The 70,004-nt window shown below is 41.7% G+C and overlaps 2 protein-coding genes and 1 long non-coding RNA gene across 3 annotated transcripts; 2 read left to right on the top strand and 1 right to left on the bottom strand.

Annotated features, from left to right (window-relative positions):
• The first annotated feature begins 19,230 nt into the window (after window positions 1-19,230).
• Window positions 19,231-40,907, top strand: LOC120045060 (phosphatidylinositol 3-kinase regulatory subunit alpha-like). The gene is made up of 16 exons (XM_038989903.1): window positions 19,231-19,368; window positions 19,939-20,537; window positions 21,168-21,260; window positions 21,375-21,449; window positions 22,207-22,323; window positions 22,560-22,761; window positions 23,820-23,902; window positions 33,568-33,673; window positions 33,822-33,920; window positions 35,095-35,275; window positions 35,471-35,596; window positions 35,679-35,821; window positions 38,599-38,775; window positions 38,875-38,949; window positions 39,098-39,268; window positions 39,921-40,907. The coding sequence occupies exons 2-16, from the start codon at window positions 20,210-20,212 to the stop codon at window positions 40,108-40,110; spliced, it is 2,166 nt and encodes a 721-aa protein (XP_038845831.1). The 5' UTR covers window positions 19,231-19,368; window positions 19,939-20,209; the 3' UTR covers window positions 40,111-40,907.
• An 8,369-nt stretch (window positions 40,908-49,276) lies between these two features.
• Window positions 49,277-50,127, top strand: LOC120055667. Its single transcript, XR_005477712.1, has 3 exons — window positions 49,277-49,446; window positions 49,592-49,874; window positions 50,065-50,127. It is a non-coding gene; the product is annotated as an uncharacterized LOC120055667 (long non-coding RNA).
• Window positions 50,128-55,787: 5,660 nt separating this feature from the next.
• On the bottom strand, window positions 55,788-56,918 carry LOC120057174 (protein FAM240B). Its single transcript, XM_039005654.1, has 2 exons — window positions 56,797-56,918; window positions 55,788-55,913 (listed from the first exon to the last, which is right to left on the bottom strand). Exons 1-2 carry the CDS (start codon window positions 56,916-56,918, stop codon window positions 55,802-55,804), a joined length of 234 nt encoding a protein of 77 aa, XP_038861582.1. The 3' UTR covers window positions 55,788-55,801.
• Between the last annotated feature and the right edge of the window lie 13,086 nt (window positions 56,919-70,004).

Here is a 70,004-nt window from a genome sequence, read left to right as displayed (position 1 = left end):
AGTATTACAATATGGCAAAAATTTGTTAGTTACTGCATTCTATCCATGCTGGCTTTCGCGGGCTACCTAAGACTTAAAACAGATAGGTGGGAGGGCATACAGTCTGTCAAATCAAATTTATTTATATAGCCCTTCTTACATCAGCTGATATCTCAAAGTGCTGTACAGAAACCCAGCCTAAAACCCCAAACAGCAAGCAATGCAGGTGTTGAAGCACGGTGGCTAGGAAAAACTCCCTAGGAAGAAACCTAGAGAGGATCCAGGCTATGAGGGGTGGCCAGTCCTCTTCTGGCTGTGCCGGGTGGAGATTATAACAGACCATGGCCAAGATGTTCATAAATGACCAGCATGGTCAAATAATAATAATCACAGTAGTTGTCGAGGGTCCAGCAAGTCAGGAGTAAATGTCAGTTGGCTTTTCATAGCCGATCATTAAGAGTATCTCTACTGCTCCTGCGGTCTCTAGAGAGTTGAAAACAGCAGGTCTGGGACCGGTGACGTGCTACAATTTGTTAATGTGTAATTTGCCTAAATGGGCAATGGAAACACTTCAACTACATTTCCATCCAACCATTTAATGCTGATGAATTACCTGACACATGAAAAAAGACTAGGGTGATGGAAATATGTTTTTTTATTTTTTTTATGCCAATATATTGTTCAACGTGGTGGGATCTTTTTGTGTCGGTCAAATGTATTATGCAAGAAATGGTGGTGGAAACACCTCAATGTGCAAATATTCATATAATAACCATCATATTGACGTAAACTTGGAGTCATGCAATATGTTGTGTGGTCCTCCCACGAAGACTCAGGAAAGCATGCAGTTTATTAGGCTACAGATGAAATAAGTTATGATAACCTTCACAGGGGGGTAAAAGTACAAGGTGATGAGCTTGATGCTCCTTTCCAATAAATATCGAGGGTCTTACTCTGATGACAAGATGATCGATGCTTGGCTGCCGTTTTGACAAATGCAAATAATATAACTCTTATCCATAATAATCTCAATGTAGGTAGCCTAGCCGCACTGTATCTGCGAGCTGTTGGCTAGATCGCATGTGCCAAGACCAGAGTGGGCACATTTGCTATATAACCAAAAGTTTTTGCGACAAAACCATCAGTAGAGTTGAAAATTTGATGGAAACCCATTTAACTTGTATTTTTCATTCTGTACATGAGAATTTAACGGAAATAGTTTATTTTATGTGCAGTATCATCACCCCACAGCCTTTTATCCTCAAAGTCAATCAGATGGAAACATCTGGTAGGAATATGCTCATATTGTATTATGCAGATTTTAGAAATATATGCATCCAAATCTGCTGCAAATTGGATGGGAACCTAGCCACTGTAGGTTTTTGCGAAAAAGTGTTACTTCATCAACACGATACTTTTGTGTGTATGTACAGTTGAAGTCGGAAGTTTACATACACTTAGGTTGGAGTCAATAAAACTTGTTTTTCAACCTCTCCACAAATTTTTTGTTAACAAACTATAGTTTGGGCAAGTCGGTTAGGACATCTACTTTGTGCATGACACAAGTAATTTTTCCAACAATTCTTTACAGACAGATTATTTCACTTATAATTCACTGTATCATAATTCCAGTGGGTCAGAAGTTTACATACAATACACTAAGTTGACTTTTAAACAGCTTAGTAAATTCAAGAAAATGGATGTCATGGCTTTAGAAGCTTCTGATAGGCTAATTGACATAATTTGAGTCAGGTGTACCTGTGGATGTATTTCAAGGCCTACTTTCAAACTCGGTGCCTCTTTGCTTGACATCATGGGAAAATCAAAATAAATCAGCCAAGACCTCAGAAAAAAATTGTAGACCAACACAAGTCTGGTTCATCCTTGGGAGCAATTTCCAAATGCCTGAAGGTACCACGTTAATCTGTACAAGCAATAGTACGCAAGTATAAACACCATGGGACCACGCAGCCGTTATACCGCTCAGGAAGGAGACGCATTCTGTCTCCTAGAGATGGACGCACTTTGGTGCGAAAAGTGCAAATCAATCCCAGAACAACAGCAAAGGACCTTGTGAAGATGCTGGAGGAAACAGGTACAAAGTATCTATATACACAGTAAAACGAGTCCTATATCGACATAACCTGAAAGGCCGCTCAGCAAGGAAGAAGTCACTGCTCCAAAACCGCCATTTAAAAAAACAGACTACGGTTTGCAACTGCACATGGGGACAAACATCCTACTTTTTGGAGAAATGTCCTCTGGTCTGATAAAAAATCCTAACTGACCTAAGACAGAGAATTTTTACTAGGATTAAATGTCAGGAATTGTGAAAAACTGAGTTTAAATGTATTTGGCTAAGGTGTATGTTAACCTCTGACTTCAACTGTATATTATGTAATATGCACTACCGTTCAAAAGTTTGGGGTCACTTAGAATTTACTGTTTTTGAAAGAAAAACTTTTTTTTTGTCCATTTGAAATAACATCAAATTGATCGTAAATACAATGAAGACATTGTTAATGTTGTAATGACTATTGTAGCTGGAAACGACAGATAAAAAAAGAAAGAAAATCTACATAGGCGTACAGAAGCCCTCTATCAGCAACCGTCACTCCTTTGTTCCAATGGCACGTTGTATTAGCTAGTCCAAGTCTATAATTTTAAAAGGCTAATTGATCAATAGAAACCCTTTTGCACTTATGTTAGCACAGCAGAAAAGTGTTGTTCTGATTAAGGAAGCAATAAAACTGGCCTTTAGACTACTTGAGTATCTGGAGCATCAGCATTTGTGGTTTCGATTACAGGCTCAAAATGGCCAGAATCAAAGAACTTTCTTCTGAAACTCGTCAGTCTATTCTTGTTCTGAGAAATGAAGGCTATTCAATGCTAGAAATTGCCAATAAACTGAAGATCTCGTACAACACTGTACTACTCCCTTCATAGAACAGCGCAAACTGTCTAACCAGAATAGAAAGATGAGTGGGAGGCCCCGGTGCACAACTTAGCAAGGGGACAAGTACATTAGTGTGTCTAGTTTGAGAAACGGACAACTTACAAGTCCTCAACTGGCAGCTTTATTAAATAGTACCCGCAAAACACCAGTCTCAACGTCAACAGTGAATAGGCGACTCCGGGATGCTGGCCTTCTATGCAGAGTTTCTCTGTTCTTTGACCCACCTTAATCTTTTCTTTTTATTCTCCTGTCTGAGATATGTATTTTTCCTTGAGTCTCTGCCTAGAAGGCCAGCATCCCGGAGTCGCCTTTTCACTGTTGACGTTGAGACTGGTGTTTTGCGGGTACTATTTAATGAAGCTGCCAGTTGAGGACTTGTAAGTTGTCTGACAGCTTGTAGAAGAGTAAGGAGGTAGGCAATACATAGGCCATAGAGTCAAAATAATTACAATTTAGCATTAATACTGGAGTGATAGATGTGCAGATGATGATGTGCAAGTAGAGATACTGGGGTGCAAAAGAGCAGGAGTGTACGTAATAATATGGGGATGAGGTAGTTGGGTGTGCTATTTACAGATTGGCTGTGTATAGGTACAGTGATCGGTAAGCTGCTCTGTCAGCTTATTCTTAAATGCATCTACAGTGCCTTCCAAAAGTATTCACCCGCCTTGGCATTTTTCCTATTTTGTTGCCTTACAACCTGGAATTAAAATCGTTTTTTGGGGGCTTGTATCTATTGATTTACACAACATGTCTACCACTTTGAAGATGCAAAATAGTTTTTCTTGTGAAACAAACATGTAATAAGACAAAAAAACACAGAACTTAAGCATGCATAACTATTCCCCCCCCCACCCACCCAAAGTCAATACTTTGTAGAGCCACCTTTTGCAGTAATTACAGCTGCAAGTCTCTTGGGGTATGTCTCTATAAGCTTGGCACATCTAGCCACTGGGATTTTTGCCCATTCTTCAAAGCAAAACTGCTCCAGCTCCTTTAAGTAGGATGGGTTCTGCTGGTGTACAGCAATCTTCAAGTCATAACTAAGATTCTCAATTGGATTGAGATCTGGGCTTTGACTAGGCCATTCCAAGACATTTAAATGTTTCCCCTTAACTTATTTGGGACTGGGGGGCAGTATTGAGTAGCTTGGATAATAAGGTGCCCAGAGTAAACTGCCTGCTACTCAGGCCCAAAAGCTAGAATATGCATATTATTAGTAGATTTGGATAGAAAACACTGAAGTTTCTAAAACTGTTTGAATGATGTCTGTGAGTATAACAGAACTCATATGGCAGGCAAAAACCTGAGAAAAAACCAGGAAGTGGGAAATATGAGGTTTGTAGTTTTTCAAGTCATTGCCTATCGAATATACAGTGTGTATGGGGTCATATTGCACTTCCTAAGGCTTCCACTAGATGTCAACAGTCTTTAGAACCTTGTTTGAGGCTTCTACTGTGAAGGGGGAGAGAATGAGAGCTGTTTCAACCAGATGTCTGGCAGAGTGCCATGAGCTCAGTCTCGCACGTGCCCATGAGAGTTAGCTGCTTTCCATTGCATTTCTAAAGACAAAGGAATTCTCCGGTTTAAACATTATTGAAGATTTATGATAAAAACATCCTAAAGATTGATTCTATACATCGTTTGACATGTTTCTACGAACTGTAATATGACTTTTCGTCTGACCTTTCGCCTGGACTTGCCCGCGCCTCCTGAGTTTGGATTTGTGAACTAAATACGCAAACAAAAAGGAGGTATTTGGACATAAATGATGGACTTTATTATTATTATTTTTTATTTTTTTTGCATTTTCCAATTAACAACGTTCAAGACAAAAGTGAAAAGATATTAGACAACAATAGGACAAAGTGACAGTAACAGACGAGCGTAACAAAGAAAGAAAAAATAAAACAAATTATAATTATATATACAAACATACAATAAAAAAAATAATAATGAGACATTGGATCATATGGTCACCTGCCGTAGGCTACATATTATACATTACGTGTGAAACATTATATAAGGATAATATAGAGATTCATTCAATGTGATGTGGGGGGAGATTCTCCATATAGTCAATAAAAGGTTGCCAAATTCTGTAAAATGTCTTTAACTTATTCCTCAAGCAGTAAGTCATTTTCTCCAGTGGGATACAACTATTAACTTCTGATAGCCACATTGCAACTGGCAGGGAGGAATCCAATTTCCATTTCAAGGCAATACATTTCTTGGCAATCGCTAGCAATATTTCTGTTAGCTTTATAGTATGGCTTTGCCTAAGATTGGTGTTAGTAAAGTTGCCCAGTAGACAGACCTCTGGGTCTAAAGGGAATGCAACCCCGTGAATTGAGGATATGGTATCGCATACCCCCTGCCAGAAACCGTGTAGTTTTGAACACTGCCAAGTGGAATGGAGGAATGTTCCTTCATCTAAGCCACATCTAAAACATAGGGAGGAGATATCAGGGTTGAACTTGTGCAGTCTAGATGGGGTGATATAGAGCTGATGGAGGAAATTAAACTGGATCAGTCTGTATCTAGAGTTCAATGTGGATGTAACACCATCCCTGCACAGGTCACTCCATAGACCCTCATCAAGATCAATACCCAGATCTTTTTCCCATCTAAGTCGGGGTTTATCTAGCCCAGGCAGTGTTAGTCCTGACATAAGAGCATCGTAAACATTGGAAATGGTCTTGAACAGTGGTTGGTCTGCGTGGCAGAGTTGTTCAATAGGTGACATCTTAGGTAGGTTCCATTGTCCCTTGAGAGACACCCTAATAAAGTTTCGTAGTTGTAGGTAGCTAAAGAAGTCCCTGTTAGGCAAGTGGTATTTCTGTTTCAGCTGATCAAAAGACATAAGAACTCCCTCCTCGTAACAATGTTCCAGAAGAGTGATCCCCTTATCAGACCATGGTCTAAAGTTACTATTCTGGAAAAACATAGGAATCAATCTATTGTTCCATAAAGGGGTTTTAGGGGAAAGGAATCCCCCTCGTCCGAACAGCTCATGCAGTTTGCACCATGCCAGGACAGAATGTATGATTAAAGGGTTGTCTGTGATGGTTTTTATAGATTTTCTGTCCCGTTTGTAAAACAATTCTGCCCCAGTGTCATCATTTACCTCAAGCTTTTCAATGTTCAACCATGAGGGAGAGGGACCCTTGTCAAACCTCTGAGCCAGAAACCTAGACTGTGCTGCCCAGTAGTACATTCTAAAATTGGGGAGGTTTAAGCCCCCTTGACTGTAATCAAGGGTCAGTTTATCCAGGCCAACCCTAGGGGTTTTACCGTGCCAGATAAACCGTCTGGTCAGCTTGTCGAGAGAGGAAAAGAATGCTGCTGGAACAGGGATAGGGAGAGATTGAAACAGATATAGAAATCTGGGCAGGACATTCATTTTAATTACATTGATTCTACCCAGTAGAGTGAGAGGTAAGTCCATCCATTTACAAAGGTCACCCTCCACCTTTTGCAACAAACTGGCCAGATTGAGTTTATAGAGGTTGTTCAGATTACCATTCACCATTATGCCCAAAAATGTGAAGCCCATAGTCGACCATCTAAAAGGAAACTTGTGCTTGATGGTATGATGGTCAAAGACAGACAACGGTAAGATTTCGCTTTTATCAAAATTGACCTTATATCCAGAGAAAGAACTATAACACTGTAGTAGGATCTGCAAGTGAGAGAGGGAGTGGGCAACCTTGTCTGTTCCCCCTATAGAGAGGGAAAGAGGAGGAAGTAATCCCATTGGTAGCAATCCTAGCTTTAGGAGATTTGTAGAGTGATTTTATCAAATTTACAAACACGGTACCTAAACCAAACTTTTCCAAGACGCGAAAGAGGTATGGCCATTCAACCCTATCAAAGGCCTTTTCAGCGTCGAGGGAGACTGCGACACTAGGTATTTTGTTTTTGTTAGCAAGGTGAATTATATCAAAGAACCTTCTGAGATTATTGGAGGACAATCTATTAATTATGAAGCCAGTCTGATCTGGGTTGACCAACAGGGGAAGACATGACTCCAGTCTCTTAGATAGCATCTTGGTGACCAGTTTACAATCTGTGTTAAGGAGAGAGATTGGTCTATAGGAGGTGCACTTTAGTGGGTTTTTTCCTTTCTTGTGGAATACAGTAATCACTGCTTGAGAGAAAGACTCTGGAAAGCAGTTGTCTTCCCTGGCTTTTTAAAGTACCTCCATAAGGTAGGGGACCAACAGCTCCCTAAATTCTTTATAGAACTCTGGAGGGAAGCCATCCTCCCCAGGAGATTTATTAGAAGGTAAGGACTTAATGGCCTCCAACAATTCAGGAACTGAGAAGTGTTCACTCAGGCGCTCGCTGTCTTCCCCTGACAGGCATGGGAGGTTGAGAGAGGAGAGAAAGGAGTCGATCTCTGATAGATCATCGCTTGATTGGGAAGTGTAGAGGTCTTCATAGTATTTCTTAAAAGTATTATTAATTTCAGTAGGGTCGAAAGATATCTCATTAGTAAGAGTTTCTATAGCATTAATTGTCCTCTTACTTTCCTCTGTTTTCAGTTGCCATGCCAATACTTTGTAGGCTTTCTCTCCAAGCTCGTAATAACGCTGTTTTGATTTAGTGATGGCCCTCTCAGCTTGATATGTGTTCAAAATATTATATTTCAGTTTTTTATTTACCAAAAGCCTGTATAGATCTTTAGTCGGGCCTCTTTGCTAGGTTTTCTCTAGCTCGGAGATTTCAGATTCAAGGGCACTCAGTTCCGCACCGTGTTTTCTCTTCAGCCCTTTAGTATAGGAAATGATCTGTCCCCTCAGATAGGCCTTCAATGTGTCCCAAAGAATGAAACTGTCAGGAGCGGAGGGTTTGTTTGTCAAAGTAAAAATATTGATCTGCTCTTTGATGAATGCACAAAATTCAGGTTGCTTTAGGAGTGTAGAATTTAGTCTCCATCTATATGCTCCATTTACCTTGGTAGGAATGGAGATTGATAATACCAGAGGAGAATGGTCACTAAGCAATCTGGGGAGATACTCGACATCTAACACTCTATGAAACAGTTGTGTCGATAGTAAAAAGTTATCTATGCGTGTGTGTGTCTTGTGTGGGTGTGAATAAAAAGAGTAGTCCCTATCCTGTGGGTGCAACGGTCTCCAGATGTCGAGTAAATTGAGATCTTTCATGAATGACATGGTGAGCTTGCTGGCTTTGGTAAGAAGTGAGGGTTTATCAGAGGACCTATCAAGAACTGTATCTAAACAAAAATTAAAATATCCTCCAACCAGTAGCCATCCTGGTGGTGCTTGAGCAACCTGAAGGAAGACATTCTGAATAAACATATGGTCATCGAAGTTAGGAGCATAAATATTCAGTAGGGTCCAAGACTCTGAAAACATATGCCCCTGCACCAAAACAAACCTGCCAGAGGGATCAGAGATGGTGTTGTTGACGCAGAAGGGGATGTGTCTACTTATCAAAATTGCAGTTCCTCTTGCTTTGGAGTTAAAAGAGGATGCAAAAACTTGTCCTACCCATTCCCTCTTCAATTTCTTGTGTTCACTGGCTGTAAGATGTGTTTCTTGTAAAAACACAATGTCAGCCTTTAATTTCTTAAGGTATGTATAGACTCTTTTCCTTTTAATCAGGCTGTTAAGACCTTTTACGTTGAATGTGACATATTTTAGTGGATTAAGCATAGATTGGGTTTCAAATATGTAACTGAATGGAAATCTATCATATGTAGATAGTTAGGAAATGTTTCAACTTTGGTTTGAACACAGAAGTGACCTATGTGTCTCTTTAGGAAGGAAACAATAAACATAGAAAAAAGGGGGGAAAATAAAGAATCCCACCCACCCCGATTGTTAGACTAAAACCACAATCACAACAATCAAACATGAATACACTTGTAGAGATACGTTGCTGCTCGCTTTCCATCTTGCTCTTACTAGCTAAACCTTGGCGTAAACTAAAACCTGCGAGCTCTCAAAATTGAAAACAAACGTTGTGAATAGACATTTATGGCTGAATATATACTGCCCACGGTAAGGGCTGCTTGAGTCTCTTTTCGAAAGATTAACATAAATGAGGGGGAAAGCAGTGGGCCTAAACCCACTTATTTGCTTCGCCCAGTGGATATGGACTAAACCAAAATATACTCTCCTGTAAATGTAATAGAACTCACCCCGGAAAGATACGGTTAGTTGAAAATGTACAAATCAATTATAGCGACCGGAGGATATCAGCGGTTCAGTCCGGATAAGAGAAAACAAACAAACTGCATCTTATCCCCCAGAGAGACCGTCCTGGCTCAGACGTTGTTCAGTTCTTTGAGAAAAGTGTACACTTCTCCCGGTGTGTTGAAGAGATGGCTTCGGCCTTTGTACTGAACTTTCATCCGCGCAGGGTGGATGAGGTAGCCGGTGATGTTCTTCTCCTTCAGTGCTTTGGCGGCAGGTCTGAACTGCTTGCGACGTCTGGCGAGATCCACGCTCATATCCGGGAAAAGGCTGACCCTCTGCCATCGATGGTGATGTCCCCTTTGGCTCTTGCGAGTTGCAGTATCTTCTCTCTGTCTTGGAAACGGAGGAACCTGATCAGGACGGCCCGTGGGGGCTCATCTGGCCGGGGTTTCGGCGCTGATCTGTGGGCGCGTTCGATTTCTAGTGGCTTGGTGAAGTTGATTATGCCTAGGACATCCGGGATCCATTGAGTGAAGAAACGGACCGGGTCACGGCCCTCGCTGTCCTCTTTCAATCCCACCTCACGGATATTACTACGTCTGCTCTGGTTCTCCATCTGAACCAGTGTTTTGCCTTCCACCCAATACAATGGATCTGATCCCAGCCGGTGACCCTATGCGACGCCGTAAAAGGGGCAAACGTAGCGGTCTCCTGGTCAGGCTTCAGAGACGGGCACATCGCGCTCCACTCCCTAGCATACTACTCGCCAATGTCCAGTCTCTTGACAATAAGGTTGATGAAATCCGAGCACGGTTAACATTCCAGAGGGACATCAGAGATTGTAACGTTCTCTGCTTCACGGAAACATGGCTAACTCAAGAGACGCTAACGGAGTCGGTGCAGCCAGCTGGTTTCTTCACGCATCGCGCCGACAGAAACATACATCTTTCTGGTAAGAAGAGGGGCGGGGGGGTATGCCTTATGATTAACGAGACGTGGTGTGATCATAACAACATACAGGAACTCAAGTCATTCTGTTCACCTGATCTAGAACTCCTCACAATCAAATGTCGACCGCATTATCTACCAAGGGAATTCTCTTCGATTATAATCACAGCCGTATATATTCCCCCCCAAGCAGACACAACGATGGCCCTGAACGAACTTTATCTGACTCTTTGTAAACTGGAAACCACACACCCTGAGGCTGCATTCATCGTAGCTGGGGATTTTAACAAGGCCAATCTGAAAACAAAACTCCCTAAATTCTATCAGCATATCGATTGTGCTACCAGGGCTGGTAAAACCTTGGATCATTGTTATACTAACTTCCGCGACGCATATAAGGCCCTCCCCCGCCCTCCTTTCGGAAAAGCTGACCACGACTCCATTTTGTTGCTTCCAGCCTACAAACAGAAACTAAAACAACAAGCTCCCTCGCTCAGGTCTGTTCAACGCTGGTCCGACCAATCTGATTCCACGCTTCAAGACTGCTTCGATCACGCGGATTGGAATATGTTCCGCATTGCGTCCAACAACAACATTGACGAATATGCTGATTCGGTGAGCGAGTTCATTAGAAAGTGCATTGACGATGTCGTACCCACAGCAACGATTAAAACATTCCCAAACCAGAAACCGTGGATTGACGGCAGCATTCGCGTGAAACTGAAAGCGCGAACCACTGCTTTTAACCAGAGCAAGGTGACCGGAAACATGACCGAATACAAACAGTGTAGCTATTCTCTCCGCAAGGCAATCAAACTAGCTAAGTCCCAGTACAGAGACAAAATAGAGTCGCAATTCAACAGCTCAGACACAAGAGGTTTGTGGCAGGGTCTACAGTCAATCACGGATTACAAAAAGAAAACCAGCCCCGTCGCGGACCAGGATGTCTTGCTCCCAGACAGGCTTAATAACTTTTTTGCTCGCTTTGAGGACAATACAGTGCCACTGACACGGTCCGCTACCAAAACCTGCGGGCTCTCCTTCACTGCAGCCGAGGTGAGTAAAACATTTAAACGTGTTAACCCTCGCAAGGCTGCAGGCCCAGACGGCATTCCCAGCCGCGTCCTCAGAGCATGCGCAGACCAGCTGGCTGGTGTGTTTACGGACATATTCAATCAATCCTTATCCCAGTCTGCTGTTCCCACATGCTTCAAGAGGGCAACCATTGTTCCTGTTCCCAAGAAAGCTAAGGTAACTGAGCTAAACGAATACCGCCCCGTAGCACTCACTTCCGTCATCATGAAGTGCTTTGAGAGACTAGTCAAGGACCATATCACCTCCACCCTACCGGACACCCTAGACCCACTCCAATTTGCTTACCGACCCAATAGGTCCACAGACGACGCAATCGCAACCACACTGCACACTGCCCTAACCCATCTGGACAAGAGGAATACCTATGTGAGAATGCTGTTCATCGACTACAGCTCAGCATTTAACACCATAGTACCCTCCAAACTCGTCATCAAGCTCGAGACCCTGGGTCTCGACCCCGCCCTGTGCAACTGGGTCCTGGACTTCCTGACGGGCCGCCCCCAGGTGGTGAGGGTAGGTAACAACATCTCCACCCCGCTGATCCTCAACACTGGGGCCCCACAAGGGTGCGTTCTGAGCCCTCTCCTGTACTCCCTGTTCACCCACGACTGCGTGGCCATGCATGCCTCCAACTCAATCATCAAGTTTGGAGATGATTGTGGACTTCAGGAAACAGCAGAGGGAGCACCCCCCTATCCACATCGATGGGTCAGTAGTGGAGAAGGTGGAAAGTTTTAAGTTCCTCGGTGTACACATCACGGACAAACTGAATTGGTCCACCCACACAGACAGCGTTGTGAAGAAGGCGCAGCTGCGCCTCTTCAACCTCAGGAGGCTGAAGAAATTCGGCTTGTCACCAAAAGCACTCACAAACTTCTACAGATGCACAATCGAGAGCATCCTGTCGGGCTGTATCACCGCCTGGTACGGCAACTGCTCCGCCCACAACCGTAAGGCTCTCCAGAGGGTAGTGAGGTCTGCACAACGCATCACCGGGGGCAAACTACCTGCCCTCCAGGACACCTACACCACCCGATGTCACAGGAAGGCCATAAAGATCATCAAGGACAACAACCACCCAAGCCACTGCCTGTTCACCCCGCTATCATCCAGAAGGCGAGGTCAGTACAGGTGCATCAAAGCAGGGACCGAGAGACTGAAAAACAGCTTCTATCTCAAGGCCATCAGACTGTTAAACAGCCACCACTAACATTTAGCGGCCGCTGCCAACATACTGACTCAAGTCCAGCCACTTTAATAATGGGAATTGATGGAAATTATGTAAAAATTTACCACTAGCCACTTTAAACAATGCCACTTAATATAATGTTTACATACCCTACATTACTCATCTCATATGTATATGTATATACTGTACTCTATATCATCTACTGCATCTTGCCATCTCTATGTAATACATGTATCACTAGCCATTTTAAACTATGCCACTTTATGTTTACATACCCTACATTACTCATCTCATATGTATATACTGTACTCTATACCATCTACTGCATCTTGCCTATGCCGTTCTGTACCATCACTCATTCATATATCTTTATGTACATATTCTTTATCCCTTTACACTTGTGTGTATAAGGTAGTAGTTGTGGAATTGTTAGGTTAGATTACTTGTTGGTTATTACTGCATTGTCGGAACTAGAAGCACAAGCATTTCGCTACACTCGCATTAACATCTGCTAACCATGTGTATGTGACAAATAAAATTTGATTTGATTTGATTTGATCTACCTTGTTTTTGAGGTAGGCATTGTCCTTTTGCAGTTGTATCAAGACCTGGTCATGTCGAGCGATGCTATCTTCAACTGTGCTAATGCGCAACTCTGCCTCAGTCGTTCTCAAAAGGAAATCATTCATGGAGGATTTCAGGTCGTCAATGGAAGAATGGAGTTCAGCCGTTTTCTTATCAATTTTCATAGAAAGACCTTTGTTACCATCCTGAATTTCCCGGAGGAGAGTAGCCAGCATGTCGGCAGGCTCGCAAGAGGCTGCCAAGAGCAACAGTCTGGAACTGTCGTCTGAGTTATGAGGGCTAATGCTAATCTTGCTAGCTGTAGCGTTATCGTTATCTTGGGAATCAACAACGTTTTGGTCGTCCTTCTTGGGTAATTAGGTAATAATAGAATAACTTTGAAGAGCTCGGTTTGTTTTGTCAACGTCTGCTCAGCTCCGCAGCATCACGTGCTCCACAAAACAAACATTTATTGTGGAACTGGGATTCCGGAGAGTGCATTCTGATGAAGATCATCAAAGGTAAGTGAATATTTATAATGCTATTTCTGACTTTTGTGACACCTCTCCTTCTTTGGAAAATGGCTGTATGTTTTTCTGTGACTTGGCGTCTTCCAAACATAATCGCAAGTTTATCTATATTTCCATGAATAACACATGTATCTTTTATCAATGTTTATTATGAGTATTTCTGTAATTTGATGTGGCTCTCTGCACTTTCACCAGAAGTTTGTTGAGACAATGCATTTCTGACCATAACACACCAATTTCAAATTAGGTTTTTGGACATAAAGATTAACCTTATCGAACAAAACACACATTTATTGTGTAACATGAAGTCCTGTGAGTGCCATCTGATGAAGATCAAAGGTTAGGGATTAATTTAATCGCTATTTCTGACCTAACATAATTGTTTGGTGTGCTTTTGCTGTAAAGCCTATTTGAAATCGGACACTGTGGCTGGATTTACAAGACGTTTATTTTTTAAATGGTGTAAAATACTTGTATGTTTGAGGAATTTTAATTATGGGATTTCTGTTGTTTTGAATTTGGCGCCCTGCAATTTCACTGGCTGTTGTCGAGGTGGGACGCTACCGTCCCACATATCCCAGAGAGGTTAAACCACTCGAGTGTTGCTTTAGCAATATGCTTAGGGTCATTGTCCTGCTAGAAGGTGAACCTCTGTCCCAGTCTCAAATCTATGGAAGACTGAAACAGGTTTCCCTCAAGAATTTCCCAGTATTTAGCGCCATCATTCCTTCAATTCTGACCAGTTTCCCAGTCCCTGCCAATGGAAAACATCCCCACAGCGTGATGATGCCACCACCATGCTTCACTGTGGGGATGATGTTCTCGGGGTGATGAGAGGTGTAGGGTTTGCGCCAGACATAGCGTTTTCCTTGTTGGCCAAAAAGCTACATTTTAGTCTCATCTGACCAGAGTACCTCCCACACGCCTTTTGGCGAATGCCAAATGTGTTAACTTATTTTTTTTCTTTAAGCAATGGCTTTTTTTCTGGCCACTCTTCCGTAAAGCCCAGCTCTGTGTAGTGTACGGCTTAAAGTGGTCCTATGAACAGATACTCCAATCTCTGCTGTGGAGCTTTGCAGCTCCTTCAGGGTTATCTTTGGTCTCTTTGTTGCGTCTCTGATTAATGCCCTCCTTGCCTGGTCTGTGAGTTTTGGTGGGCGGCCCTCTCTTGGCAGTTTTGTTGTGGTGCCATTTTCTTTCCATTTTTTAATAATGGATTTAATGGTGCGCCGTGGAATGTTCAAAGTTTCTGATATTTTTTTAGAACCCAACCCTGATCTGTACTTCTCCACAACTTTGTCCCTGACCTGTTTGGAGAGCTCCTTTGTGTTCATGGTGCCACTTGCTTGGTGGTGCCGCTTGCTTGGTGGTGTTGCAGAGTCTGGGGCCTTTCAGAACAGGTGTGTGTGTGTATGTATATATGTATATATACTGAAATCATGTGACAGATCATGTGACACTTAGATTGCACACAGGTGGACTTAATTTAACTAATTGTGTGACTTCTGAAGGTAATTGGTTGCACCAGACCTTATTTAGGGGCTACATAGCAAAGGGGTGAATACATATGCACGCACCACTTTTCCATTTAATTTTGTAGAATTTCTTTAAACAAGTTATTTTTTTCATTTCACTTCACCAACTTGGAATATTAAAATGTATGTCCATGACATGAAATCCAAATAAAAATCCATTTAAATTACAGGTTGTAATGCAACAAAATAGGAAAACCGTGAAGGGGGATGAATACTTTTGCAAGGCACTGTATATGTTTTGATTAGGTTTGTATCACAACTAAAGTGGCCAAATAACTTCTTACAAATAAGCACATTAATCTACTTTATAACTGGTGTAGAGCCTTACTGGCATACAGTTTCAAGTTTGGGGAAGAACATGTTCACCATAAAAATGCTCAATGATAATAAAGCATTACATGCATAATGGCATTTGCGGTCATTTTTGAGAACAGTGTTTTCCTGCTAATTGATTGCATTTTTCACACATTCTTGCTTATAATGTGAAGAAATAGCCTAATAGTTTAACCTTTTAAGCTAAATGTTCTGATCTGTTGCATCAGCCTCATTGCTTTAAAAAAAAAAAATTATGGGAGTGGTTGTATTAATTTGGGATCTATCGCATCCCACAACTGTCCCAGAGTATGTTTGGAATATTTTTTTTTGCACAGAAGGACAAGTTGACCAATAGAATAGGTCAACTTTCGTACTATGGGGGATAGTAGCTTGACATGGCTAGTGCTTTTGCTGTTCATTAGGCCTACTCATCTTGTTGGCTGACAAAGTAAATGTGGAAGTCTTCAATATGCACCTCAGAATTCGATACAAGGGACGCGCACAGTTGCGTCCCTGATGTGTCTTTCTTCACGTGTAGCCTACTTAGCTGAGATACCTTTGAAAAGGACCCCATCACATGATGGGCGTTAGCTAATAAGAATTGAGATATCTGAGAGAGCAAGAGGTGCTTCGGAGCACGGTAGTTGGGAGAAGGGAATTCTAATTATTAAATTCAGCCCAAGGGCACAACGGCCAAAGGTTAGTTCCACTAGTAGCCTATCGACTTACTTGTTGGCAAGTGTCTTCTACATTTTCAACCTCCCTGTCTGAGTCTGTAATACTGTCATGTTTCAAGCAGACCACCATAGTCCCTGTGCCCAGGAACACTAAGGTAACCTGCCTAAATGACTACCGACCCGTAGCACTCACGTCTGTAGCCATGAAGTGCTTTGAAAGGCTAGTCATGGCTCACATCAACACCATTATCCCAGAAACCCTAGACCCACTCGAATTTGCATACCGCCCTAACAGATCCACAGATGATGCAATCTCTATTGCACTCCACACTGCCCTTTCCCACCTGGACAAAAGGAACACCTATGTGAGAATGCTATTCATTGACTACAGCTTAGAGTTCAACACCATAGTGCCCTCAAAGCTCATCAATAAGCTAAGGACCGTGGGACTAAATGCCTCCCTCTGCATTTGGATCCTGGACTTCCTGACGGGCCGCCCCCAGGTGGTAAGGGTATTTAACAACACATCCACCAAGCTGATCCTCAACACAGGGGCCCTTCAGGGGTGCGTGCTCAGTCCCCTCCTGTACTCCCTGTTCACTCATGACTGCCTGGCCAGGCACGACTCCAACACCATCACTTTTGCTGATGACACAACAGCGACACCGACAACGATGAGACAGCCTATAGGGATGCAAGGAGGTGTGGTATAAGGACAACAACCTCTCCCTCATTGTGATCAAGACAAAGAAGATGATTGTGGACTACAGGAAAAGGAGGACCGAGCACGCCCCCATTCTCATCGACGGGCCTGTAGTGGAGCAGGTTGAGAGCTTCAAGTTCCTTGGTGTCCACATCACCAACAAACTAACATGGTCCAAGCACACCAAGACCGTGGTGAAGAGGGCACGACAAAACCTATTCCCCCTCAGGAGACTGAAAAGATTTGGCATGGGTCCTCAGATCCTCAAAAGGTTTTGCAGCTTACATCACTGCCTGGTATGACAACTGCTTGGCCTCCGACCGCAAGGCACTACAGACGGTAGTGCGTACGGCCCAGTACATCACTGGGGCCAAGCTTCCTGCCATCCAGGACCTCTATACCAGGCAGTGTCAGAGGAAGGCCCTAAAAATTGTCAAAGATTGCAGCCACCCTAGTCATAGACTGTTCTCACTGCTACCGCACGGCAAGCGATACCGGAGCGCCAAGTCTAGGTCCAAGAGGCTCCCAAATAGCTTCTACCCCCCAAGCCATACGACTCCTGAACAGCTAATCAAATGCTTACCTAGACTATTTGCATTGCTCCCCCATGTACCTACATGTACATATTACCTCGACACCGGTGCCCCTGCACATTGACTCTGTACCGGTACTTCCTTGTATATAGCCCCGCTATTGTTATTGAATGCTGCTCTTTAATTATTTGTTATTCTTATCTCTTACTTTTTTTGGTGGTATTATCTTAAAACTGAATTGTTGGTTAAGGGCTTGTAAGTAAGCGTTTCACTGTAAGGTCTACAAAAATGTATTTGAGTTTACCATGGAGACAAGATAATCAAACTGACTTTATATTGCATTCAAAGACTTCCGTAACTGGCTTTATCGCTGGATGAGATAACCCTGTTGCCATGCTCGCCAGAGTGGTAGAATGCAATGGCAATGGGCTACGTTAGTGTACCTGGATAAATTGTGGTATATGTCAGCTAGTGTGCTTCCTGGGTTAATCAGAGTTGCCCTCTGTACCAAGCAGGTGTAACGGATGTGAAATGGCTAGCTAGTTAGCGGGTACGCGCTACTAGCGTTTCAATCAGTTACGTCACTTGCTCTGAAACCTATTAGTAGTGTTGCCCCTTGCTCTGCAAGGGCCGCGGCTTTTGTGGAGCGATGGGTAACGACGCTTCGTGGGTGTCAGTTGTTGATGTGTGCAGAGGGTCCCTGGTTCGCGCCCGGGTCGGGGCGAGGGGACGGTTTAAAGTTATACTGTTACATTGATGCTGTTGACCCGGATCACTGGTTGCTGCGGAAAAGGAGGAGGTTGAAAGGGGGGTGAGTGTAACGGATGTGAAATGGCTAGCTAGTTAGCGGGTACGCGCTACTAGCGTTTCAATCAGTTACGTCACTTGCTCTGAAACCTATTAGTAGTGTTGCCCCTTGCTCTGCAAGGGCCGCGGCTTTTGTGGAGCGATGGGTAACGACGCTTCGTGGGTGTCAGTTGTTGATGTGTGCAGAGGGTCCCTGGTTCGCGCCCGTGTCGGGGCGAGGGGACGGTTTAAAGTTATACTGTTACACAGGGGAGAACTCAGTACATTCGCAGATTATCTACTGTATTCCAATATTATACTCATTATCCTTAACTACAGTATCTCTCTATAAGATTCATTAATTATATTTGTTGCTTTCCTAACTGTATGTAATGACATCAATATAATATATACACTTGTGTAGCCGCTTACCCAATCAAATATATTTTTGCCCTCCAGGTTCTCCATCCCACAGTGGAAGCAGAACGAGTGAAGCGGTTCTGTTAACAAAATCACACAATTGCTGAATGGTTCCTTAATAGCCCCCCTTTATCTTAATTTGATTTATGTTTCATAGTGTAATTCATTATCAGGGACTGCCAGTCCTTGCATCTAGAGCTCTGTTTAAGAGTTTGGTTACATTTCCCCATCATTCAACTTCAGACCTTTGTCTCATGAAGGTTGTGAGACCGACACGTTTGTATACTGTAGCAAGTTACGCACCTCTTCTCTTTGTTGTTTGACCACAAAACCCCTCCCACATCACCAGAAATAATTAGTGGCCACCTATTCAATAGTGGCTCGTGACTATTCTTTTTACTGTCTTTTCACAAATGTAATTTTCATGATCAATTTACAATCTCAAACATATTATAGAAATATACTTGTCTGCAATTATTTTTTTTTTTATTGGCATTACAATTGGTAAAAAAATATAGGGGGAAAGCTGTGGATTTTTGTCCATCCTTCCCCGTTTCAGCATATATAATTTTCATAGTCATGCCATGCTTTGTGTAAGAGCTATGGAAGATTGAAAGCAACAACAAAAAGTACAATGAAATGTCTCTAAAAAAAAGTTGTGGATTTTTGTCCATCCTCCCTTTATTCAGAATATCTTTATTGTCATGGCATGCTTGGTTCAATAGCTATTGTTGAGAGAACCGAATATCCACTACTTTTAACTTTGACTTTGTGGCTGTGTTAACTAGTGACGACCGGCTAACTAGCTGCACTGCGGTGTGCTACTAGCTGTTACTGCACCCGGATGCATTTTCGATATCATAGCTAGCTATGTCGCATAGTTTGGAGACCGCGTCTATCCTGCACTTCTCAATGAAATCTGATCTTTGTTTTTTCTGAAGATTTTTTCAGAGGAAAATAACAATAAGGTAGCTATTCAACTAACGTTAGCTAGCTAAAGTAGCCATCTGCCAAATCTGATCAGGCAGTGGAATTTCCAAATTTTCACGGGCCTGTGTGCATGCTAGCTAACGTTAGCTAATGATGTTACATACTAACTAGCTACACAACGCATGGCTTCTTTAATCTAAATGTTTTTATCATTTGTATTTTTAAATTACTTTTGCGTTTGTCCTTTGGATGGTGTGTGTACCCGGTTTGTGGATGTGTCTTAATAGACGTAGCTACCCGGCTAGCTAATAACGTTAGCTACTTCCCTTCTCCCCAATCCCCAGCTAGACTATTGGTGTATAGCTAGTACAGTATGTCCAAGCTAACTAGCTATGTCACGAACAAAGACACACAGCTTTATCCAATGTGGAACTTATATAGCTTCAAGTAGCTAGATATGAACGCTTCTTATTCATAGACAATCACCGTTTTGTTGGTGATTGAAATCATTGAAAACGTTAGCTTGTGAACCAACAAATGATTTCAACAATCTAGCTACCACAGTTCTTTAATTTTGATTTCTGAATATAAATTTTGTCTCCATCCAGGACAGATGCTTTCATGGGACTACAGATGCCGATGCCTTTGATGGGATTGTATTGCATGAAGCATAATGAGGGTGTATTGAAAAACAGGACAGAACCTTAATGTTAACATTTGGAGGTGCTGAATCTGCATACTTTTGGGGGGAAGAAGATCTGCATAAAATGAAGATGGAGGAAACATGCGTTGTTAGAAAGAATATAGTCCATTTTTAACCTCAGGCCAAATCTTATTGGTCTTAAATTGTGTATTGGGAAACAGATATCATATATCAAGATGACTTCAGAAGGATACCAGTACAGAGCACTGTATGACTATAAAAAGGAGAGGGAGGAGGACATTGATTTGCATGTAGGTGATATACTTGTGGTGAGCAAGGGTGCTCTGCTGGCCCTAGGCTGCCCTAATTGGGCTGAAGAAAAACCAGATGAGATTGGGTGGCTGCCAGGATTCAATGAGACAACTCATGAAAAAGGTGACTTCCCCGGGACTTACGTTGAGTTTGTGGGAAGAAAAACAATTTCACCACCAACACCAAAACCAAGGCCACCTAGGCCTCTTCCTTCCACATCAGATCTAGCCAGGACAGATTCAGAATCAGAGGGTGAGTAGTTGTACATCAGGTTACATTGCTGATGTTTTTATCTTGTCGATTTTAAAGTACTGTACTACCAATTTTGATTTTAAATTACTATGACCAATCTTTTTGCACTGTTTATTATGAATGTTATTGTGCATAGACATGAATTTCAGGCTGTAGTTTGTGTTTCAGCTCTTCCTTGGCTTACTGTTTCATCAGTTTGAGTTGGTTCCAACTAGTATTAAGCACTGAGCTGCAGATGTGCAGCAAGCCAAGGAAGAGCAGCTGTGCTGAATACGGATCTATGAAAACGCTGATGTGGAGGATTAGTGTATCATAAGCTTTTGCAAAGGAAGCTTAAGAGGCAAAACAGGAAATGCTTGTGTGTAACTGTGATCTGATACTAATAATTTAGGCAGGCCTATACCTACAATAGTGCCGTGACTCCGCAAGGAGAAATTAATATCTGTGCAGGCTTGTTAGTAGATGCGACACAACCATTGCTGTGTGTAAAAAATAAAAATAAAATATCTTCATTTTAATTGAATGCCTATAAAGGAAAGGTGAGCAAGATGGGTGTTTGTTATCAGGTAACAATCAACTGTCCGGTAGCAGTTTAGAAAGTTTCAGGTACGTCATCTTTCTGTTGTGCAGGCTTCATGTTGCCAGATCTGCCAGAACAGTTTGCTCCTCCAGAGACTGCATCACCCATCCTGGTCAAGCTTCTGGAGGCAATAGAAGGCAAAGGTAAGAAGAGACCGTGGCCTGGTGCATGGGAGTAGTTAACGATGGTGAATGTTTTGCTATTACATTGAAATGGTTAATCAAATCCACCTCCTGATCCTGTTTTCTGTCCTGCAGGTTTGGAATGTCCAACCCTTTATAGAACTTTCACAGCAGCTTGTGGGCTGGATATGAGACAGTTCACTGACTGTGGTGAGTGAGTGGCAGATTGTGCCTAATGTGGTTAATTTCTTTACTATCAAATGAGGAGAGACAAACTTATCACACAAGTCAGAGTTATACTTAAACAAAATCTTTAATCACTTATTAATAAGGGAGCAGGTCAATACAACGCACACATATAAAGTGAATTGATTGAGTGCTCTACGATAATGATGGCTGGTCATGGCTGGTTGACAATTTACGCTCAGATGATTCGTTGAGAGCCCCGAGACAAAAGTACAAAGGTATTTTATAGCCAAGATACACCCCTTCCAACCTACATGACGAACAACAGATGTATAGAATGGGTCACAAGGTCAAGATTTGTATAAAAGATACCTATAATACATAGCAGACAGTATCTGCTGTGTCAACAGTTTTCATTGTATAGAGACCAGTGTCTGGCCCCGTATAGAACAGAAGCATTAACTCATGCTCTGGAATGCTCTTTAGGTTTTATCACCCAAAAGACATTGTAAATCTCCTGTCAGTGTTATCTCCCAGAGGCCCATCCTCAGTAGAACACACACACAATAGTTAACAGAATACTCTATTCTGTTGCATAAAACAGCCATTTGATGCAATAAAAGTATTATAACATAATCTTGCAATTTTTCCACCATACTACTTCTCACATTTTTAATAGTTCTTGAGAAATATGATTTTTTCTTAACCAAGTGATTGTTGTAACTGTCATATTTGTTGCGTTCATCTCTACCATCTACTAAGTTTATTGATGCATTTACAGATTTGGAGCCTTTGGACCTACAGTCGCTATGTGATGGCCTTTGGAGATACCTGCAGGATTTGCCTAATCCAGTTGTTCCCACCTCTCTCCAAAGTGAGATGATTCATGCAGCAAAGGGTAAGACCTGCTGGCTATAAAATTAATAGAATCCCTCAAACCAAACGTATACTCAAGAAGCGGCCCACGGACCAAATCCGGCCCGTAGGCCGGTTTTATGTGGCTCACCATACAAATAAAGTTATAGTATTTTGTGGCAAGTTTTCCAGGGCAATGTTGTGCAGTACATTTTAATAGTGGTTGTCATTGATTTAATCTTTACCTTGTGTGACTGTTTCCTCTTTTCATGCTCACAGAGGTAAAGGATCCAAAGGACTGTGCCCAGTTGTTGCGCAGAATAGCCAGCTCACCTACCCATCCGCCCCAATACTGCCTCACGTTCTACTGCCTCATCAAACATTTCTGCCGAATTTCTCAGAACACCAGCAAAAACCAACTCTGTGTCAGAGACTTGGCGGAAATCTTTAGCCCTGTGCTTTTCAGGCTTCAACCAGCAAGGTCAGTATACAATTACAATTTAAATACTTTATTTATCCCACAAGGGGCAATTATGTTGACAGGAATGCTTTTATGTATGAGGGCAGCATAAGGACAACATGTCATAGAGACAATAACACTCACAGTAACTGTAGAATGTGAACAGATAATGTTTTGTGTGTTTAAATACACATACCAAATTGATTTAACCTTTATCTGATCAAGGACTCATACTGATTCCAAGGTCTCTTTTACAGATGAGCCCTGAATTACATAAATTACATAAAATACACATCAAAATGCAAGCAGAAAGAAAAAACACGGTCATAAACAACAAACATATTCATCCGTAATAAGATCCTCAATCATCTTTCTGAATTGCCCTAGAGGCACGAGAACATCATATTTAAGAACATTTTGAAGATTGGACCTATACAGGACCTATTTCTATAGATGAAGCCCATTTTTATTCTCAGCTTCTAAACTAACTCATCAAGCTGCTTTTTAAGACAGATTTTCATCTATCCAGATGCCCAGATATCTGTAAACGGGCACGATCAATATGGACACCATCTAAAGTACATATGCTTTAATCATCAAACTTATTTTTATGCGCTCTAGAAAACAACATATACTTAGTTTTACCTGCTTTCAGAACTAATTTCAGGTCAAAGTTTTTCTGTAATACAATGAAGGAAGACTGTAGTTCAGATAGTGCCTGGTCAACCGTGGGGGCAATAGCATAATAAACACTATAATCGGTATACAAGTACAGGTTACACCTTTTTACAGACAAGTCAATATTGTTAATGTAAACTGTAAAAACTACAGGACACAGAATCGACCCCTGCGGCATACCTTTCGTAATATCCAGGAAGCCGGATTTAACGCCATCAGTAGATATACATTGAGTTCTATCTGTCAAGTAATTTTTAAACCATTTACATGCATCCTGGTCTAGACCAATTGAGGAAAGCCTCTGAATTAGCAGTGAGTGATCAACAGTATCGAAAGCGTTTGACAGGTCAATGAACTAAGGATGCAGCAGATAATAAATGTAACCATTTCCTATCTCTCAGCTGTGAGGCCAGCCTGGATTCCCTTATCAAGATTATAGAGATCTTGGTCAACAGTGAATTGAGTGAAACCCAGGCTGCTCCAGGTAATACAAGCCATATTTTTTTCTGTTTCAAATTTTGAGTTGAATGTGATTTTCATGTCTGCTGAACTAATTGCTGACTATAGATCTCGAAGATGGACACCTCTTACATGGGCCGTAGCTGGTTACTTTTTCATTTAGTAATTACTAAATAGTATCAGTATATGTTCTAGTGCTGGATTAAACTATCAAGTACACAAACTGTTTTCTGAGATGCTCATGTGTATTAGTATAATGTATGGATCTTTTTTTTGTGAGAATTTAAGGTTGAATGATTGTTCCGTGTTTGCGAGAGAGGGAGAGCGAATACTGTAACCATACAGTATTGTAGCTATTTGGTAAAGATGTAGTCTATTTTAAGCTCAATATAATAGTCTGTCACCCCAGGCTACAAGAGCATGGCTCACTGATGATAGTGACTGATGACTGTTTATTGTTATATAGAAGCATCTTGGTACTGAGAAGGATTCAGTTACCGGAGTTCACTTTGTAAACTGGAGTGAGCCGACAACTGAAGGGTTGCTGGTATCAGAATCTCTGATGCAATCTACTGCCTTTGTGCCCTTGAGCTAGGCACTTAACCTGCTCAAGTGGAGCTTCTCTGCGGCTGACCCTGTGCTACTTCCAGCCTCTCAGGTGTGCATTTAATGTCCGGGGGTTGTGGATTTGGAAGAACATGCGGAAAAAGACACATTTACGTTTCGATGCACAATTTAAGTTCATGGACTGCTATTCCCGAGGTGTATAACATACCAACCAGAGGTGGGACCAAGGCACTATTATTCAAGTAACAAGCAAATCTCAATTCACAAGGTCTGAGTCTCAAGTTGAGTGCTTCAAGTCCAAGTTGTGCATTCTAAGAGCAAGTCGAGTCACAAGTTTTTCAAAAAATAGAACATTTGTAAATACACTACCGGTCAAAAGTTTTAGAACATATACTCATTCAAGGGTTTTTCTTTATTTTTACTATTTTCTACATTGTAGAATAATAGTGAAGACATCAAAACTATGAAATAACACACGTGGAATCATGTAGTAACCAAAAAAGTGTTAAACAAATCAAAATATATTTTATATTTGAGATTCATCAAATAGCCACCCTTTGCCTTGATGACAGCTTTGTACACTCTTGGCATTCTCTCAACCAGCTTCACCTGGAAGGCTTTTCCAACAGTCTTGAAGGAGTTCCCACATATGCTGAGCACTTGTTGGCTGCTTTTCCTTCACTCTGCGGTCCGACTCATCCCAAACCATCTCAATTGGGTTGAGGTCGGGGGATTGTGGAGGCCAGGTCATCTGATGCAGCACTCCATCACTCTCCTTCTTGATCAAATAGCCCTTACACAGCCTGGAGGTATGTTGGGTCATTGTCCTGTTGAAAAATCAATGATAGACAGACTAAGCCCAAACCAGATGGGATGGCGTATCTGGTTTGCACCCCAACACCATAACCATAACACCACCACCTCCATGCTTTACGGTGGGAAATACACATGCGGAGATCTTCTGTTCACCCATACCGCGTCTCATAAAGACACGGTGGTTGGGGAACCAAAAATCTCAAATTTGGACTCCAAACCAAAGGACTTATTTCCACTTGTCTAATGTCCATTGCTCGTGTTTCTTGGCCCAAGCAAGTCTCTTCTTATTGGTGTCCTTTAGTAGTGATTTCTTTGCAGCAATTCAACCATGAAGGCCTGATTCATGCAGTCTCCTCTGAACAGTTGATGTTGAGATGTCTGTTACTTGAACTCTGTGAACCTTTAATTTGGCTGCAATTTGAGGCTGGTAACTCCAATGAACTTATCCTCTGCAGCAGAGGATAAGTTCATTAGAATCTTCCATTCCTGTGGCGGTCCTCATGAGAGCCAGTTTCATCATAGTGCTTGATGGTTTTTGCGACTTGACTTGAAGAAACTTTCAAAGTTCTTGAAATGTTCTGTGTTGACTGACCTTCATGTCTTAAAATAATGATGGACTGTAGTCTCTCTTTGCTTATTTTTGCTGTTCTTACCACAATAAGGCTATTTTCTGTATACCACCCCTACCATGTCACAACACAACTGATTGGCTCAAACGCATTAAGGAAAGAAATTCCACAAATTTACTTTTAGAAAGGCACACCTGTTAATTTAAATTTATTCCAGGTGACTACCACATGAAGCTGGTTGAGAGAATGCCAAGAGTGTGCAAAGCTGTCATCAAGGCAAAGGGTGGCTATTTGAAGAATCTCACATATAAAATATATTTCGATTTTTTTTAAAGTGGGTTACTACATGATTCCATATGTGTTATTTCATAGTTTTGATGTCTTCACTATTATTCTACACTGTAGAAAATAGTAAAAATAAAGAAACCCTTGAATGAGTAGGTGTTCCAAAACTTTTTTCCGGTAATGTATGTGTATATAATATATATATATATCTCATGTAGTAACCCCAAATAAAAAAATAATCAAATAGCTACCAGCTTCATGAGGTAGTCACCTGCAATGCATTTCAATTAACAGGTGTGCCTTGTTTAAAATTTAATTTGTGGAATTTCTTTCCTTAATGCGTTTGAGCCAATCAGTTGTGTTGTGACAAGGTAGGGGTGGTATGCAGAAAATAGCCTTATTATGGCAAGAACAGCAAAAATAAGCAAAGAGAAACGACAGTCCATCATTATTTTAAGACATGAAGGTCAGGATCCTGAATACAAGACATGCGTCGGTGTATTGCACAAGATTTTCCCAACTCAGGAGCTCATGCTTTCTGAGGATGTAACAGTGATGATGGCTATTGGGCTTCCTATCAAGCACTTTGAGAGCCTGTTTGTAGACAGACTGAATGGGTTTTAATGTTGTGCAGCAAGCTTGGGCCCAACTAGTCAAGCAGTATGTTAAGTGTATCATAGATTTGTTTCATGTATCATAGATTTGAAGTACAGTTTTGCTACCTCTGTAGTCAAACAATTTCATGTAAATCGAAAATTAGCTAGGTTGAATTTGGTTATTTGAATTACCTTTTTCACCTGCTTTTTAAAAGAGAGGTTGGAATCAAGTATGATGCCAAGGTACTTAAAATCAGATACCACCTGGAGCTTCTCCCCTGAGACATAGACATCTGGCTCAGTAGCATCTGTTGCCCTCTTTGTGAAGAACATGCAGACAGTTTTTTTCACATTGAAATGCAAACACGAGTCACTGAGCCACTTGGTAACCTGGACCATTACAGTAGTGCAGCTTGTTGTTTGCTCTTTGCATGCACATATATCACTATCATCTGCATACATTTGAACTTCAGACCCAGTACAGACAGAAGGCAGATCATTAATGTACAGGCTGAACAGGAGGGGCCCCAGTATTGACCCTTGGGGCACGCCCACATCATAGCTAAGAGTGGGCGACAGCTCAATGCTCACTCTGAAACACTGAGTTCTGCCTTCACGGTATGATTTCATCCATCTCAAGGCATCGGGGGAAAAGTTGAACTTGAACAATTTTGTGATGAGAATCTCATGGTTAACAGTATCAAACGCCTTCCTTAGGTCCAGAAACACAGCCCCAACAACGCCCCCTTTGTCCAGCTTGGACTTCACATTTTCCAGAAGAAAGCAGTTGGCCGTTTTTCTGTGCAGTGTTTCGCTCTGAAGCCAAACTGCATGGAGTGTAATGTGAAGGGGCTGTTGTTGAGGTGGGCAATCAGTTGTTCTGCTACACACTTAAAAAAATATATGTTTTTATTCTAATGGGCCTGTAGTTACTCACGTCAGCAGGGTCACCCGATTTAAAGATGGCCGTTATTATGGCTGACTTCCATACCCTTGGAAACACCCCAGACCAATAGATGTGTTGGTGACCTTAGTAATGGGGCCAATGAGTGACTCTTTGTAGTTAAGAAAGGTAGAGTCCAGCCCAAACACATCTTTGGCTTTTGAGTTCTTTAGTGAGCTAATCACCTTGTTCACCTTTGACTCAGAAACCTCCCTTATGATGAAGACAGGTTGAGCGTCATTTACTAGCATTGAGCCCAAGAAACCAGTGGAGGGTTCTGTGTCAGTACCCTGACAGAGTCAATAAAGTAGGAATTGAAGGCTATTGCTATTTCGATTGCATCCTGTGTTAGATTGTTATTCACCATGATTTCTAGTCTTTTTGCAGTGTTACTATGGTCTTTCCCTGTTAACGTTTTTAGATTCTCCCAGATCAATTTAGAATTTCCCTTTGCTTCGCCAATTATGTTAATAAAAAAGTTTGCCTTGGCCTGTGATTTCTTTCATCACCTTATTTCTCAACATGGTAAACCTACGTCTGTCATGCTCTAATTTGGATTTTAGGGCTGTTTTTAGAGCATAATCTCGTTCTTCCATCTATTTCCAGATTTCTCCATTTAGCCAAGGAAGAGTGCTCTTTTGGCCAGGTTTGGATTTGATTTTTTTAGGAAACCATTTATTGTAGTCAGTCTGGATTGTGTATAGGTTTTTCAATCAGCTTCCACATCTGTATAGGACCGATCATTCCAGTTAATTCCCTTAATTGCGTTTTCAAAGTAATTTAATTCACTCTTAGGTATTCTTAGTTGATCCGGCTTTCTAACAATAGAGAGGTTAAACCTGTTCTTAGAAAGCTTTCTGGCTGTAAGTGTCAGATTATGATCAGATAGCCCAAATCAATCTGTGTTTTAGAGCAACAAGTCAGCCTGGTTGGCCCTTTAACTAGCTGTGTAAGGTCAAAGGTATTAGTGATCCGTTTGAGGGTTTTCCTACAAGACTTGTCTTGATAATTAATGTTAAAATCTCCCATTAAGATGACCTCTTTCCCAAAATCACATTCCCTAAGCATGTTATTAAACGTATTGAAAAAAGACACTTTTGGTGGAAGGGGGTCTATACATTCCAATAAGGGTAAAAGACATTTGGGGAGACAGTGTAACGTTCAGGCCAATACATTCTAGTTCATTATCACATGACCACTCAATTTGTTTACATCAGATATGTTCTTTAATGTAAATCATCAGACCCCCTCTTCCTTCAATCCTGTCTCCTGAAAACATTGTAGCCAGGCACAATCAAAGCAGCATATGGAGAGTTTTTATGGAGCCATGTCTCTGAAAGGCAGAGGAAGTCAAGGTTGGAGTCTGTGAGAAGATGTTGAATTTGATCACTTTTTGGAATGACACTACGAATGTTTAAGTGCCCCCGTAGTAGTCCCTTGGGCTTAGCTCGTGGGTCCCAGATGACTCGAGAGTGACACATTGAAAAAAGTAACATTTTCTGTGTTTTCTGACGGCTGGGTTTAGGCCGTTTTTGTTTAGTTTTGATTAGGGGAAGTTCGGCAGCGCAATTAACTATCCCCCGCTTGCACTGAATGCGGGGAACTAATTAAAACAGCTTGCGTACCAGAAGCAGAGTCAGGGATTGCATATAGCGACTTGGGTATGTTTGAAGAGTTAAATTCCATCCTGGAGCCGGGTGAGTCGAGTGAAACCATGGGACCATAGCACTCACCCACTTCCGTAGCGGCATCGATCAGGGGACAAGGCCATCCACTGCTATCCACTCCGGTGAGTATCGCTGTCTCGGTGATGTTAGGCCCAGGATTGAGTTGCACATCCCCGGAGAGCAGGAGGGTAGTTTCTGATAAATGTTGGACTTGTGTTTGTTATGCCTAAGCGGTTCAGTGGAATAGGGAGTGAGGTAGACTTGGCCATTATTCAGAACATAATGATATGCTGTGTACTGTCTGCTCCCATGGAACGTTGAACCAATGTGTTTGGTGTTGATATTCTCCGCCAGTAGATTGATTGTGTCATCCCAGCAAGGACGCACTGAGATTATCAGTAGAGCAGCTACATAACTGACACTCAATGTACTGGAGATAAAACACATAATTGCGCTTTAAATCTTTGCATGAGTTACTTAGCTGGGGTCGGCGTACACCTGATGTTTTAGATAAAATAACAGCATTCGTAGGAGAAGCGGCACCTCCCGCACCACCCTCCCTTCCGTCTGCCATTTTAGAACACCAGTAATCCACAAAGATTGTGTGCCACAATGAGTGACAACTTTACAAAACCTGACCAGATCATTTCAAGTCATCAGTCGAGTCCCGAGTTGAGGCTCCAAGTCAACCACTGTTGTGTCATCGGCAAACTTAATGATGGTGTTGGAGTCGTGCCTGGCCAGGCAGTCATGAGTGAACAGGGAGTACAGGAGGGGACTGAGCACGCACTCCTGAGGGGCCCTCGTGTTGAGGATCAGTGTGGCGGAGGTGTTACCTACCCTTACCACCTGGGGGCGGCCCGTCAGGAAGTCCAGGATCCAGTTGCAAAGGAAGGTGTTTAGTCCCAGGGTCCTTAGCTTAATGCCCTCAAAGCTCATCAGTATGGTGTTGAACTCTGAGCTGTAGTCAATGAACAGCATTCTCACATAGGTGTTCCTTTTGTCCAGGTGTGAAAGGGCAGTGTGGAGTGCAATACCCTTACCTTAGATTGCATCATCTGTGGATTACCCTTAGATTGCCTTACCCTTAGATTGCATCATCTGTGGATCTGTTGGGGCGGTATGCAAATTGGAGTGGGTCTAGGGTTTCTGGGATAATGGTGTTGATGTGAGCCATGACCAGCCTTCAAAGCACTTCATGGCTACAGACATGGGTGCTACGAGTTGGTGGTCATTTAGTCAGGTTACCTTAGTGTTCTTGGGTACAGGCAATATGGTGGTCTGCTTGAAACATGTTGATATTACAGACTCAGACAGGGAGGTTGAAAATGTCAGTGAAGACACTTGCCAGTTGATCAGCGCATGCTCGGAGTACACATCCTGGTTATCCGTCTGGCCCTGCGGCCTTGTGAATGTTGACCTGTCCCTTCCACGGGACGGTTGAGCTAACGTAGGCTAATGCGATTAGCATGCGGTTGTAAGTAGCAAGAATATCTGATATTGGCACAAAGCTTAAATTCTTGTTAATCTAACTGCACTGTCCAATTTACAGTAGCTATTACAGTGAAATAATACCATGCTATTGTTTGAGGAGAGTGCACAGTTTGAACATAAAGTTATTAATAAACAAATTAGGCACATTTGGGCAGTCTTGATCAACATTTTGAACAGAAATGCAATGGTTCATTGGATCAGTCTAAAACTTTGCACATACACTGCTGCCATCTAGTGGCCAACATCTAAATTGCAGCTGGGCTGGAATAATACATTATGGCATTTCAAAGGTGATGGTACAAAAAAATACAAAAGAACAGTTGGTTTTTTCTTTGTATTATCTTTTACCAGATCTATTGTGTTATATTCTCCTACATTCCTTTCACATTTCCACAAACTTCAGTGTTTGCTTTGAAATGGTACCAAGAATATGCATATCCTTGCTTCAGGTCCTGAGCTACAGGCAGTTCGATTTGGGTATGTCATTTTAGGTGAAAATTGAAAAACAATGGGGCGGATCCTTAAGAGTTTTGAAGGTCTTACTCACATTTGCTACGGAGAGCGTAATCCCACAGTCGTCCGGAACAGCTGATGCTCTCATGCATGTTTCAGTGTTACTTGCTTCGAAGTGAGCATAGAAGTAATTTAGCTCGTCTGGTAGGCTCGTGTCACTGGGCAGTTTGCGGCTGTGCTTCATTTTGTAGTCTGTAATAGTTTGCCATCCCTGCCACATCCGACGAGCATCGAAGCTAGTGTTGTACAATTCGATCTTAGTCCTGTATTGATGCTTTGCTTGTTTGATGGTTCGACGGAGGGCATAGCGGGATTTCTTATAAGCTTACGGGTTAGAGTCCCGCTCATTGAAAGCGGCAGCTCTACCCTTTAGCTCAGTGTGGATGTTACCTGTAATCCATGGCTTCTGGTTGGGGTATGTACGTACGGTCACTGTGGGGACAACGTCATTGATGCACTTATTGATGAAGCTGGTGACTGATCTGGTGTTTTCCTCAATGCCATCGGAAGAATCCCGGAACATATTCCAGTCTGTGCTTGCAAAACAGTCCTGTAGCTTAGCATCTGCTTCATCTGACCACTTTTTTTATTGACCGAGTCATTGGTGCTTCCTGCTTTCATTTTTGCTTGTAAGCAGGAATCAGGAGGGTGGAATTATGGTCAGATTTGCCAAATGGAGGGCGAGGGAGAGCTTTGTACGCATTTGTGTGTGGAGTAAAGGTCTTCTAGAGTTAGTTTTTTTCTCCCCTCTGGTTGCACGTTGGTAGAAATTAGGTAAAACGGATTTAAGTTTCCCTGCATTAAAATCCCCGGCCACTAGGAGCGCCGCCTCTGGAAGAGCGTTTTCCTGTTTGCTTATGGCCATATACAGCTCATTGAGTGCGGTCTTAGTGCCAGCATCGGTTTGTGGTGGTAAATAGACAGCTGCAAAGAATATAGATAACTCTCTAGGTAGGTATTGTGGTCTACAGCTTATCATGAGGTACTCTACCTCAGGCAGGCAACCTTGAGACTTCCTTAAATATCGTGCACCAGCTGTTGTTTACAAATATACAAAGACCGCCACCCCTTGTCTTACCAGAGGCTGCTGTTCTATCCTGCAAATACAGTATATAACCCGCCAGCTGTATGTTATTCATGTCGTCGTTCAGCCACGACTCGGTGAAGCCTAAGATATTATTGTTTTTAATGTCCCGGATATGGGTGCTTGTAGTTCGTCCACTTTATTATCCAACGATTGTACGTTGGCCAATAGTACCGATGGTAAATGCAGATTAGCCGCTCGCCGCCGTATCCTCACAAGGCACCCCGGCCTCCTTCCGCGATATGTCTCTTTCTCCTGCGAATGACGGTGATGAGGGCCTTGTCTGGAGTAAATCCCTCTCATCCAACTCGTTAAAGAAACATTCTTTGTCCAGTTCAAGGTGAGTAATCACAGTTCTGATGTCCAGAAGCTCTTTTCGGTCATAAGATGGTATCAGCAACATTATGTACAAAATAATTTACAAACAATGCGAAAAAATAAATAAATAACGGAATAGCACGGTTGGTTAAGAGCCCATAAAACGGGAGCCATCCCCTCCAGCGCAACATCTGTTCGCCATCTGTGGTTTGCGTGTGTTTCTTTGGCATCCTCCTACATCATTTTTTTGTGAGATGTTACCATTAGGCTGAATAACGTAATTTCATTGTGGGTATTTCTACATGGATGTGCATTGTGTTGATTAGGCTATGTTACATTGACAGCTTGGCAGAGCAGATGAACTGCAGCGAAGTACTACTATTACACACAGGAGTAGTTATGGTGTACAAAGGCGTATTTCTTTTTGGATTTAATGTCTTTGCATTCAGGCCTCATTTTCTCCGTTTTTTTATTTATTTAGTCTGTCATCATAATATTTTGATATTGTTACATTAAAACGTGGCCAAATAACACATTTCCTCTTTTTTTCTGGTCATTATGTTAATGCAGAAAAGTGTAGCTACTTAACTGGTAATGCAGTAGTTGACACAAATAAACCAAACAATAGCCTACATGTAGGTATTAGTTTTGAGCCATTACACTCATATTGTTATGAACCGTTGCACTTTTTTGAGGAATTTAAGCCCGTTTCTGGTAGCTGATAACTATCCTCCTCACTCACCTAATCAAGTCAACTTCAATTTCACAAGTTCAGAAAAGGTAAGTTATGCACTGTGAGACTGCAAATTGACAGCTTCATTCTCTCTTCTTGCCGCAGCTTTGCCCCCGAAACCACCAAAGGCCACTACTCCAGTTCCAAACAACGGGTTCAACAACAACATGGCCTTGCAAGACGGGGAGTGGTACTGGGGAGACATCTCAAGGCAAGCCCTTATGATCTTAATGATAATTCAATTAGTAATGAATTAATGGTCAGTGTCTTGTGATGAAAATCTCTTGGTTTCCAGTTTGATAATGAGTCCTATTGGATTTGTGAAGAAACTGTAGCATAACCCTTCATTTTTTTTGTAGGGAGGAGGTGAATGAGAAGCTGAGAGACACAGCTGATGGTACGTTTCTGGTCCGAGATGCATCCACCAAAATGCATGGAGACTACACACTGACTCTGAGGTACGTTGTGAATCGCATGGCTGCTAAATGAATATGGAACTCTTAATATCCTGCTCTGTCTAATGCAGGGTTTCTGTTAGTCGGTAATGTTAGTCGGTGTTAGTCGGGGATTTTTAAATAAAAGAATTGAAAATAAAATAAAAAATCCCTTAGCAGAATTATGCTTTTTAGCCTATTAATTGATGGAAATACATTTTACCAGTCATGCTTATCGGTCATGCAAGTCATCGTGTCACACCACTTTGCAATGAGCTTGGGGCAGTATGCATTTTAAAAACAAACTTAATTGTTTTAAACATGATTGTTTTGCTTCATATTATGAGGCATGTCTTACCTTTCTTTGAAGTAGCCTAGCCAAAATCTGCCCATAGAAACAATAATTTTATAAAGACTTCCATATGCCATTGAAACCAATGGCCTATTTTTTTGTCATGTTCAAATGGTTTTCAAATAAACTTTTTCATTGTCCAGTAGCCAAAGGCACAATCCTAGTCATATTAGAAGCCTAGTTGTTGCATCATTAGATCTTCCCTCTTTCTTCATTTCTAACGGATATTTTGATCTCTGCCGCTCTTATATGCGGTGCGCTTTTGGAAACGGTATTTTCCGGCTAATTGAATTATGGAACGAGCATTCATGAGCTTATAATGCGAAGAAATAATAGTTTATCAACATTTTAAGCTAAATGTTCACATCTGTTGCATCAGCCTGATTTGCTTTCTAACGTTTTTTTTATGTAGCTAAACTGGTTGTATAAATTAGGGATCCCACAACTGTCTTAGTCTGTTTGGAATAGGCTAGAACTGCAAACTGACCAAGAGAATAGGTCAACTTTTCTACTATGGAGAATAGTAGATTGACATAGGCTAGTGATTTTGCTGTTCGTCTTGTTGGCTGAGGAAAAGTGGCAGTTATTCTAACGTCTTCAAAGTGCGCATCAGAATTCGGTTAGGAGGACACACACCGTTGCATCCTAGAGTTGCATGTTCTGTTAAGAGGAATTACCATAATCTAAATGTGATTTCTGTCATTCTGTGCACCGTTGGTGGACGCCCTAATCACACAATGCATATGGGCCCCGTATATTTCTCAAATGTCCGGTATATTTAAAATTAAACCCTGGCCTAAAGACACATGGCCATTTTCAAAGTTGCCTTTTTGATCTCGCTCATAGGAAAGGAGGAAATAACAAACTGATCAAAATATTCCATCGGGATGGGAAATACGGCTTCTCAGACCCACTGACATTCAACTCGGTGGTTGAGCTCATCAATCACTACAGACACGAGTCCTTAGCCCAGTACAACCCAAAGCTGGACGTGAGACTGCTGTACCCAGTGTCAAGGCTCCAGCAGGTAAGAGTGCCTCCACAATTCAAACACAAATGGAAGCTACACATATTCAAAGATAAGAGATCCCTTGGTCAGATTATTCTATGAGCACAGTCAGTGCTTCATTTTCATATCCGGCATTTGAGTGTCACCCAGAACTTTTTTTGCCAGATGACTGAGTGAGATTTGTTCCTCTAACTGCTTTGTTGTCTCCTGCAGGACCAGGTTGTTAAAGAGGACAACATTGAAGCTGTCGGTAAAAGGCTGCAGGAGTACCACCTGCAGTTCCAGGAGAAGAACCGAGAGTACGATCGTCTGTACGAGGAGTATACAAGAACATCACAGGTGAATTGCTATTGTCATTCAATTGTGATTGAATCGTTTCTGATTGTGCTGTATCCAACCTCCGGTTCTTTGTTTTCCTCAGGAAATTCAAATGAAGAGAACGGCCATTGAGGCATTCAATGAAACCATTAAGATCTTTGAGGAGCAGTGCCAAACCCAAGAGCGCTATAGCAAGGAGTACATTGAAAAGTTCAGGAGAGAGGGTAACGATAAAGAAATCCAGAGGTAATAATGAACATTATAAATCTATCTTTCTTTTCAACCAAAGATGTAGCTAACACTAATCTCAGTTCTATGATAAAGTGGTTAATATCTGTTAGGATGCACGATGTATCGGTGAGCGTATCAGAATCGGCCTACGTTAGCTAAAAATGCCAGCATCGGCCCGATGTCTAGTTTAACGCCGATGTGCAAAACCGATGTCAAAGCTGACGTGCATACCTATATATAACGTAAGTAGATGATGTAATGACGCCACGAAAAATACAGCGCTACACAGAACAAAAGCAGAAAAATACTAAGCGCACACTTCCAACAAGTTCAATTTGAGCAGTCATTTGAAAGAGTAAGAACATTTCAGCGAGACAACTCAAAGGCGAAACGCCAAGATGATGCCAAGATGATGGAATTCATTGCCCTTGACAATCAACCGTTCTCTGTCGTGGGTGATGTTGGCTTTCGCGACTGGTCGAGCACCGGCACACACTACCAAGTGCGCTATTTTTCAGATGTTGCCCTACCGGAGTTACACAGTAATAACGTCACTGCTATTAGCTTCACAACATACTATGGAACGCCATTTGGGTCTTTTGCGTGTCAAATAACACTATTTGACAATAACACTATTTAATGCGTTAAATAAGCTTTTAATTTTACACGTCAAATAACAGTTCTATTATAGAATGTTGTGTGTTCTGAATTTGCACGTGCAAGCCAAGCGCCACCACTACTATCAGTAGCACTGTCAAAGCTGTACAAACACCGCGTTGGTAATAAAGCATTATTTGTTCGACCGCAACTTCTGGGGTAGTTTGCTAGCTTTAGCTTGGTACCTAGATAGCACCAATACAACCAGCCTGAAAACAATGACCAGTCGAAACTTCAGTAATTTTCATTATTCTTAGCAATGATTTAGGAATCCTGGTAAGTATTAGCTAGGTAGCCACTTGTTGTTCGCCTATTGAAATTGAACCTCAGCTCATGAAAATAAATAGCCAGCCAGCTACTTAACCCTGTTGCCCAAAGTTAACGTTATAAGCAGCCAGCTAGCTTCATCTGGCTAGTCTCGACGGGACCGGGTTATGTGTTGTTAAGCTAGGCACAATAGTGGAATTTGCAGTTTGCCTTCAAAATAAAAGTACCTCCTTTGAAAGTGATGCAGAAGGTTACAATTGGTGTAATCATTCCATATTTAGACTAGATAATGTTAAACAAGGTTGGAATGTGAAGCAATGAAATGGGGTATCAGTCTACTCGGTGACACCCACAGAACACAACTGAAGAGTTTACGCAAATATTAGCGTTGTAGCTCTTATCGCAGGACTGTGACTGTGTGAAATCACCTCCCCAGTCAGCCTATTGTGTGTATTGACATTCATATTGTACAGCGTTATGTAAGGATTGGGGATCAATGAAATGGGGTATTACTCAATACCCAAGCTATTTTTTCCCAACATCCTTAGAGTTATCGGACTCCAAAATATCCACACAGTATGGTTTTTCCTTGGGAATAGTGTTCAATACATATAGGTTGACAATACATGTGGCTCAATTCAGTTGTTTCAGAGTCCCGCAATAAGAGCTACGACACTAATGTTCTCTGGGTGTCACGGAGTAGACTGATACCCCATGTCATTGATCCACAATCCATAGGTATTTATTTTGAAGGCTAACTGCAAAGTCCACTATTGTGGCTAATCCTTATTGTGGCTAGCTTCACATAGATGGGTCCGACCACCATTAATCAAATAAGAACTGTCTTATAAATTAGGGTTATTTTAGATGGTGACACCTAGCTATATAGTTAGCCAGCCAACTATAGCTACTGAAACAGATTGTCTTTTTTGCTATGTTTTGGGGGAAGAACATTGTGTGCATCCATGAGCTAGCTAGCTTTTTTTTTATGACCAGCAATGTAGGTGCGCGAGACAACTTTACAAGCATCGTAGCATATATATCGATGAATCGTTGTGACATATTAAATACGAGTGATAGTATAATCACTACGTAAAAAAATGAAACGTGTTAAATTATTATGTGACGTGCAGTCATATTCAGGTCCTGATTGGTCAACAAGCTTATTTGACACGCAAAGGCCCAAATGGTGTTCCATAGAAATCCTGGTTGAGAATGAAACAGTTGAACAAATGAACAACGAAACAGCGCAGCAAGTAAGTGAAAGAAATAGCTTTTTATTATGTTTTACTGGTAATGGGGACATATGTAAATGCCAACAAAATAACTTGTTGGTCAGTGTGGTGTGTGTAACCTTTATTTAACTAGGCAAGTCAGTTAATAATAAATTCTTATTTACAATGATGGCCTACCCCGGCCAAACCCGGACGACGCTGGGCCAATTATGCGCAGCCCTATGGGACTCCAATCACGGCCGGATGTGATACAGCCTCGATTCAAACCAGGGACTGTAGTGACTCCTCTTGCCCTGAGATGCAGTGCCTTAGACCACTGTGTGTGTGTGTTAACTATTTAACTGTACTAGAATGCTTAAAAGGCCGCAAAATTTTTAAATATCGGTATTGTTTTTTTGGCAAGGAATATATCGGGTATCGGCCAAAAATGTCATATCGGTGCATCACTAATGGTAATAGTATAGTAGAAGTTTGTATACCCACAGAATCACTGGGGTTTTGTTGATGCCACAACTACTCAGATTGCTTCACTGTTGGAGAAGCCAAATGTGCCATTCTTATAGAAGTACAACAGCTGTCTCATATATTGACAATGGGTGATATATTTTTGACAACAAGAATTGTTTCTCCTAGAATCATGGGAAACTACGACAAACTGAAATCGAGAATAAGTGAGATTGTGGACAGCAAACGGCACCTGGAGGACGATCTGAAAAAGCAAGCAGCGGATTACAGGGAGATCGATAAGAAGATGAACAGCATCAAACCTGATCTGATTCAGCTCCGCAAGACCAGAGACCAATACCTAATGTAAGTATAGCACCAGTCTTTGCTGTTATCAAATATCTTGTCTATTATGTCCCGTTACTAAATGACTGACATTAAACCTTTTTTATTTTCTCATGGTAGGTGGCTGACACAAAAGGGAGTGAGGCAGAAGAAGCTGAATGAATGGTTGGGTATCAAGAATGAAAACCCAGAGGAGTAAGTATCCATTTCCCACGCTTTTACTTTGGATTGTTTTTTAAAGATTCACTTCAAAGTTTTGACTCCTTTTGCATGTTTCCTTTTAAAGGAGTAATTCAAACACAAGTTAGTATTGTATAAAACTAATGTGATTATTGTATTGCAGTGAGTACTCAATGGTTGAAGACGACGAGGACCTCCCACATCATGATGAACGTTCGTGGAGGCTAGGCAACATCAACCGGCTGCAGGCAGAAGCTCTGCTCCGGGGGAAGAAGGATGGAACATTCCTGGTCCGGGACAGTAGCAAAGCTGGCTGCTACGCCTGCAGTGTTGTGTATGTATCTAATAATACAAGTTTGCGGGGTGCTTATATTTGTCCTGTTAATGGAAATGTGTTTTTTTGCATATCCCAACTCCCCCCTTAGACACCCGCAAGGAGTGGGGCCACGGCCAGGGTCACTATTGTATAGCACCGCTGTTGCAATTAGGGTTAAGTGCCTTGCTCAAGGGCATAGCGACAGATTTTTAGGCTACCTAATCACCCTGAAAAAATTCCACATGAAGACGCATGATTTGAGTTTAGCGTCATGATAATTTAAGACCTAAACACTCACGTTTCATAGAGTTAATTCATCTTATTTAATGAGATCTGATTATTCAGTCTTAACGTGTTGACAGATTTTATGATGTTAATTTGCAGCATTAGTATTGAGTGTATATTGGCAACTTGATTAGCATATTGATTAGAATTGTCATGCTAGATCATATTCATAATAAACAAACTGATTATCCTCATGCTACATATTGAGAGAGACTGAAGGAAGAAGGAAAAGTTGACCTTGGTGTGTTTCTAAATGATCAAATTGACAACATGTAACAAAACCAGCCCATTCTTTATTTTCGGAACCATGTAAAATAGTCCATACATGGAATTTGGATGTATTCTGAACTTGATGTATTCTCATTTAAAATGTCTTTCTTTGCAGTGTGGAGGGTGAGGTGAAGCATTGTGTTATCAACAAGAGTCATACGGGCTATGGATTTGCAGAGCCTTATAACCTGTATGGCTCCCTAAAAGAACTAGTCCTGCACTACCACCACACGTCACTCGTACAGCACAATGATTCTTTAAATGTCACGCTTGCCTACCCAGTTTACACACAGAAGAGGCGGTGATGAACTCATGGTGAGGACTTGGACTTCATGATGGACAATCAAGATGACTTCTTTGGAAATGCAAATGCCTAGGATGGTATCAATTAAATTAGGGAACCATTGGTACAGGTATTTGACATTTTGGAAATTTCAAAAATCAGGAGATGGTCCTCGTTTAAACTTTTTTTTTTTTTATATAGCTTTTTCCTTTGGATAGCCATGATTACGTATGTGTGAGTGAACATGGTATGTGCAGTCAAGCCTACTAATTGAAAAAAAGGAGGAGAGACTTGAAGCAGCAGGTTTTTCAGACACAGATTAAGCTTGGTCCTGGGCTAAAATGCATGGTCAATGGAAAGTCTCCATTGAAATGGCTTTTTAGTCCCGGACTAGGCTTAATCTGTGTCTGGGAAACCGCATTTTCAGTGTTTGCATTTAACTGAAATGTTTGGCTTTCAATACCAAAATCTTCATTCAACATCCTGACACTGTCAAGTGTAAGTTTTTGTTGTGCTATGCAATGCTGTCTGCGTCCTCAGAATTAATATGTACCCTAAATATATTTGTATTTTTTTTGTCATGATTATTGGCCATCAATGTAGGCTTCCTGTTAGCTAGACATGGTGTGGGACATTTTTCATTCTCTACTTCTACACACAAGACTTATTTGGTTTACACTTTGTCTGTAAAATGTTAAAAGCATTCACATTAGAGTAATTTTAAATGTATTAAAAAATATATACAGACACACACAGTACCAGTCAAAAATCTGGACACCTACTCATTCTTTATTTTTTACTATTTTCTGTAGAGTAATAGGGAAGACATCAAAATTATGAAATAACACATGGAATCATGTAATAACCAAAAAAGTGTTTGAAGAATCTAAAATATATTTTAGATTCTTCAAAGTAGCCACCCTTTGCCTTGATGACAGCTTTGCACACTCTTGGCATTCTCTCAGCCAGCTTCACTTGGAATGCTTTTCCAACATTCTTGAAGGAGTTCCCACATATGCTGAGCACTTGGCTGCTTTTCCTTCATTCTGCGGTCCAACTCATCCCAAACCATCTCAATTGGGTTGAGGTTGGGTGATTGTGGAGGCCAGGTCATCTAATGCAGCACTCCATCACCCTCCTTTTTAGGGGCGGCAGGTAGCCTAGTGGTTAGAGTGTTGGGCCCGTAACCGGAAGGTTGCTGGATCGAATCCCTGAGCTGACATGGTAAAAATCTGTCGTTCTGCCCCTGAGCGAGACGTGGATGTCGATTTAAGGCAGCCCCCTGCGCCTCTATGATTCAGAGGGGCTGGGTTAAATGTGGAAGACACATTTCAGTTGAATACATTCAGTTGGACAACTGACTAGGTATCTCCCTTTCCTTCTTGATCACATAGCCCTTACACAGCCACGCGGTGTGTTGGGTCGTTGTCCTGTTGAAAAACAAATGATAGTCCCACTTAGCACAAACCAGATGGGATGGCGTATCGCTGCAGAATACTGTGGTGTGCCTTGAATTCTAAATAAATCACTGACAGTGTCACCAGCAAAGCACCATCACACCTCCTCCCCCATGCTTCATGATGGGAACCACACATGCAGAGATCCATTCACCTGCGGTTGGAACCAAAAATCTAAAATTCGGACTCATCAGACCAAAGAACAGATTTCCACCGGTCTAATGTAATTGCTTGTATTTCTTGGCCCAAGCAAGTCTCATCTTCTTATTGATGTCCTTTGGTAGTGGTTTCTTTGCAGCAATTTGACCATGAAGGCCTGATTCACACAGTTTCCTCTGAACAGTTGATGTTGAGATGTCTGTTACTTGAACTCTTTCAAGCATTAAATAGGGCTGCAATCTGACTAATGAATTTACCCTCTGCAGCAGAGGTAACTGTGGGTCTTCCTTTCCTGTGGCGGTCCTCATGAGAGACAGTTTCATCATAGCACTTGATGGTTTTTGCGACTGCACTTGAAGAAATGTTCCGCATTGACTGACCATGTCTTAAAATAATGATGGACTGTCGTTTCTCTTTGTTTATTTGAGCTGTTCTTGCCATAATATGGACTTGGGTCTTTTACCAAATAGGGCTATCTTCTGTATACGACCCCTACCTTGTCACAACACAACTGATTGGCTCAAACGCGTTAAGATGGAAAGAAATTCCACAAATTAACTTAACAAGGCACAGCTGTTCATTGTAATGCATTCCAGGTGACTACCTCATGAAGCTCGTTAAGAGAATGCCAAGAGTGTGCAAAGCTGTCATCGAGGCAAAGGGTGGCTACTTTGAAGAATCCCAAATATAAAATATTTGGAGGTGTTTAACACTTTTTTTGCTTACTACATGATTCCATGTGTTATTTCATAGTTTGTCTAAGCTATTGTTCTACAATGCAGAAAATAGTTCAAATAAAAACCCTTGAATGAGTAGCTGTGTCCAAACTTTTGACTGGTATGCATATATATATATTTGGTTTTATTTATTTCCTTTTGACTCAGAAACCTTGTGCAAAGATGATTTGTTTCTCTAATTTTATGTCGTGTTATTGTGTTACTAATATTCCCTATTGTGAATGCATATAAACCACCCTATTTCCTCATAGAAAGGCCAGTGAAGTATTTGGTGTCCCTGAGAGAAAATGTCATTCCTTGATTCTGTATTTTCTGTATCAGAAAATCTTTACTTTGAATTCTTTAGTTGCAACTGTTAAATCTTTTTTCTTCTTGTGTAATTCATGCCATGCCTGACTTGATATGACATAGTGAACATTAAAGCACCAAATTCATGAAATATCATTTAAATTAGTTATGTTTTTACTTACATGTATTTGCCAATTGGGACAATTTTATGCTTCAACAGTGCAAATACGACCTATGCAGATTGATCAATATGGCAGACAAGTATAGGGACAAAGTGGAGGAGCGGGTTGGACACGAGGGCTTCTAACAATCTCGGATTTTCAAAAATAAAGCTGCCCTACCCAATGAGCTAAACACCTTTTTGTCACACTTCGAGCATAGCTAGTCTGAGCAACCGAGGAGAGCCTCTGAGGACGAGGGCTACATGCTTACGGTCTCCATGGAGGACGTATGTATGTACATCGCATTCGGAAAGTATTCAGACCCCTTGACTTTTTCCACATTTTGTTACGTTACAGCCTTATTCTAAAATATATTATTTTTTTAAATCCTCAATCTACACACTCTATCCCATAATGCAAAGTGAAAACAGGTTTTAAGAAAATGTTGGTAATTTATCAAAACAAAAAAACATCACATTTACGTAAGTATTCAGACACTTTACTTTGTTTTAGCACCTTTGGCAGCGATTAAAGCCTCAAGTCTTCTTGGGTAGGAGGCTACAAGCTTGGCACACCTGTATTTGGGGAGTGTCTCCCATTCTTCTCTGCAGATCCTCTCAAGCTCTGTCAGATTGGATGGGGAGTGTCGCTGCACAGCTATTTTCAGGTCTCTTCATAGATGTTTGATCGGGTTCAAGTCTGGGCTCTGTCTGAGCCACTCAAGGACATTCAGAGACTTGTCCCGAAGCCACTCCTGCGTTGTCTTGGCTGTGTGCTTAGGGTCGTCGTCCTGTTATACTGGGGTGAAGGTTCACCTTCCGAGGTCCTGAGCGCTCTGGAGCAGGTTTTCATCAAAGATCTTTCTGTACTTTGCGCTGTTCATCTTTCCCTCGAACCTGACTAGTCTAGCAGTCCCTGCCGCTGAAAAACATCCACAAATCACGATGCTCCCACCACCATGCTTCACCGTAGGGATGGTGCCAGGTTTCCTCCAGAGTGACCATCGGGTTCTTGGTTAGGGAGGTGACTAATGCCCTTCTCCCCCGATTGATCAGTTTGGTCGGGTGGCCAGCTCTAGGAAGAGTCTTGGTGGTTCCAAACTTCTTCCATTTAAGAATGATTGAGGCTCCTGTGTTCTTGGGGACCTTCAATGCTGCTGACATTTTTCTGTGCCTCGACACAATCCTGTCTCAGAGCTCTACGGACAATTCCGTCGACCTCATGGCTTGGTTTTGCTCTGACATGCACTGTCAACTGTGGGACCTTATATAGACAGGTGTGTGCCTTTCCACACACCTGTCCACCTGAATTTACCACAGGTGGACTGCAATCAAGTTGTAGAAACATCTCAAGGATGATCAATGGAAACAGGATGCACCTGAGCTCAATTTCGAGTCTCATAGCAAAGGGTCTGAATACATATTTACATAAGGTATTTCTGTTTTTAGTTTTAATAAATTAGTTTTTGCCTTGTCATTATTATTATTTAGAATAAGGCTGTAACAAAATGTGGAAAAATTCAAGGGGTCTGAATACTTTCCGAAATTGTGAATCTTTATTTGTGTTGTGTGGCCGGGAATGTGCATGGTGCTGAATTTCGCATGGTTCTTGTTATACGCTTCATCTTTATGAATGGACAATTGCGTGCCGGAGGTCACTTGGGTTCACTGACTTTTTTTTATGCCCGAGGTATGGGACATTTACTGAGGAACCTAAGTTATTATTATTTTGTGACTAATATTGATTGTATGATAATTTATGTTGGTAATTGTAACGGAGACACTGAGTTGAGTTTGGTAAAGAACTGGGCCCTGCGAAGGTGTTCAATGGCACCAATGGGAGATTGTACCGAATATTTGTGGTGATTCCGTTGAGTCCTCTGTAGACAGTGCAGGGATAACCCTCCATCATTCTTAGCCACGAAGAAGAAAAAAACAACCGACAGAGGGTAGATGCGTCTGCGCGGAGGTGCTGAACCTGCAAGCAGGTCGATGGCACAGTCCCAGCGGCAATGAGGAAGAAGACGGGTGGCGCGAGTCTTGAAGAATACATCCCGCAGGAGAGGAGAGCGGATATGAGATGATGCTAAGGGAGGCAAGGGTCTGGTCAAAAGTTCCCCGCGGCAACGGAATCCACTAAAGCTGTAGACAAAGTACATGAGGGACAGTCAGCTGGTGTGATGGACACTTTAAAAGAGCCTAGCAAACAGTGATGAAGATGGATTACTCACTCCTGACCCAGAGGGTGGAAGATCATGTGACCGTCCCTCTGCTCTTGTGGATCCCAGATTCAGACATGCCGGACACCTCTGGAGCTTGTGCCCTCTTTGTCCACAGTACAGACAGAGCCCCAGCTGTATCCATCTGCGGCACTCCACTGCGGGGAGGTGTGTGACCCCTACCTCCATGGGTTCAGGCTCTGATCCCGAGTGTTCACTGAGGAAAGGAGAGAAGCAATGAGAGTACCGGCTCTCCCGAAGTAGGTTATCTGGACGGCCATCGCAATGAGTGTGTCCAGGGTGAGGTTGTCGTCTCGACAGGCCAGTTCCATCTGGACTTCTTTGAGCAAACCTCTTCTGAATAGCGTACGAAGCGCCAGCTCATTCCATCCACTGGATGCTGCTACTGTCCGGAAGGTGAACGCGTACTCAGAAGCTGTCATGTCCCCCTGTCGTAATTGCAGTAGAGCATCACCCTCTGGGGGATGGTCAAAAATACATTTGAAACAGAGCCATGAACGCCTCACAGGAATCCTGTCTCCCAGATGGCCAGAGCCCATTCCAACGCCCGCCAGTCAGCAGAGAAATAACCGTGGCAACGTTGGACCTATTGGTGGTGGGGGCTCCCATCTGGTGTGTAAAGTAGCGGGAGCACTGAAGTAGGAAGCCACGGCTTGTGGATGGTGTACTGTCATACTTATCCGGGAGGGATAAACGGGTATCGCTGACCTGAGCAGGTTGCTGAATGGGCTGTTGTGCTGGCTCGACTAGTTGTAGAGTATCCTCCGCTGGTTGAAGGCAACGCCTCCTGGGTGTGTTCGAGACGTTTCAAACTGCAAAGAACCTCCTCCATAGCCGTACCCAGTTGTTCCAGCTGGTCATGGTGTTAACGTACAAGGTAACCCTGTTCGTCGACCGTCAGAGATATTCAATGTTCCTGCTGATTCCATAGTTGGAGTCGGTATTCTGTAAAGTAGACGCTGTGAGTCGAGAAGCAGGTTCAACGTTTAATAAAACAAACATGAACCGAGACACCACAACAGTGGCGATAATGCATGTACACAGGAACAATACCGACTGAGGAAGGAACCCAAGGGAGTGACAGATAAAGGGGAGGTAATCAGTCCAGGTGAGTATCATAGTGATCTGCAGGTGTGCATAATGATGGATGCCAGGTGTGCGTAATGATGGATCCCAGGACTGGTGGTTAGTATACCAGCGACGTCGAACGCCGGAGGGGAGGAGTGGGAGTATTTAAAATATATATATTTAACTAGGCAAGTCAGTTAAGAACAAATTCTTATTTGCAATGACGGCCTACACTGGCCAAACCTGGACAAATTGTACACCGCCCTATAGGACTTCCAATCACGGCCGGTTGTGTTACAGCCTGGAATTGAACCAGGGTGTTTGTAGTGACGCCTCAAGCACTGAGATGCAGGGCCTTAGACCGCTGCACCACTCGGGAGTAGACGTTACAGTAATACAACCAAATGCAAAAAAAACATTGTTTTGAAGTTATTTCCTTCTATGTTTTAAGGGTTTACAGTTCAAGTCGGAAGTCATTAAAACTCATTTTTCAACCACTCCACAAATTTCTTGTTAACAAACTATAGTTTTGGCAAGTCAGTTAGGACATCTACTTTGTGCATGACAAGTAAATTTCCAACAATTGTTTGCAGACAGATTATTCCACTTATAATTCACTGCATCATAATTCCAGTGGGTCAGAAGTTTACATACACTAAGTTGACTGTGCCTTTAAACAGCTTGGAAAATTCAAGAAAATTATGTCATGGCTTTAGAAGCTTCTGATAGGCTAATTGATGTCATTTGAGCAATTGGAGGTGTACCTGTGGATGTATTTCAAGGCCTAACTTCAATCTCAGTGCCTCTTTGCTTGACATCATGGGAAAATCAAAAGAAATCAGCCAAGACCTCTGAAAAAAATGGTGGACCTCCACAAGTCTGGTTCATCCTTGGGAGCAATTTCCAAACGCTTGAAGGTACCACGTTCGTCTGTACAAACAATAGTACGCAAGTATAAACACCATGGGACCACGCAGCCATCATACCGCTCAGGAAGGAGATGCATTTTTGTCTCCTAGAGATGAATGTACTTTGCTGCGAAAAGTGCAAATCAATCCCAGAACAATAGCAAAGGACCTTGGAGATGCTGGAGGAAACAGGTACAAAAGTATCTATACCCACAGTAAAACGAGTCCTATATCGACATAACCTGAAAGGCCACTCAGCAAGGAAGAAGCCACTGCTCCAAAACCACCATAAAAAAGCCAGACTACGGTTTTGTCACGAGGATTTCTAGTTCCAATGATATTAACTCAACTCACAATAAGCTTTGACCAATTCCCCAGAGGTTGTAAGGCCCTGGTTAATAGAAGAATTAGACAAAGTCCCAGAATACTGCAAAAGGTTAGTTCTTTATTCACGAGAGCTCAGAAAATTATACACTGCACATAGCCTTTTATACCTCACATTTGGTCATATAAATGCCCCTCCTCCTCTCTAACACTGTCAATGTTGTTTACAAGTTTTCTACAACACATACATTGCTTATCATATCCTACAACATCTTACATAATCTACTGCAAGCCTAATGGTTTCTCCCCTCCCTGGGTGGGGAGACCTCCTTCCTGTTATCAGTTTCACAGTGGTCACAAGTTGTCTGTCATAAGCTGTCTGTTAACAGTTCCTCTTTTCCTTAAATGCCTCACTTACATTGCTAAATAGTAAAGTCTTAACTTGTCCTATTATTATAGAATTACAGTCTTATAATTCTAATTCTTTACACAGTTATGCGTTTCAGGTAGGAATCATTTAGTCATTACCTTAAACATATACATTCTTTTATCAGGTTTGCAACTGCACATGGGGACAAAGATTTTACTTTTTGGAGAAATGTCATCTGGTCTGATGAAACAAAAATATAACTATTTGGCCATAATGACCATCGTCATGTTTGGAGTAAAAAGAGGATGCTTGCAAACCGATGAACACCATCCCAACCATGAAGCACGGCATGGCAGCATCATGTTGTGGCAGTCCTTTGCTGCAGGAGGGACTGATGCACTTCACAAAATAGATGGTATCATGAGTCAGGAAAATTATGTGGATATATTGAAGCAACAGCTGTTGATAAAACGTTATTGGAGACAGGAGGCCAAGTTGAGACATTGGACGAGGTGGATAAGGTATAATAAAGGCAGTTTATTCAAAGGTAAAGATATCTGGCAAAGCGTGCTGCACGGCCCCGTTCGTCCAGCTCGTATGGAACCATCGGAAGAGAGGCCCGAAACATATTGTGCAGATTATTTATGCAGTAAATGACGTAGGTTGAATCTGGTAGTCTGGCCTTCTGATTGGTCGATCTGGGTCGTGGGTAGTCCTGTTCGGGCCTGGTGTCGACGTTCCATTGGCTCTTAACATTGTTCTTTGTCTTGAGTCCCAACCTTGGAAAGAATGTGTGTGCGTAATGTTGTTGCAGGGGCCTGTTCTGGGTGGGGGTGTGTGTGTGTCTGTGGTTGGTATCTGATGAGAGCAGAATGTGTCTAAAGGGAAAGAGGGGGTGGGTGCATGATGTGCAAAGAATAGCTTATGTTGAGAAGTTGTTATAACAAGTTTCCAGTATCTATTACAATTTCTTACACAGCTCAAGACATCAGTCAGGAAGTTAGTTTTTCTCAATTGCTAAAACACTAAAACCCATTGGCTGAACAAAGTTCGCAGTTGCCTGGACTCATTTAGCTAATTATGCAGTCTGTTGTCAATACCTTAAACCATTTCACATGGTAAAACACAATTTGCAGATCTCACTTAGACTTTTCAGCAAAACTCTAAACACATTCTCATTCTCAAAACACATTCTGCACTCTAATGCACATGTCATCCATACTGGTAAACGCAAGTGGCAACAATCAAATACAAATAGAGAACACATGTCATTGATTGAACACAACCACTCAAAATTGATTTAACCTGTTTCAAATGATGCGACACAACCAATATAAGCCAGTTCAGAGAGCAAACAGGTTGTTGAAGGTGGGAAGGAGAAAGTCTGAGAATGGATAGAAGAAACAATGTGAGAGGACGAGTGCGTATGCGAGGTGGGCGACGAGGAGGAGGGCAAGAAAGAGGAAGAGGAGGACGAAGAGGAAGAGGAAGACAAAGAGTGGAAATATCTGATGAAATTCGAGCAACAGTTATAGACCATGTTCTTGTCCATGGACTGACAATGAGGGAAGCAGGACTTAGAGTGCAACCCAATTTGAGCCGATTTTCTGTGTCCACCATAGTAAGGACATTCAGAGAAGAGAACAGGTACAGTATACTACTGTATTTTTGTAATTGCAAATTTACTGTACTACACTATATGCAGCTGTTTCAATAGACATTTGTAAAGTTAATCACTGTATGTATTGTACTGCATGAATATGTTTTGTAACTGCACAACTACTTTTTGTAGAATTGCAAGGCTGCCACATGCAGGTGGAAGGACAGCTATATTCACTCGGGAGCAAGAGGCCGTTATAGTTGGCATGGTCCTTCAAGATAATGCAATACGACTCAGAGAAATCCAGGAACGAGTGATACAAGACAACACACACTTCCAGGGAATCGACAGTGTGAGCATTTCCACAATTGACCGTGTCCTCCTTCGTAACAGGATGCGAATGAAACAAGTATACAGAGTACCTTTTGAGCGCAACTCACCAAGGGTGAAAGAACTGCGAGCTCAGTATGTGCAAGTAAGTGTACATTCATAAACATTTACTGTAATCCAGATTGTCTACAGTACTAACACATACTATGTGAATGACATTACTCTTCAGTACATACAATGTATGTGAATCAGAAGCCTAATTGTACTCTACAGTATAGCACTGTCTTTGTACGACTTACAAAATCCTACATACAGTATATTGTATTTCTACACAGACAATATTTGACTTGGAATCATTGGACAGACCCCATGAGTTCATCTTTGTCGATGAAGCAGGCTTCAATTTAACAAAGAGGAGAAGGAGAGGCCGAAACATGATTGGACAGCGGGCCATTGTTGAAGTCCCTGGTCAACGAGGTGGCAATGTCACAATCTGTGCTGCTATCAGCAACCATGGTGTTCTACATCACCGTGTTACACTCGGGCCATATAACACCCAACACCTTCTAAGATTTATTGCCAATTTAAGAGATATTTTATTTGAGCAGCAGGTTCAAGAGCAGCAGGGTCAAGAGCTAAATGAGAATCCCATTCCCACCTATGTGATAGTGTGGGACAATGTCAGTTTCCACCGAGCTGCTCAGGTAAGGGAATGGTTTAACATCAATGGGCAGTTTACGAACTTGTACCGCCCTCCATACTCGCCTTTCCTGAATCCGATTGAGGAGTTTTTCTCCTCTTGGAGATGGAAAGTGTATGATAGACAACCCTACACCTGAGTAAATCTGCTGCAAGCCATGGATTTAGCCTGTGGTGATATAGGTGAGGAATCATGTCAGGGCTGGATACGGCACTCTTCTTCCCCCGTTGCCTCAGGAGGGACAATATTGCTTGTGATGTCGACGAAGTGCTCTGGCCTGACCCAGCCCAAAGACAAGAAGAAGCACATTGATCACATGTTTACTCTTTGTGTCCCTTTTAGTATTGTATACTGTAGTACAGTGCATTGTAGGCTGTATACTGTACAATGGACAAAATGTATGGCCCTGAACATTGTGCTTTCCATTTATTAACAGTACTGACTGCTCAATAGATTTTGACTGGTTGCAGGTTCATATCAACAAAGAACAAGAATTACAGTATCACAGAGACGAAGGACAAGTTTGTGAGATGCAGGGCACCGTACTGTAAAAATAGGGGTACAAGGAGGAGGAAGAACAAAAAAACAAAGAGCAAAGCAGAGTAGTAATTTCTGATCAATTTTGAGCTACTATGATAGAACATGTTTTCGTTCATCAAAAGACAATGACGGAAAAATATGAATATTTTTTTAGATAAAAAATTTACTTCTCCCTGAGAATTGTATGTTTTGAACAATGTGTTTTCTATTTTTCGGTGTATTGTTTACTGACTGCTTGAGCGTGTATATCATTTTGATCACTTTGTTTATAATTTGAGAGCAGTGTTTGATTTTGACACAGGTAAAACTGTGAATGTTTCATTTTGCGAGAGGAGTCAGAGGTTATGTAAATAGTGCTTGAAGATGAGGTTTTGTGTTTAATGTGAGAGAGAGAGAGAGAGAGAGAGAGAGAGAGAGAGAGAGAGAGAGAGAGAGAAGAGAGGAGAGAGAGAGGAGAGAGAGAGAGAGAGAGAGAGAGAGAGAGAGAGAGAGAGAGAGAGAGAGAGAGAGAGAGAGAGAGAGAGAGAGAGAGAGAGAGAGAGAGAGAGAGAGAGAGAGAGAGATCTCTCATTATTGTCCATTTGGGACCAAGCTTTAACAATCTATATTGTGACGTGCACCAGTCCCTCCTGCAGCAATGCACCCCCACAATATGATGCTACCAGCTCTGTGCTTCACGGTTGGGATTCATTTAAATTGACAGATTTTATCATATGAACTGTAACTCAGTAAGATCTTTGAAATTGTTGCATGTTGCATTTATATTTTTATTCAGTATATATACTTTTCCCAACCCCCAACCTACTTCTTGCTATGAATTCTATCTGATGGCATATGCATGTTTAGGCCAGTGCTTGACTTGGACTGAAATAGGTGCCGGTACTCATTTTGGGTGCCGGTAGAGTTTTTATTTAGGTGCAGGAACTCCTCAATACTTTTGAGCTAATATTCTATAGGAGGTGGAGGAAGTCAAGCAGAAGACAATTTGAGGTGCCGGTACTCAATTCCAGTGAGCTCCTGCCCAAGTCAAGTACTGTGTTTTGGTAAAAAGATAAATAATGTCCGATTTGGAACACTGATTGAGTGGGCCTGGGTCCTGGTTGTATATTGATGTACACTATCAGTCAAAAGTTTCAGAAAACCTACTCATTCAAGGGTTTTTCTTTATTTTTACTATTTTCTACATTGAAGAATAATAGTGAAGACATCAAAACTATGAAATAACACAAATGGAATCATGTAGTAAACAAAAAAGTGTTAAACAAATCTAAATATGTTTTATATTTAAGATTCATCAAATAGCCACCCTTTACCTTGATGACAGCTTTGCAAACTCTTGGCATTCTCTCAACCAGCTTCATGAGGTAGTCAGCTGGAATACATTTCAATTAACAGGTGTGCTTTGTTTAAAGTTAATTTGTGTAATTTCTTTCCTTCTTAATGCGTTTGAGCCAATCAGTTGTGCTGTGACAAGGTGGGGGTGGTATACAGAAGATAGCCCTATTTGGTAAAAGACCAAGTCCATATTATGGCAAGAACAGCTTAAATAAGCAAAGAGAAACGACAGTCCATCATATCTTTAAGACATGAAGGTCAGTCAATACGGAACATTTCAAGAACTTTAAAAGTTTCTTCAAGTGCAGTCGCATAAACCATCAAGCACTATAATGAAACTGGCTCTCATGAGGACGACCACAGGAATGAAAGACCCAGAGTTACCTCTGCTGCAAAGGATGAGTTCATTAGAGTTACCAACCTCAGAAATTGCAGCCCAAATAAATGCTTCACAGAGTTCAAATTACAGACACATCTCAACATCAACTGTTCAGAGGAGACTGTGAATCAAGCCTTCATGGTCGAATTGCTGCAAAGAAACCACTACTAAAGGACACCAGTAAGAAGATGAGACTTGCTTGGGCCAAGAAACACGAGCAATGGACATTAGACCGGTGGAAATTAGTCCTTTGGTCTGGAGTCTAAATTGGAGATTTTTGATTCCACCCGACGTGTCTTTGAGAGACGTGGTGTGAGTGAAAGGGATGATCTCCGCATGTGTATTTCCCACCGTAAAGCATGGAGGAGGAGGTGTTATGGTGTGGGGGTGCTTTGCTGGGGACACTGTCTGTGATTTATTTGGAATTCAAGGCACACTTAACCAGCATGGCCAACACAGCATTCTGCAGCTATACGCCATCCCATCTGGTTTGGGCTTAGTGGGACTATAATTTGTTTTTCAACAGGACAATGAGGACAATGACCCAACACACCTCAAGGATGTGTAAGAAGGAGAGTGATGGAGTGCTGCATCAGATGACCTAGCCTCCACAATCCCCCGACCTCAACCAAATTGAGATGGTTTGTGATGAGTCGAAAAGCAGTCAACAAGTGCTCAGCATTTGTGGGAACTCCTTCGAGACTGTTGGAAAAGCATTCCAGGTGAAGCTAGTTGAGAGAATGCCTAAAACTTTTGACCGGTAGTGTATAAATAAAATTGTACTTTGAGTGGTGATGTTTAAGGTTTAAATTATTTAATAGAGGTCAGACTCTCTAACTGTTACGGCTTACTTTAAACTGAGACTCGGCGATATGATGTGATAAGTTGGCCACATATAGCTGTTTACTTTGTGCATCGCTGACTTTGCCTTTAATACTATACCTATTTTGCTATAATGAGTTGTGATTTTTTTTTTGGTCAATGTGGGTCTAGACTTTGACTCTCATACTATACAAGATACACAGGGTGAGAACCTGGGCTATTGCTGAGTGGCAGTGAATCATGCTCATGACAACATCTTTCAGCATTGGCACCAGGAATCAATATTTTAAGTATGATACAGTGACATACCATCTGTAGTTTGACAGGGCAGTAAACACATTTTGCCACTGCTGTCAGTCATATATTTGCCTACCAGAGAGAGGACACATGACATGATAATGAATGCCCTTCAGACCACCTGTTGGGTGCAAACGTCTGCATGTCAGAAGCGTTTGGGGAGTCTTGTGCCCTCTAGTTGTGCTGTATTTACTTAATTTCAATGATCTTCTTGTGTTATATACCTTTTATGTTGACCATTCTGTAATTGAAAATGTTTGTACATGACAAATTGTTGATTTTCCATATTGTGATGTTGGATGGTGGACAACTAGCATTGGTCTTGAAAAATAATACCAGCATGTAAAATTGGCTAGGACTACTCTATAGACTGACAAGTGGTCGGTACAGTAATAGCTAACAGCTGAGATATTCCAATATTTTAGGCTATTCATTGTGTGAATATGTCACAGTAGTAGTGCTCTGACAACTACACTGAACAAAAATATAAATGCAACACTCAACAATTTCAAAGATTTTACAGAGTTACAGTACATATAAAGAGATCAGAACATTTTAATAAATTCATTAGGCCCTACTTGGGAGCTAGGCCCAGCCAATCGGAATGAGTTTTTCCCCACAGAAGTGCTTTATTACAGACAATCCCGCAGGTGAAGAAGCTGGATGTGGAGGTCCTGAGCTGGCGTGGTTACACGTGGTCTGTGGTTGTGAGGCCGGTTGGATGTACTTCTCTAAAACAATTTTGGAGGCGGCTTGTGGTAGGGAAATTAACATTCAATTCTCTGGCAACAGCTCTGGTGGACATTCCTGCAGTCAGCATGCCAATTGCACGCTCCCTCAAAACTTGAGACATCTGTGGCACTGTGTTGTGTGACAAAACTGCATATTTTAGAGTGGCTAATATGTCTACCAAAACAAGTGGCTGACAATTTCATTGGAATAGAGGTAGATAGATCTATTTCTAATTACCAGTTAATATGTAGAACACATATACACAGTAAATACATTTTAAAAACATGACAAGGATATCACAAAAGTCAGAGACGTATTTCCATTGTGGTTCCCTATAACTTGCAAAGCAAAAAATAAACAGGCACAACAATTTATTTAAAAAAAAAATGGAAAGCAAATGGTGTCTCTAGCCAACTTCACATAGAAGTAGAGGCAGTTCGGAAAGGCAGGATTGAGTGAAGAGAAGGGTATTGATAGTTACAGTAGCCAGGGTCCGGGAGAAAGGCAGTCTGACAGACAGGCCAGGAGCTCTTCTTCAAGGCACCTTGCCATCTCCAACATTCATTCCCCCATACTTCCTCTGAATGTCTTAGTGCACCACCGACAACAGTGTAGCACCCGCCTGGGTGATGCTTCGGCTGCTCCTGAGGAGGTATCACAAATATATCAGCATAAGTGTCTTAGGTCTTAGAATTAAAAAATATCTACTCATAGCCACTAGCCTATAGTTTATAAAGTGATAAATACTTACACGCCTTCACCGACTGCTTAGGATACTGAGTATTTTCCAACAGAAATAAATCAACTCACAAAATCATTTGGCATATTTACCAACGTAATCTGTTCCAAACTAACATTTACTTTGATATTTTTATACATGATATCAGTAAAACGTCCTATATTCATACCAATAGTGTCATTGTTCCATGTAGAAATGGCACAATTTATATAGTTGACTTCTGTAGTCCTTTTACAGTGATACCAGAATACACTTGAGAAAACTGAACTCCTAGGGTCAGTTTCCAACACTCTTCAACCTGTTTTAACTGCAAGTGTGTACGCTTCGTTCACTTAAGCCCACTTAAGCCTATGCGTAAGCCTTAAACCTAAGTATAGATAATGCTGGACTAAAAAGTATGCTCAATAGTGAATCTTCCCTCAGTGTGAGACAAAACAGGAGTGACCATGATAAAACATGTTTTTTATTGATATCAGAAAAAAATACATCACGCTTCACGAGAACAGAGGGGACAAATGCAACACTCCATTATGTGTCATCTGCCTGTTCGGCAAGTTTGCTCTTCCTCAGAAGTTCGTCATTTAATTTCTTCAGATGTTTTGTTCGACTCTCAAGCCTTCGGTGCCATTCGTCTCGCAGCCTATGTAAAGACAAAGTATTATACATTTTTTTTTTAAAGTCAGACATTCCATAAGCCATACGTTTCCAATATTGCTTGAGGCTACTTAATTGTATGTGTATTGTTAGGACAATTTATTTTTTCTAGCCTGGTTACAGATCTGTTTGTGCTTTTACCTACTCCATTAGCAAGAGAGCAGAAACAGACGGGCACCCGGGCTAAATTTCTTCGACAATTCCTCTAGGAGTTCCAATGGGTTTATTATTTGTGACACCGTGCTCTTGTGCCCAGTATTGTGAGGCTCTGCCACCTTCCTCACATCTACTTGGCTTATTGCATTTGTTCCTGCTGTGACTGCTGTGTCTGATAATCCTCTAACCTTAAAGCAGCACAGGTTATTGTAGGACAGCTAAGCATGGAATATGGCATCCCCTAATATCACTCAACACTCTCTGATTATCATATCGGATTCCCTAAAGTTTTTCCAGTCCTTCTCAGATCAGGGATATACACATGATTACATGGACTAGCCACGGACTAGCCACGGGGTTATGAGATATTAGAGTGCGGTTTTGCTTTTGTGATTAAAGATTCTTATGGCCAAGTACTTTAATATGATTGTCAGTGTAAGTTGTCCTGAGATGCCCTCAGCGTTAACATTTTGCTCGTAACAAAATCAGGGTCTGTTACATGTAGCGTATGCGTCGAAAGTGATATCGCCTAAATTGTGGACGTTTTATCACTCATAGCAGGATGTATTCCTAATCCAAATATGAAGAAGAAAAGTTCTGCAACAACATAAATAAATAGACCTTTGTTTCCCTTGAGTATCCTTTCCTCATATCCTGTGCAGTATTCGTATAGCACAAAAGTGTATCCCTTCAGAATGTCCAACAATACTTACTTGGTGAGAGCACTATTTTTCTTCCTCATGTCTTCGGTTTCTGTCCTTTGGTCGTGTTTAGCAATTTTTTGTTCCCAGAGATCTTTTATAAAAAGCTTATCATGAATAAGAGCCACATTCATTTCCTAGAAGAAAATACACATCTAATTAGTTAACATGGATTCAATTAAATTCTGCTAGATTTGATTCTGGTTTGAAAAAGCTACGCAATGTCTCACATTTCTCAATGGCTCATAAAATCAATGTCAATTATGTTTATTCTTGACAGTAATACATTTCTCATATTGAACATGTATTTGTATAGTAGTAGATAGTAGCTACAGTATATGTAGTCAGATATTAGTGATGAGACAACGAGTTCCAACCAGCTGGAATAATAGGAGGAACAGCATGCATAGATCATTAAAAACAAACCTTCTGTGGGTATGAATCTTCTTCTCCCAAAGAGCCTCAATGTCACAGGATGTACTGTATAGTCCTGTCGTGGTGGATGTGGTGCCGATGAAAGACTCCCCTCTCCCACGCCCCCTGCTGAGCTTTATTTAAGAGCGGACAACATAAGACCTTCGTGTCATCTGGCCTTTTTGAGAAGAGTTTGGAAGGGAGGGGGAAACATAACGTTAATTCCCTTTGTTACGTCTGATGACATTATGTTTAGAGGGGACCTATAGCAGGGCTGTAGTAGTGCTCAGCTCAGCATTAGGGGCCTCCCACACTGGCCTTATTCTAACCGCCCCCACTACTCCAATGACACCAGCACCAAAAGAAGGATTGGCTTGTTCTGTTCATTCTGGCTAGATCGCATCAGTCATTTGATATCATCCCCTTTTATTCAATTTGAATGGCTCGCACCACATTTTAAGACGGTGGCCCCTGAGAGGAGAGAGCAGCAAGGCTAGACTGGGTAGCTGTGGATCGTGTTACTTGAAAAACTGATGAATGTATCAGGTTCTAATTTATGACCAGAACATCCTTGACATCTTCTTGACAACTCCTTAACTGCTTTTGACAACCTCAATGATTGGATGGCATTGAGGTAAAGAGTGGTAAAGGAGGGCAGTCCAAATGATTAGCCAAGCAAGGGAAGTTTGCAACGTAAGCCCCTCAGCCCTCGTGTTAAGTCGGCTTTGCAAGTGTACAATTACGTTCACTCCGGGGCCTGAAACTCCCCATAATTCAATTCGCGACAATAGTACATCCTCAAAGAAAAGTCTGTGAAAACTTAAAAACAACAACATACAAATGTAAGTAAAAACAAATGCCAATAAGTTAGAAATTGTGCTACTAATGCACATGACGACACAAACACGTCTTGTAAATATGTTTTTGTTTGGTTATATTTTGGAAATTGTAGAAATAAAACATTTTCCTTCTTCAGAAGTTCCAGCTAGGCAGGCAAATGTTAGTTAGCTAATTAATTTGCTAGCTTTCATACAGTAGGCTTATATTAATTATATATTTAATATAAGTAGACACGCACTCATAATTGACTGTAGTGCATATAAAGCACCCACCTGAAAACACAATCATCGGGGGATGAACGAGTGACGGATTTCCGGCCAAGGGTGGACCATTTAAAAATCATTCCTTCCTCCCTCGCCCCTTGCGCTGCAAGTTCATTCTCGTCAGACGTCATAACACGTCATCAGAAGTGTCCACTTAATTTGAGGGCTGAGGGGACAGGGTGTGTCTTTTTAGTGTTTGGACCGCAGCCAGTGTCTTTATATTGCAAGTGCAACAGTTCACTTTACCTCACATGCTGAATGAGGTGTAAAATGAAGACATTTGGTAACCCACTCCCATTCCCAAAGTATTGCACCAGACATGTCCAAGGCAGAACGAAGACAACATTTACTTCGGCCAATCAGTGAAAGGGGCACAGAGAACATTGTGTGGACAGAGAAAGTGATCTATGTTGGCCATGAGGCAATTAACACTGGTGGTCAGTGTAGCGAATACTTTTTTGAGAGGGTAGCTGTGATGATAAATGTGATAACACATGTCTGACATTTAATTTCCTCTGGGTGTGACACACTGCACGCCAACGGTATTAAAAATAGGTAACAAGGGTTGTCATGTGGTCTATTTTGGGTACAGCCAGAGCCTTTGCTAACATACTATAATTACACTAGCATTCCAATATACTGATTCATTTGTCTTTGGATACATTTTGGAAGAGTAATCAATCAATAATTACCTCGCTAAGCACAGTTATAATAATATAGGCATCTGAATCAATATTGAATATATCCAGCTATGCGAATGATATGCCAACTCTCAAGGAATTAGTTGGGACTGAGAGTGAAGAGAGGATACACTCATTTAGAACAAAAGCACAAGAGACAAAGGCTAGAACATTTATTGTTGATGAAAAAACATGATTTGAAATAATTCCAAATGATAATAGTGCTGCATTAGAATGAACTCGTATTTCATTGCTCCTTTTTTCTATACAGATAAAACTGGTATACAGTGAATTCGGAAAGTATTCAGACCCCTTGACTTCTTCCACATTTTGTTACAGCCTTATTCTAAAATGGATTAAATAAAACATTTTCCTCAGCAATCTACACACAATACCCCATAACGATAAAGCGAAAACATGTTTCTTGAAATGTTTGCAAATGTATTAAAAAAACAAAACAGAAATACCTTATTTACATAAGTATTCAGACCCTTTGCTATGAGACTCGAAATTGAGCTCAGGTGCATCCTGTTTCCATTGATCATCCTTGATGTAACGCTCATCGTTATGTGGAAGAGAGGAGGACCAAATCGCAGCGTGGTACGTTTCCATATTTATTGTAACATTTATCAACATGAACAAAACAATAAACAGAATGAAACCAACGACGCTACAGACCTGAACATGTGAACCTAGTAAAACAAAGAACGCAATGAACAGGAACAATCACCCACAAACAAACAGTGAACACAGCCTACCTAAATATGGTTCCCAATCAGAGACAACGTAAAACACCTGCCTCTGATTGAGAACCATATCAGGCCAAACAGACACACCTAAACCAATGAGACACAACACATAGAATATACCCACCCAGTTCACGTCCTGACCAACTAAACAAAGATTAAACAAAGGAAATAAGGTCAGGAACGTGACACTTGAGATGTTTCTACAACTTGATTGGAGTCCACCTGTGGTAAATTGAATTGATTGGTCATGATTTGGAAAGGCACACACCTGTCTATATAAGTCCCACAGTTGACAGTGCATGTCAGAGCAAAAACCAAGCCATGAGGTCGAAGGAATTGTCCGTAGAGCTCCGAGACAGGATTGGATCGAGGCACAGATCTGTGAAAGGGTACCAAACAATGTCTGCAGCATTGAAGGTCCCCAAGAACACAGTGGCCTCCATCATTCTTAAATAGAAGAAGTTTGGAACCACCAAAACTCTTCCTACAGCTGGCCTACCGGCTAAACTGAGCAATCGGGGGGAAAGGGCCTTGTTCAGGGAGGTGACCAAGAACCCGATGGTTACTCTGACAGAGCTCTAGAGTTCCTCTGTGGAGATGGGAGAACCTTCCAGAAGGACAACCATCTCTGCAGCACTCCACCAAGCAGGCCTTTATGGCAGAGTGGCAAGACAGAAGCCACTCCTCAGTAAAAGGCACCTAAAGACTCTCAGACCATGAGAAACAAGATTCTCTGGTCTGATGAAACCAAGATTGAACTCTTTGGCCTGAATGCCAAGCGTCACGTCTGGAGGAAACCTGGCACCATACCTATGGTGAAACATGGTGGTGGCAGTGTCATGCTGTGGGGATGTTTTTCAGCGGCAGGAACTGGGAGACTAGTCAGGATCGAGGGAAAGATGAATGGAGCGAAGTACAGAGAGATCCTTGATGAAAACCTGCTCCAGATCGCTCAGGACCTCAGACTTGGGCATAGGTTCACTTTCCAACAGGGCAACGACCCTAAGCACACAGCCAAGACAACGCAGGAGTGGCTTCGGGACAAGTCTCTGAATGTCCTTGAGTGGCCCAGCCAGAGCCCGGACTTGAACCCGATCGAACATCGCTGGAGAGAGCTAAAACTAGCTTTGCAGCGATGCTCCCCATCTAACCTGACAAAGCTTGAGATGATCTGCAGAGAAGAATGGGACAAACTCCCCAAATACAGGTGTTCCAATCTTGTAGCATCCTACCCAAGAAGACTCAAGGCTGTAATCACTGCCAAAGGTGCTTCAACAAAGTACTGAGTAAAGGGTACGCACAATACCTCATAGTGACAAAGCAAAAACTGTTTTTTATAAATTAGCCAAATTGTATAAAAACCTGTTTTGCTTTGTCATTATGAGGTATTGTGTGTAGATTGATGAGGAAAAAAACGACTAAATCAATTTTAGAATAAGGCTGTAACGTAACAAATTGTAGAAAAAGTCAAGGGTTCTGAATACTTTCCGAATGCACTGTATTTATCTTTGAAATAAAAGGTGCTAAATAGAATCATTCAGGGCATGTTTTTTTTGCCTGTTTTGCATGTTATTTTGTCATCAGTGTCACGCCCTGACCATAGAGAGCACTTGGTTCTCTATGGTGTTGTAGGTCAGGGTGTGACTAGGGGGTGTTCTAGTCTTTTCATTTCTATGTTGGTGCTCTTGGTATGGTTCCCAATGAGGCAGCTGATGTTCGTTGTCTCTAATTGGGGATCATACTTATGTTCTCCATTGTTCCTACCTGGGTTGTGGGATATTGTTTGTGCTTGTGCAGGTAGCACTACGTTACGTTACGTTACGTTACGTTACGTTACGTTACGTTACGTTACTTTACTTTACGTTTCGTTACTTGTTTATTGCTTTTGTTTGAAAGTTTCACTTAAATAAAAGATGTGAAACTCAACACACGCTGCGCCTTGGTCCGTCCATTCAAACGAACGTGACAATCAGCTTGCAAACAATGTAAAAAAAAGAATAATCATTGAGCTAATAAAACCACATACAAACATAGTCTCTTTTTTGCTTTCTTGACTAAGTCAGCTCCAAAATGCAGGTGTTTCAGCCTAGCTCAGTGCTTTCTGTGGTGGTGGCAGCCAGTGGAAAATACAGAGCGTAGGGGTTGGTAATGTTCTCTAGTTGCTCCTTGATTGGCTCAGTGTTCTCTCACTCATGGGGACACTACTTCACCGCAAGATCTATGGGGAGAGATTGAAAATTCAAGCCCCTGGGTGCTGCCATAGAGTTATATTAGAAGTGCCCATCCAAGAAGGCTGAAGGTCATTGGCCACAGATATAATGCTGTCAAATTGCATTATAACTACCGTAGCTTTGATTGGACTGATCATGTCAACATCATACTTTCAAAGTCTTAGCTAGCAGTCATCATCATGAATCAAGTCGACAATCTACTGGCAAATCCTTTTCAATCCTTGTCACATAAAGAGAAATTATAGATAAAGTGTATCAGTACTCATTGGCCATTGGACATTAACATTACACAACAAGTTGGATGTCAAATTCAACAATGAATGGTTTGGAAGAAATCAGTGGCTAACTGCAAGCATTGCAAAACAATCACTTGCCTGCTATTCCTGCTATTAAGGGTCTCTTTTCCAAGCTTAAATGACAAACATTCAACATTGGCCATGTTGTCAATCCATCATGACTTCTGCCACGTTCAAATCAACTGGAATCTCGGAATTGGGGAAACTCAGACTTCAGTGATTTCAAGACAACTGGGAACTCTGAAAAAAAAACGATCTCCGTTTTGAACGGTCATCCAACTCGGAATTCCAAGTCAGAATCTGACCTGAAGATCACGGACATCATGATTCTACCTTGTTTTTTTCCGAATTCCCAGTTGTCTTGAAAACATCATAAATCCAGAGAATGCCAGACTTTCATGGCAAAGTTTGATGAGAAAATTTGCCCACAATGGACCGCTGCGCCATCTTCCTGTTCAAGTGAGCACAGTACAACAAGTCCAAATATGTCTTGTATGCTGCTGCATAAATTATGTAATATGCCAGTGAGATATGTATACTGTAGCTAAGGAAGTAACACTAAGTGTATGTTGTGTAGTAAGCTGTTAGTAGCCCATGTGCTTCACCCTGAAAATGTGGTCCCTTTTATCCTCATAACTTAGCCTACTGTTCTGACTTGGTGGTGCACATGTAGCCTATAGCCTGTTTTAGAGAAATGTCATCATCGAATATTGTAAGAGCTTTCATTGTCTGCTTATATGCCCTCTTTATTTATCCAACAGTTCTGACTTTGTGTACAGGGAGAATACTGTAAGAATGCCCATGATCTGAAAACAAAGTTATATTGACTATGTCAGTCCTAGCCCGTTCATTAATGTCTTAATCTAAATTATGAATTGCCTCTTATCCGCTCGTCGTCCCCTTATGCCTGTCACGCCCTGGCCTTAGTTATCTTTGTTTTCTTTATTATTTTAGTTACGTCAGGGTGTGACATGGGGGATGTATGTGTTTTGTATTGTCTAGGGTTTTTTGTATGTTTATGGGGCAATGTTTAGTCTAGGTGTATGTATGTCTATGGTTGCCTGGATTGGTTCTCAATTAGAGACAGCTGTCTATCGTTGTCTCTGATTGGGAGCCATATTTAGGCAACCATAGTCATTAGGTAGTTTGTGGGTGATTGTCTATGTCTATGTGTAAGTTGCCTGTGTCTGCACTTGTCATTATATAGCTTCGCGTTCGTCGGTTTGTTGTTTTGTTGAGTTTGTAAGTGTTCTTCGTCTTCGTTGATTAAATATGTGTTCATTTCACGCTGCGCCTTGGTCCTCCTCTCTTTCACGTAACGACGATCGTGACAATGCCATAGTTTGTACATCTCAATTGTCATTAGAAACCTCATTTGTCTAAGCAAGTCAGCCATATCAGCTATGTTTTTTAAAAGGCAGTAAATGAGGCTGAATTAAGTGTTTCGCTGCCAGACAAGGCTCCGCTGATAGCCAGGCGTAGCAGAGGTAAGGTGTTGGGACTGCTGTTGGAATAGCTTTACGTACAGTTGAAGTCGGAAGTTTACATACACTTAGGTTGGAGTCAATGAAACCCGTTTTTCAACCACTCCACAAATTTCTTGTTAACAAACTATAGTTTTGGTAAGTAGGTAAGGACATCTACGCGTTCTGTCTCCTGGAGATGAACGTACTTTGGTGCGAAAAGTGTAAATCAATCCAAAAACAACAAGGGACCTTGTGAAGATGCTGGAGGAAACAGGTACAAAAGTATCTTTATCCACAGTAAAACGAGTCCTATATCGACATAACCTGAAAGGCCGCTCAGCAAGGAAGAAGCCACTGCTCAAAAACAGCCATAAAAAAGCCAGACTACGGTTTGCAACTGCACATGGGGACAAATATCGTACTTTTTGGAGAAATGTCCTCTGGTCTCAAGAAACAAAAATAGAACTGTTTGGCCATAATGACCATTGTTATGTTTGGAGGAAAAAGGGGGAGGCTTGCAAGCCGAATAACACCATCCCAACCGTGAAGCATGGGGGGGGCAGCATCATGTTGTGGGGGTGCATTGCTGCAGGAGTGTCACGATCGTTATAATAAGTGGACCAAAGCGCAGCGTGATCTGGGTTCCACATCTTTTATTTCTATGTGAAACTCACAGCAAAACAAAAAAACAATAAATCTCAAAACGAAACGTGAAGCTAACAATAGTGCTAATAGGCAACTATCCATAGTCAAGATCCCACAAAGGGGAAATGGCTGCCTAAATATGATCCCCAATCAGAGACAACGACAAACAGCTGCCTCTGATTGGGAACCATACCTGGCCAACATAGACACATAATCACCTAGATGACCCACCCTAGTCACACCCCGACCTAACCAACATAGAGAATAAAATGCTCTCTAAGGTCAGGGCGTGACAAGGAGGGACTGGTGCACTTCACAAAATAGATAGCATCATGAGGCAGGAAAATTATGTGGATATTTCGAAGCAACATCTCAAGACATCAGTCAGGAAGTTAAAGCTTGGTCGCAAATGGGTCTTCCAAATGGACAATGACCCCAAGCATACTTCCAGAGTTGTTGCAAAATGGCTTAAGGACAACAAAGTCAAGGTATTGGAGTGGCCATCACAAAGCCCTAACCTCAATCCTATAGAACATTTGTGGTCAGAACGGAAAGCGTGTGCGAGCAAGGAGGCCTACAAACCTGACTCAGTTACACCAGCTCTGTCAGGAGGAATGGGCCAAAATTCACCCAACTTATTGTGGGAAGCTTGTGGATGGCTACCCAAAACATTTGACCCAAGTTAAACAATTTAAAGGCAATGCTACCAAATACTAATTGAATGTATGTAAACTTCTGACTCACTGGGAATGTGATGAAAGAAATAAAGGCTGAAATCACTCTCTACTATTATTCTGACATTTCACATTCTTAAAATAAAGTGGTGATCCTAACTGACCTAAAACAGGGAATTTTTACTAGGATTAAATGTCAGGAATTGTGAAAAACTGAGTTTAAATGTATTTGGCTAAGGTGTATGTAAACTTCCGACTTCAACTGTATGTCCTAACAGTTTGTAAGGAACTGTTTGTCACCGTTATAGTGCAAATGATGTATTGTTTAGTGTTGTGTTGATTAATGGCTTTGCTGGCATGCATCAAAACATGTTTTGGGGAGTTTTCCCCATCAAGATGTACATGCTAAAATCGCCATTGGATGGAATAAATGATGATGAACTTCACAGTGTGGTGAAAGTGCACAGTGATGAGCTTGATGCTGCTTTCCAATAAATATTGAGGGTCTTATTCTGGTGACATGATGATTGATGCTTGAGAAATACAAATATTCTCACTCTTATCCATAATAATCTCATCATGTAGACTAGCCAACCCGCACAGCATACCCGCGCTGTGTCTGCAAGCTGTTGGCTAGAGCGCAGGTGCCAAGACCAGAGTAGGCACATTTGCTATTTGACAGTTTTTGTGACAAAACTATCAGGCAAAGTTGAAAATGCGATGGAAACACATTGAACTTCAGAATTTTATTCGGTACATGAAAACTTAAGTGAAAAAGTACATTGTGTGCACTATCTCATCATGCACTGATTTTTTTCGCAACAAGTCCGTTTGGAGTTAAATGCTCACATTCACTTTATGTGGATTCCAGAATATTCACATGAAAATCTATTCCCAATTGGATGAAAACCTAGCTACTGCTGTTCTTTTCTATACATAAGATCATACATAATTATTGCCTGATGATCTTCTGAACTTCCCAATACCTTTCTGATGCATTTCAGTCACTTCAAACCATACTTCCTTCAGATTGAAATACTGTCAAAAGTACTGTCAGACTGATTTGTAATAGACTGTCATAGCCTCAATTAAAAGAGTAAACATTGGCCATTGATTACATCACTTTTTTACATAGAGGTGTCACACATTTTTTTTATATCAAAATGGGGTCATTCCGGGTGTAGCATAAGATTGGTAACACATTTTATGGGGTCCTTATTACAGTGTAATTAGGGGTTCACAGTAAACTGTGAAACCTATTGTTATTCCAAAAAAAATGTATTGAATGATTGACCTTGTCAATTAACTCAAGCATAGATTGGTATTTTTCTGTTTTGGCACACTAGAGGACATGAGTAACTTGGTCAAAAATAATGGCACCGATTGGCCTATAGGTGGTGCCGTTATAAGCAGTCTCACCCCAAATGCACTATGCTTTTGAAATTGTAACCTTTGATTTATAATATTTAATTAATGTGCAACTTTTACAAGCTTTCAACCACAGTGTTCATATTCATAAAAGTATCCACATAATGACGTTGAAACTTTTTTGTTTCTTGGGTCACAGAATGCCTTTTCTGAATGTCTTTTCTTTTTTGGTGGGTGGCCCTTGGACTATAACTCTAAATAATAAAAAAAAACACATAATAAACAGTTATGGTTAAAATTGAGAGATAGTCATTCAGTGCTTGCCAAATTGTGAGCCTATTAGGCTTGGTGGAATAATGGTTTATAAATGCACTTTAAATGGTCATAAGACAACCTCTTTTTCCATCATGTAACCTTGCAAGGGTTTCACGGTTGAAGCCCTTTCTCATTTTTGGATGAGATGCATTGGTGCATTTATATGTCACAGGAATTAAGGTATCATGACAAGACCTGCCCATCTGTGCAACGCGCTCTAAAAAAGGAAGACCTCAAACGTGCCCACAATTTGTGTTGACACTGACATGAAAGTGCGCAAAGAACCGAGATTGAGACAAAGGTTGTGTGCAAAATCCAGACATAAGAGATTGCTGTGAAAGAACCAAGTGTTTGAGCAGGAAAAAGGAAGATGGCGGAAGTGGATGCCAGGGTTGCAGTAGCGGTACGTGGGTAAAATCACTGGGGAAGCCAAGCCAGTAAAAAAAGCTATATTGCAATCTATGTTATGATAATTGCTTTGTTTGCTCTATAAGCCATTCGTTCCTACACCAACTTGATATTGCCTACAATAAGGCGGAGACAGCAAAAATCCCCCCCCCCCCTGCTTTGCCCTCAGAACAGCCTCAATTTGTCAGGGCATGGACAAGGTGTGGAAAGCGTTCCACAGGGATGCTGGCCCAAGTTGGCTGGATGTCCTCTGGGTGTTGGACCATTTTTGATACACACGGGAAACTGTTAAGCATGAAACTCAGCAGCATTGCAGTTCTTGACACAAACCGGTGCACCTGGCACCTACTACTACCATACCCCGGTCAAAAGCAAAAAATAATAATCACCCTCTGAATGTTAAACATACACAATCCATGTCTCAATTGTCTCAAGGCTTAAAAATCTTTCTTTACCTTGTTTCCTCCCCTCCATCTACACTAATTTGAAGTGGATTTAAGTGACATCAATAAGGGATCATAGCTTTCACCTGGATTAACCTGGTCAGTCTACACTGTGTACACAAAAGTATGTTGGCACCGCTTCAAATTAGTGGATTCGGCTATTTCAGCTACACCCGGTGCTGACAGGTGTATAAAAATCGAGCACACAGCCATACAATTTCCATAGACAAACATTGGCAGTAAAATGGCCTTACTAAAGAGCTCAGTGACTTTCAACGTGGCACCGGCATAGGATGCCACCTTTCCAACAAGTCAGCGCGTCAAATTTCTGCCCTGCAAGAGCTGCAAACTGTAAGTGCTGTTATTGTGAAGTGGAAACATCTAGGAGCAACAACGGCTCAGCCACGAAGTGGTAGGCCACATAAGCTCACAGAACGGGACCGATGAGTGCTGACGCGCGTAGCACGTAAAATTTGTCTGTTCTCGGTTGAAACACTCACTACCGAGTTCCAAACTGACTCTGGAAGCAGTGTCAGCACAAGAACTGTTTCTTCGGGAGCTTCATGAAAGGTTGTTTCCATGGCCAAGCAGCCGCTCAGAAGCCTAAGATCACCATGTGCAATGCCAAGCAACGGATGGAGTGGTGGAAAGCTAGCCGCCATTGGACTCTGGAACAGTGGAAACATGCTCTATGGAGTTATACATCACGCTTCACCATCTGGCAGTCCGACTCGGTTTGGCAGATGCCAGGAGAATGCTACTTGCCCGAATGCATAGTGCCAATTGTAAAGTTTGGTGGAGGAGGAATACTGGTCTGGGGCTGTTTTTCATGGTTCGGGCTAGGCCCCTTAAGTTTCAGTGAAGGGAAATCTTAACTTACCTGAATGGAATAAAATAAGAACATTTGTTGGTCCTGTTCTTTTTTTTATGAAGAGCACCTACCTATGCATGTGAAGCATGTTTATGTACAATTAGCTGTGAAAGCTTTCGTCCCCAAACCACTGCAGTGTAAAAAAAGAAGGATTTGGTCATGTTTCAAATGTGTGCAGATGAACAGAGTATACTGAAGAACAGTGTGTAGAAGGACACCGGTGTTGCAATAGTGGTGGGGATCATGATCCCGAGTTCCAGGAGTACCCTGTAAGGGTGAACGAGATTCAGGTGGCAAAAGTTTGGGAGGTCAATCTAATCTCCTATGCGGAGGCGATTAAAAGAGTTGAGAAAACAAGTGACTCTGCTGATAATATGGTAGCCTGTAGGCCAAGTAAATGTTTGCTGCCAGTCAAAAGATACCATGTGCGTTAAGGTGGATTTTGTGTCGTTCATGCCACAGTTATAAACTGTACGGCTTAAGTGTCAAAGAAACTAGACATTATTGTGGCTGCGGCAGAAATTTCTTTGGGACTTAGGAGTTTACATTGGAGACTTTCAAGGGGTACTGGCGCCAATATACCATAGAGGAAGAAGTGTTGTAGACGAGACAAAATCGTCCATACAGGAGAGAGAACGTAGGTTTTCGATGCAATTTGTTTAGCTTTTTGGATACAGTAATTGTGCTGGATGATTTAGCACAGGTAGCTAGCTAGCCAGCTAACATTATCTATGCTAAATCATCCAGCAGAATACCAAAAACTAGCTTGCTACGTTAGCTGCCGTTTTTGGTAGGCCTACCAACTAGGCTAGACAGTTGGCCAACTAACTTAGTTAACATCTACACAGAATATACTTTCCATGCTAGCTAGTTTTCTAACCTTGACAGCTAACATTAGTTACCTAGCTAACTACCTAAAGCTGGCAAATAGCTAGCTAGCTGGGCTCTACGGTCAAGTTCTTCCCTGAACCTTGTTCTCAGGGTATCTGTACCCAAGAGTATTACGTGAGGCACATTCAGCATGTTAACCTTAGGTAGCTAGCTAATTGTGTCAACACACCTATATATGCAGTCGTGTCCAAAAGTTTTGAGAATGACACAAATATACATTTTCACAAAGTCTGCTGCCTCAGTTTGAATGATGGCAATTTTCATATGCTCCAGAATGTTATGAATAGTGATCAGATGAATTGCAAAGTCCCTCTTTGCCATGTAAATGAACTAAATCCCCCCAAAACATTTCCACTGCATTTCAGCCCTGCCACAAAAGGACCAGCTGACATCATGTCAGTGATTCTCTCGTTAACACAGGTGTGAGTGTTGACGAGGACACGGCTGGAGATCACTCTGTCATGCTGATTGAGTTCGAATAACAGACTGGAAGCTTCAAAAGGAGGGTGGTGCTTGGAATCATTGCTCTTCCTCTATCAACCATGGTTACCTGCAAGGAAACACGTGCCGTCATCATTGCTTTGCACAAAAAGGGCTTCACAGGCAAGGATATTGCTGCCAGTAAGATTGCACCTAAATCAACCATTTATCGGATCATCAAGAACT

This window comes from Salvelinus namaycush, chromosome 1, assembly GCF_016432855.1.
Source record: "Salvelinus namaycush isolate Seneca chromosome 1, SaNama_1.0, whole genome shotgun sequence".
Lineage (NCBI taxonomy): Eukaryota > Metazoa > Chordata > Actinopteri > Salmoniformes > Salmonidae > Salvelinus > Salvelinus namaycush.
This window is presented reverse-complemented; position numbering and strand designations above follow the sequence as displayed.

Excerpts from the sequence above, each read along its gene's own strand:
- LOC120045060 (XM_038989903.1), top strand. The coding sequence starts at position 20,210 with ATGACTTCAGAAGGATACCAGTACAGAGCACTGTATGACTATAAAAAG. Across the intron at positions 20,538-21,167 it reads GACAGATTCAGAATCAGAGG|GCTTCATGTTGCCAGATCTG; the intron begins GTGAGTAGTTGT and ends TCTGTTGTGCAG. Across the intron at positions 23,903-33,567 it reads TGAAACCCAGGCTGCTCCAG|CTTTGCCCCCGAAACCACCA; the intron begins GTAATACAAGCC and ends TTCTTGCCGCAG.
- LOC120057174 (XM_039005654.1), bottom strand. The coding sequence starts at position 56,918 with ATGAATGTGGCTCTTATTCATGATAAGCTTTTTATAAAAGATCTCTGG. Across the intron at positions 55,914-56,796 it reads AAAAATAGTGCTCTCACCAA|GCTGCGAGACGAATGGCACC; the intron begins GTAAGTATTGTT and ends GTCTTTACATAG.